At 40.1% G+C, this 72,089-nt stretch overlaps 3 protein-coding genes and 1 non-coding gene across 4 annotated transcripts; 2 read left to right on the top strand and 2 right to left on the bottom strand.

Moving 5' to 3' along the window:
- Nucleotides 1–40,067: 40,067 nt before the first annotated feature.
- On the top strand, nt 40,068–41,328 carry LOC110791396 (uncharacterized). Its single transcript, XM_021996138.2, has one exon. The coding sequence runs from the start codon at nt 40,341–40,343 to the stop codon at nt 41,208–41,210; it is 870 nt and encodes a 289-aa protein (XP_021851830.1). The 5' UTR covers nt 40,068–40,340; the 3' UTR covers nt 41,211–41,328.
- Nucleotides 41,329–42,603: 1,275 nt separating this feature from the next.
- On the bottom strand, nt 42,604–49,537 carry LOC110791404 (putative leucine-rich repeat receptor-like serine/threonine-protein kinase At2g14440). Its single transcript, XM_021996145.2, has 9 exons — nt 49,322–49,537; nt 48,679–49,234; nt 47,070–47,521; nt 46,291–46,426; nt 46,134–46,205; nt 45,985–46,056; nt 45,542–45,613; nt 43,239–43,310; nt 42,604–43,158 (listed from the first exon to the last, which is right to left on the bottom strand). Exons 1-9 carry the CDS (start codon nt 49,389–49,391, stop codon nt 43,110–43,112), a joined length of 1,551 nt encoding a protein of 516 aa, XP_021851837.2. The 5' UTR covers nt 49,392–49,537; the 3' UTR covers nt 42,604–43,109.
- A 16,813-nt stretch (nt 49,538–66,350) lies between these two features.
- Nucleotides 66,351–66,456, bottom strand: LOC130471162 (small nucleolar RNA R71). Its single transcript, XR_008931825.1, has one exon. It is a non-coding gene; the product is annotated as a small nucleolar RNA R71 (small nucleolar RNA).
- A 780-nt stretch (nt 66,457–67,236) lies between these two features.
- Nucleotides 67,237–68,313, top strand: LOC110791399 (uncharacterized). The gene has a single exon (XM_021996140.1). The coding sequence runs from the start codon at nt 67,237–67,239 to the stop codon at nt 68,311–68,313; it is 1,077 nt and encodes a 358-aa protein (XP_021851832.1).
- Nucleotides 68,314–72,089: the final 3,776 nt, after the last annotated feature.

Below are 72,089 nucleotides of genomic sequence, written 5' to 3'. Positions count from 1 at the left end.
CCATAAAAACAAGGGGGTTTTCTCGTTTAGCTAACCCTAAAAATGAGAATCTTTAAAAACATTTTTACCTCGTGATTGGGCTTGGCCAGGCCCAATTACACTTTACAGCTTTGATTTCGAAAACATCTGTAGCTACTCCCAATGACAAAGTGAGGGAGTTTCTGCGCACCTTTAGATCCTTCCGATGACAAAGTGAGGAAGTTTCTATACTATCAGTTGACAAATCTCAATGACACGTGAGGGATATGTCGACACTTCAAAAGTGATAACCCTTAAGTCAAATGTTATCACTCGGGGGCTCGTGAGACCCTCGCAAAAAATAGGTCACCATGGCTTGTGTGACGCACTCCGTCTAATACTTTGACCATCGTCTTACTCCAAGACTCAGTCAAAGTGGGGGCTAACTGTAGACACCTACTTTTGTCCCCATTCCCGAAAGGGAAGGTTCGATGATGAAAACATAAATCTCCACTTGACAACGCATCTCCTATAAAATAACGAATCTCTATCACCCTTCTCGTTTCACCCGAAACCTGCTATTTATAGAAACCTGCTATTTATAGAAACCTGTTATTTATGGAAACCTGCTAAAAATAGTAACTGTCGTAAAGGGTAGCTTCTAAAAGTGGCAAGTCATAAAAGATAGAAACTTGTCAGAATTAGGTGTTGCACTCCAACATAAATCCTAAATGAGATAGAAAACTGCGAGAATCCAATTCCTAATATGATTCGGAAATAAGAGTTACGTATTAATTAAAATCCTAACGAGCCTAGAGTTCGTAACGGGCCCAGACGCATTCCGTCATGAAATTGATACGCACTAAAAGACTCGATTAAATCTCAAACACTACGGATTTCAGGAATCCGAATCTGACTAAGAAAACAGCCCAGACCCTATTTTCAACGCCTGGCTCTGGGCGCCGAAATCTTCGGCGCCCAGGCCTGGGCGCTGGAATTACCCGGGTACGTGTTTTTTCCTAATTCTTTGTGGATTAGAGCTCTGCAATTCTATCTTTCCACAAACTCTTCTCTATAAATATAGCCCAAGTTCGACGTGAAATAACAACACACAATTCATATTCTGAGTATTGACTCCAACCCTTAGCCTAAGCCTCACGCTGCGAAATTGTTCACACGTTATGTCGCAATCGATCCATAAATCGAACAGAACGTATCCTGTCCCATAATTTGAGATTCGTTAAATAAAAAGGAGAAATAGCAAAGTCAAAGTGGTTAGTTTTTTGAGAACCGTGACGCACCTCTCAAGGGTGCGTCGTAATGTGTCCCTTTTCTATGATTTAATTGCTTTCCTCGCCCTTTTTATGAACTGTTAAACTAACTAAATCTGATTGTTCTACCACGCCTAATAAATATAATATTTTTGGGAAATTGGATTATCATGCTAGGTCCCTTAATGCAATCTAAATCAGATAATCGCGATCGATCTAGTATTATATGTTGCATATTGCTAAAATCAACTCAGATTAGTTTAATAGTTAACGCATGTCCCTTCAATTATTTATGCTGAGCTAGTAAGGATATCCTGCCTCTGGAGTTATCGACGAGCGAGTACTCCTCTCGGTAGTTACAGTCCCCCGAACCCTCAATCTCTACCTTGCGGGTGTATGTTGAGAGATCCCCCACACCAGGGATCACAAGGGAACCTACGGCCGTCGTGATCAAACATAATTGCACTCCCTTTATGTCACGATAACCGGATTTTGTCAGTTTTTCTCATTGTCGTTAAAAACTGAATGACGACTCCTATATTACTAGTCAATTGGGTGTAAACTCACAGGAAATCTAATTACACTTGATTGAATGAAAAGAATCGTCACACCCACGAGGGACGAGGTCACGCATTAGCCTCGTGCTTTTTCGACCCCCTCACAGGTGGCCACGAGGAGCGTGGCATGACGCGTCAGTCTACTGGCGCGGGACCCCTATGGGTGGGTCCTAAGTTCTACGACGGTCTAGACCTGCACTATGACCTAGAGCACCACGTGACTACCCGCCTTCACGCGAGGAGGGACACTACGGTTCGCGGCTATGGTGCAGTGACGAGCGAGACTATTTTTGGTTTCCTGAGCTCGGACGCCCAGGCTTTGGTGAGGGCGAGCTCACTTTTTCCGGTGGTCGAGACCTTCTAGGAGATACTGCGGCTTAACATCTCCCTGTCCTTTCTGCGGTCGCTCATGAGGTGGTGGTGGGATACCACCAACACATTCCATTTTCCTTGGGGTGAGATAACGATCACTCATGAGGACTACACGACTTTGACGGGCTTGACCTTTACAGGGAACCCCGTTCGCCTGGGGTCGGATGGCCCACCGCCGACCGTTGCTGAGGGTACCAGGCTCCTGGGCTCGTGGATGGGCATGAGATTGCCTTCGTACCAGCCCCGTGGGATACCTTTTGCTGACCTGATGTGGGCCCTGGAGCATGGGGTGGAGGAGTCGTCTTCGAGACAGGCCCGGCTGTTCTACCTCCATTTTATTACTTCCACTTTTCTATCGGGTCCGACTGACACCTTTGACCCGAGGTGGATAGGCATGGTGGAGGACGTGTCTACGCTGGGTGACCATTGCTGGGGCGATTTGGGCTACGCGATGCTCGTCGGTCAGATGAGTTTGGCGGTGCGCGACTCGGACCCGTGTAGACGTCACTTTGTCATTACATTGGCGGGAGTGCCGCGTTTGATCGAGGTATGTGCCTAGCCTTTCTTTTGTTTTCTCGCTTTTACCGGGCCTCTTTTTTTTTTCTTGACGTATTATTGTCTTTTCCTTTTATAGCTGTGGGCTTTTGAGCATTTGCCTTGGCTGGCTCCCCGAAAGGGGCAGAGGCTTTTGGAGTACCCTGCCGGTCGTCGTTGGGGTTGGAAGAAGAAGCTGACTGCGCGTCCACCGCCCGATACCGTGTGGGACCTCATTCGGGACGGGAACCCTGAGCCCGTACAGAATCTTATCCTCTATCTCGTATTTCGTCATTTTTTTTAATTTTCTATGTGCGAGATCTAACCGTGTCCGTACAAAAACAGGTGGTTTGGACCCCATGGCTCTCCTTTAGGGGTACTTATGCTTCGGTCAGGGATAGTTATGCCCTGAGCCAGATGCGGGTCTTGTTCGTTGGCCGCCGTGACCCTGTCTGGTACCTGGGAGGGCGGGTACGTATGCAGACGGTCGGGGATATTTCGGTGCCTAAGCCTCCACCTGCGACCATGCTGTCTACTCGTTCGATAGGCGAGTCGTGGAGAGTCTACTCGAGGACTGGTGTGCCGGCGACGAAGTTGGTGATAGCGGGAGCTAGCTATTATCAGTTTATCCAGGATTCCCTTCGTCTCCCGGAGCCTGGCGTTGTGAGTTGCTCTCTCTTTTTGTACTGATTTCTTTTTGTTAGGGTTTTTCATGCTCGTGCTTATGTATTTATGTTTATTTGTTTTGTGCAGGAGCATCCTGACCCTTTGTTAGGGGGATGGGTGCCTCCCGATGCTCGCATCTCGTATACCGGAGAGAGTGGATCCGAGATTGTGGAGACTGTCCCGGAAGATCGGGTTTTCCATGCTTCGCTCCCTGAGGGAGTACAGGCGGTATGCACCTTTTATTTGTCCATTCTTCTTATATCTTTTGGTTTTTTCTTTTGTTACTAACATTCCTGTTTCAGGTTCCGGCCCGTACGGCCAACGCGATGGTGGGGGTGATCAACCGGTTGAAGTCCGCGTTGGTTCGGGCCCGATCTGCACTTTCTTGCAGGAGCCCCCACTCCACTCGGGTAATGTGCCCTCTTTTTTCCTTTTGATCTGTACCTTTGTTTTGCTTTCCGTTACTTACCCTCCTTTTTGTTTTTGCAGACGGGGGCTGGACGAGCCGGGGCCGACGACGCAGGTCCCTCAGGTGGGGGACGCGGTCGTGAGGAGAGAGAGAGGGCACGGCACTCGCCCCTACGGCATCGCCGTTCCGATGTGGGGACGAGTTCTTCCGGGGAGAGGTCCGAGCCGGAGCGTAGGCGACGTTCCGTGTCGGTGGCTCAAGAGCCTAGCCCCGAATTGCAGCCACAGCCTCATTTTTGGGGTGATTCCGGCTGGGGATCCTCATACCACGGGGAGTGGAGTGGATGGACCGGTGAGGCTTGGAGACATGAGGTCGATGACGAGTCTTAGGCTTGCCTCATGCTTTGTATATATTCATTCTTGTATTCCGCATGTATATATATATTTTTTTTTGCGAATTTTGGGTGAAAGAATGTTTTGAGCCTTCCATGGGCTTTGCCTCAACATATTATAGCAATATTAGCTTTCTAAACCAACGACGAATTTCGAAAAGAGAAAGAATTCCATAAAAATAATGAGTTCATACAAGAGTGCACACATATTTTTAGACTAGCCGACTACTTGGGGTATTACATATGCATGTTCACTATTTTTCGTTTTTTGCCGACTCGTGCCATACTCCTTTGTTGGGCTTGTTCCTGAAAATTCTTGTGTCTTTGTTTTCATTCTATTTGGCCTCTCCCGTGCATGGGTTGGGGTATAGTGCCCTTTGTAATATCCTTTTGTCTTGATGTGCTCCATGACTTTAGTATTTTTTTAATTTTTATTGGACCGAATCCTTGATAAGGATTGCCTACGTATCTTGTCAGAATCAGGTCGCGCGTAGTTCTAGCTATGATTTTTTGAAATTTTTGAAAGGGGCGTTCATTACACATCTGCTACCCCCCAAGTGTTCGTGGGTCTTTTGATGATCCGAAAAAAGGAGTACGAACACTTGCAGAAGCGTGAGGATAGGTGGCGAGAGAGAATGACGCCCAAATTCGGGCGTAGGAAATATCGGCGCCCAGGTCTGGGCGTTAATAATAAAGGCGCCCAGTCCTGGGCGCTGAAACTCTGTCCTTCGTCCTTTCTACTTTAGCGAGTTTTAAGCCGTTTGTCTAGAGTAATAGAGTGCTTGCTTATGAGTCTTAATGTGTTTTATTAGATGCCTTAACTCCGGACTGAATTTTATTAAATATAGTACTTTTTCAATTGGTCTAAATTCGTGAGGTTAGAGAATTCCGCTCCATCTATGTCGGCTAGTTGGACTGCTCCTCCAGGTAGGATGGTCTTTACAAAATATGGTCCGGTCCAATTAGGCCGGAATTTTCCTCGAGGGTCCGTAGTAGGTGCGCGGACTTCTTTTAACACAAAATCGCCTTCTTTGATATTTCGAGGTTTGACTCTTTTGTTGAATTGCCTTGCGATGCGCTTTTGATACACTTACACGTGATGTAAAGCTCTCAACCTCCGTTCGTCTAAAAGGACGAGCTCGTCGTACCTAGCTTGAACCCAATCGGCCTCGGGCAGCTTGCTTTCTAGGACGATCCGGAGGGAAGGAATTTCCAACTCGATCGGTTGAACTGCTTCCATTCCGTATACCAAAGAGTAGGGTGTTACTCCAATGGAGGTGCGGATTGAGGTTCGATAGCCCCATAATGCGAAGTGTAATTTGTTGGGCCAATCCTTATAATTTTCGGCCGTTTTATCGATTATGACTTTAAGATTTTTGTTGGCCGCCTCTACCGCACCGTTCATTTGCGGCCTGTAGGGAGAGGATTTATGATGTTTGACATGATATTTTTCGAGCAGGTCTTGGACTTCGGCCCTAAAGTGGGAACCTTGGTCACTTATGATTTCATGTGGAACTCCGTATCGACAGAATATGTTCTTTTCTAGGAATCGAGCGACATGTTTGGCCGTTAATTTTGCATAGGAGACTGCCTCTACCCATTTAGTGAAGTAATCAATTGCGACTAAAACATACTCGTGCCCCCCTACGCCTGTTGGTGTTACCTTGCCGATTATATCTATACCCCGGGTGGAAAAGGGCCATGGAGAAGTGAAGGTGTATAGTTCCGAGGGTGGTAAGTGGTTAAGATTACTGAAGATCTGGAATTTTGGGCAAGTTTGTACAAAGTGATGGCAATCGTATTCCATAGTGGTCCAATAGTACCCTGAGCGGGATATTTTTCGGGATAGCATTTTTCCGTTCATATAAGGTCCGCAAACGCCGTTATGGTATTCTTCCATTAGTCTTTGGGCTTGGTTTTGGTGGACACAAAGTAACTTGATCTTATTCGGCGTGTATTTGTACAGTTCCCCCAGAATTATGCTATATTGTGAAGCGAGGAGGCGTAGGGCCTTTTGTGCTCATGGGGAGGTGTTTGGGGGGAATTCCCCACTTGTTTTGTAACGAAGGATGTCCGTTTACCATGGTTCTTCTTTGGTGTTTTCAGGTTCGGAGTCTATGGCACAGCAATAAGCCGGCTCTTTCCTTCGCTCGTCCCGAAGGGTCATTCCGTCCCATTCATTCGGGATGTTGAGCATTGAAGCTAGCTTTTCTAGTGCATCCGCGAATTGGTTGTCGTCTCTTGGTAAGTATGTATACTCGATTTTTTCAAATTGCTCGACTATTTGGTCTAAGTGAGCTTGATATTTTGAGAGACTAGTGCTTCGGACCTTCCATCTTTTGGATATATGGTTGATTATTAGGGAAGAATCCCCGAAGACTTGTAGATGTTTGACTCCGAGGCTAACTGCGGCCTCTAGCCCAACTATGCCGGCTTCATATTCGGCGGCGTTGTTTGTGGCCTCGAAGTCAAGTTTGACGGAAATTGGTATATGGGCCCCTTCGAGACTGACTAGGAGAACTCCGACGCCGCATCCCTTCTGATTGGACGCGCCATCGAAGTATAGTGTCCAATAGTCGTCTCGTATCATAAGAAGTTCCTCGTCAGGGAGGAGGTAAGCTTCCGTGGTTTCCTCATTCGTGGCATGCTCGGCCAGGAACTCGGCTACCGCTCTTTCTTTGATTGTTTTTTCTGGCATGAATTTTAGGTCGAATTCTGAGAGCATGACTAGCCACCTGGACAGGCGACCATTTAGGGCGGGCTTTCCGAACATATACTTTAAGGGGTCTAGTTGTGACACTATATGAACAATGTGGGCCAATAGGTAATGTCTGAGTTTTTTGGATGCCCAGACGAGGGCGAGGCAGGTTTTCTCAAGCTCTGTGTATCTCGTCTCGTACTGTATGAACTTCTTACTCAAGTAGTAAATGGCTCGCTCGGATCCATGTACACACTGTGAGAGTATAGCTCCCGCTGCAGTATCCGTGACGGTTAGGTATAGGCGTAGAGGGGTTCCGGGCAAAGGTGGGGAAAGGACGGGTGGTTTGCTTAGATATTCTTTGATTTTATCGAAGGCAATTTGGCATTGTTCATCCCATTCGGATTTTTCTTCTTTTCTTAATTTTTTGAATATTGGCTCGCAAGTCATAGTAAGCTTGGAAATGAACCTACTAATGTATTGCAGCTTTCCTAGGAAGCCCCTTATCTGTTTTTCAGTTTTTGGTGGGGGCATTTCGGTAATGGCTTTGATCTTGGATGGGTCAATCTCGATTCCTCGCGTACTAACAACATATCCTAGAAATTTTCCAGAGGTTACCCCGAACACACATTTTTGTGGATTTAGTCTCATGTTATATTTCAAGATTCGGGTGAAGAACTTTCTAGGTGCCGGGAGGTTACCGTGCCAGTCTTTAGATTTGACGATCATGTCGTCTACATAGACCTCGATTTCTTTGTGTATCATGTCATGGAGTAACGTGGTGGTTGTTCTTTGATAGGTGGCCCCCGCGTTTTTCTAACCAAAAGGCATTACAGTGTAACAATATGTACCCCAAGGGGTAATGAAGGTTGTTTTTTCCATGTCTTCTTCTGCCATAAGTATTTGGTTATATCCGGCGTACCCGTCCATAAAGGAGAGAAGCGCGTGTTCTGCGGTGTTGTCTACTAGTATGTCAATGTGAGGTAGAGGGAAGTCATCTTTGGGACTGGCTTTGTTGAGGTCTCGAAAGTCTACACACATTCGCACTCGCCCATCTTTTTTAGCTACGGGGACAATATTGGCCACCCATTCTGGGTAGTTGGAGACTTTTATGAAGCCGGCGTCTAATTGTTTAGTGACTTTTTCTTTTATTTTCAAGGCTATCCCTGGTTTGATCCGCTGTAGCTTTTGTTTTACTGGCGTCATTTTGGGATCTAGCGGAATTTTATGCTCACCGATTTCTCGATCTATTCCTGGCATGTCTTTGTAGGACCAAGCAAAGACACCCTCGAATTCCCGCAAAGTGGAGATTAGATCGGCCTTTTCAGTGGGAGTTAAGGTGAGGCCAATTTTAATGATTTTAGGATTTTCTTCTGTTCCAATATTTACCGATTCTGTGTCCTCAATTATAGGAGTTTTGAGTTCTTGTTCACTTACAGCTTTTATTAGTTCGGTATATTCCTCTTCTGGCTCTTTTTCGTGCTCATTAGTGGCGAGACATTCTGCATTATTACTCGGATTTTTAAGCGGCATATACTCAAAATTTTTGTTTATCTTATTAAAGTCATGAAGCATTACATCAAAAAGATCTCCCGGAGTAGATATTTCCGGGTCTAAACTATTGTTGGGAGGGGTTACAATTTTGCTAGGTTCGGACTCGGAGTCAGACTCGGATTCAGACTCTAATTCTTCGTACATCGGACCCTCTCCCGCAGATATCTTGAACTTCATCCCACGAGCATTAGTCCATTTGAAAGCCTTGCGCCACCCTCGTTGGATTTGGTCATCTTTTGAGGGTGATGGAGCGATCAACTTAGTAGGATCGAACAATTCATCTTGAAGGGCTAATGCCATAATTTCAGTTTCATTCCTCGCTCTTTTCTTTTCTAACCCAAACAATAGCCCGAAAGCATGTGAGTTGGGGAGCGTTTTTGGCATAGCATGGTTCTTTGAGGCGAGTGGCCGTTGAGAACGTAGAGGGTCGTGTCCCAGAGCATGCATCTCTTGGGTTTGTGCGACCTCTAGGTATAGATGTTCGGGATATGCTTCTTCCATCGCGCTCCTTGATGGATATCACGGGTAGGTATTCAGGGGCCCTGCATTATTGTTGTGGAGTAGGAGACACATTAGTTTGTTTCGTGAGTCGGTTTTTAGACATTTTATGACTACCCTTAAGTCGGACTAGTATATTTGGACTACTATGTGTGCAATTTGAACTCTTTATATTTTCGAAAATCTTTGCCTGTGTGACGTTCATAGTTATTAGCATGTTCGGTTTTGGTGCCGAGCATTGTCGTCGTAGGAGACCTAACAACGACACAAAGAGTTATTTATTTTTTTATGAGTCGCTTTTAGAATCGAGTGCTTTTCTTACGCCCTCGTAGCAATTCTTTTTACGAACGGTTTTTTTGTGCTACGTATTTTCCTTTTGCGCGGGCACCGAGGCTGTTGCGCCTGACCAGAAGGCCAAGCAGCAACTTCAGCGCCCAGCGTAGGGCGTGAGAAATTCTGGCGCCCAGCTAGGGGCGTTGAAAATGCGTCCCTGGCTGGTTCTCGTTTTCTGTTTGCATCTACTTTTGTTTATGTGTGAGGGGGTCGAAAAAGCACGAGGCTAATGCGTGACCTCGTCCCTCGTGGGTGTGACGCTTCTTTTTTGTCAAATCAAGTGTAATTGGATTTCCTGTGAGTTTACACCCAATTGACTAGTAATATAGGAGTCGCCATTCAGTTTTTAACGACAATGAGAAAAACTGACAAAACCCGGTTATCGTGACATAAAGAGAGTGCAATTATGTTTGACCACGACGGCCGTAAGTTCCCTTGTGATCCCTGATGGTGGGGATCGCTCAACGTACACCCGCAGGGTAGAGATTGAGGGTTCGGGGGACTGTAACTACCGAGAGGAGTACTCGCTCTTCGATAACTCCAGAGGCAGGATATCATTACTAGCTCAGCATAAATAATAGAAGGGACATGCGTTAACTATTAAACTAATATGAGTTGATTTTATCAATATGCAACATATAGTACTAGATATAACGCGATTATCTGATTTAGATTGTTTTAAGGGACCTAGCATGATAATCCAATTTCCCAAAAATATCATATTTATTAAGCGTGATCGAACAATCAGATTTTAGTTAGCTTAACAGTTCATAAAAGGGCGAGGAAAGCAATTAAACCATGGAAAAGGGACACATTACGACGCACCCTTGAGAGGTGCTCACGGTTCTCAGAAAACTAACCACTTTGACTTTTCTATTTCTCCTTTTATTTAACGAATCTCAAATTATGGGACGGGATACGTTCTGTTCGATTTATGGATCGATTGCGACAGAACGCGTGATCAGTTATGCAGCGTGAGGCTTAGGCTTAGGGGTTTAGAGTCAAAACTTATAATATAATTGTGTGTTGTTGTGTCCTTTTCACGTCGAACTTAAGGCCCTATTTATAGAAAGAGTTCGTGGAAAGATAGAATTGCAGAACTCTAATCCACGAGGAATTAGGAAAAAACACGTACCAGGTATTTTCAGCGCCCAAGCCTGGGCGCCAAAGATTTCGGCGCCCAGAACCAGGCGTTGAAAATAGGATCTGGGCCGTTTTTCTTAGTCAGATTCGGATTCCTAGAATCCGGAGTATTTGAGATTTAATTGAGTCCATTAGTGCATATTAACCTTGTGACGGGATGCGTCTGGGCCCGTTACGAACTCTAGGCTCGTTAGGATTTTAATTAATACGTGACTCTTACTTTCGAATCATATTAGGAATAGGATTCTCTCGCAATTTCTATCTCATTTAGGATTTATGTTGGAGTGCAACACCTAATTCTGACAGGTTTCTATCTTTTATGACTTGCCACTTTTAACAACTACCCATTACGGCAGTTACTATTTTTAGCAGGTTTCCATAAATAGCAGGTTTCTATAAATAGCAGGTTCCGGGTGAAATGAAAAGGGGAATTGAGATTCGTTATTTTATAGGAGATGCGTTGTCAAGTGGAGATTTACGTTTTCATCATCGAACCTTCCCTTTCGGGAATGGGGACAAAAGTAGGTGTCTACAGTTAGCCCCCACTTTGACTGAGTCTTGGAATAAGACGATGGTCAAAGTACTAGACGGAGTGCGCCACACAAGCCATGGTGACCTGTTTTTGCGAGGGTCTCACGAGCCCCCGAGTGATAACATTTGACTTAAGGGTCATCACTTGGAGCGTCGACATATCCCTCACGTGTCATTGGGAATTGTCAACGGATAGTATAGAAACTTCCCCACTTTGTCATTGGAAGGATCTAAAGAACTGTAGAAACTCCCTCACTTTGTCATTGGGAGTAGCTACAGATGTTTTTGAAATCAAAGCTATAAAGTGTAATTGGGCCTGGCCAAGCCCAACCACGAGGTAAAAATGTTTTTAAAGATTCTCATTTTCAAGGCTAGTTAAACGAGAAAACCCCCTTGTTTTTATGGGACGTAAAACGAAGGAAAATCCAGCACATCGTTGTTTTTTGGAAAAACGGAAAACCAATCCTTTAATTTTTGGAAAAAAGGGAAAACCAATCACATCTTTCTTTTTTGGAAAAACGGAAAACCAATCCTTTAATTTTAGGAAAAAAGGGAAAACCAATCATATCGTTCTTTTTTGGAAAAACGGAAAACCAATCCTTTAATTTTTGGAAAAAGGGAAAACCGATCACATCGTTCTTTTTTGGAAAAACGGAAAACCAATCCTTTAATTTTTGGAAAAAGGGAAAACCGATCCTTTAATTTTTGGAAAAAGGGAAAACCGATCCTTTAATTTTTGGAAAAAGGGAAAACCGATAAAGGTTATCGCTGCAGCGACTATGGACCTGCGCGGTTAGTGACGCAGACCCCGCCGACTAAAGATGGCGAGCCTGTCCGCTAAGGGTGGACACCCCGTCCGATAGAAGTGGACGAATCTGTTTTTGAAATTTGAAGATAAGGACCTACGCGGTTTGTAACGTAGACCCCGCCGGCTAAAGATGGCGAGCCTATTTTGAATTTGAAGACTTTATTTTTCGAAAACTGAGGACCTGCGCGGCTAGTGACGCAGACCCCGCCCGTTGAAGGTGGGCGAGCCCATTTTGAATTTCTTTCTTTCTTTTCATTTTGCCTATGTAGAAGGGCTTTTGTGATTACAACCTGTTGGTGGGTCGCAAAATTTCCTGATTAGGTGTGTCCTATAAGTGGGCCCACACTGAGTATATTTCTGTTAACGATATTTTTAAAATACCGTTTTTTTTCCTTTTCTTTTTTTTTTGAGATTATCCAAACACGGGACTTGTGTATAGCGCAGCCCGGGAATGTGATTTTGATCGCGCGCTCTCTGTTGGAGTATACTTTTCGCGAGCCCCCAAGCACTCGGGCTTTGGTGGTCATTTTTCGCATACTTCATAACGTCTTTTAATCATGTTTGGGGTCGAGCTCGTATGTGCGAGCGACCTTTCATAGTGGTGTGCTACTTTGGCGAAGTCATGGGGTGCGACTTCAGTCTTCGGGCGACAAGGTTTAATATCATTCGGTTTAGCTTGGCCCGATTTAATCCTTTGACAGACATACATTTTTTATTTGAGAAACCAACGACTTAACAATATTTTTTGGTGTTTCGAAGAATGACCTTGATATTTTTTTGTTTTGAAAAGTGTACATATATGTTTCTTGAGACAAGTCTTAGTTTCGACCAAGTTTACCATTCATTTTTGCTATTTGGGAGCTTAAAGGTGCTTTTGGGCTTGATCTTAATTGTACATAGGGCCTCGTGTCTAGCAACATGGTTTTAAGTCTTTTCCTGCTCCGCGTTTTGTGAAATCTGGGCCTTGGGCTGCATTTTCGGCGCCCAAGGCTGGGCGTTAAATATTTCGGCGCCTAGCTTCGGGCGCTGAAAGTCCTTTCCTGGCGAATTTTGACTTTCGGATTTCTTAACGCGTTTCCGAATAGGATCAGGATGTCACTTGATGCGTTCAGCTATATATAGGGGCTAGATACGTCCCTATTTTCCATCACTCTCAATTTCCTTTTTTCTTTGCTGTGTTTTAATTACACCTTGCTTTTGTCATGTCGATTCCCACTTTCTCACTCCAACGGGCTGTTAGGCGTTGGCTACGGGCCCTTAATCCTACAGAAAAGGCTTTATTGAAAGAATACCACTTAGAGGCACTTTTAGGCTTACAACTCAAATTAACATTGACTATAATTTTCTGCACGCAGCCCTAAGCTTTTGGGACTCCGATCATCATGTTTTTGTCTTTCGGGGCAACGAAATATGTCCTTTGCCAGATGAATTTACTGCGATCCTTGGTTATCCTACTAATGCTACCCCTGCCACTCCTGGCACTATCGAAGAGAGTAAAACAACCATAGGGGCTTTCCTAGGACTAGATGCTAACATGCTTGCTGAAGTTGTTGTAGGTGATGAGGTTAATTTGGCAAAACTTGTAAAACACCACTTTAGGCCTAGTAAGAATATGACCGAACAGAAATTGAATATTCGAGCCCTTGTATTTTGCTTGTTGAATCATTATTTGCTGTCGAATAACAATGGCGAGTTCAGTGACATAAGGTTGATCCCCTTGATTAGCCAGATGGAAAGTTGCTATTCTATTATGCCGCTGGTTGTTGCCGAGACTTTGCTGAGTGCGGATGAGTTGAAGAAGGATGCCAAATCTGAACATTTTAAGGGAAGCCCCCTATTACTACAGGTAATTGATTTTTCTTGCGCACGTACACACATTTTTTTTGCATACACATTTTTTATTCGTCCTGCCTTGGGGCTGAGTTTCAGCGCCCAGGGCTGGGCGCTGGAATTTTCGGCGCCTGGTCTTGGGCGTTGAAACTGCGCCCCAGGAACCGTTTTCTTTTATTATTATTTTTTGATCGTACCCGTTTTTTGCAGATTTGGCTCGTGGAACGGCTTAGACTCTTGGAAGCTCCTGCCGATCCTAAACATTATCGCCCTATAGCCTTGGGTAACCGAAAATACTTGCACCAAGGCCAGGACGAAGCCGAATGGGCCTCCTTTTTTACTTATGGCATTTGTTCTATTAAGTGGGTTGTACCATGGTGGGGTTTGACTACTATGACGGGGGGTTCTGATGTATCGGTTTATGTTTCCTTGTTGGGGCTATCTCGACCCATTTATATTTTCCCTTACCGAGTCATGCGTCAATATGGTTTAAGGCAGACTATCCCCTTTTCTGATACGGTACCACCTAAGGTAGCGGCCTTTTCACAAGCACGGGTTCTAGCGTGGGCTAAGTATTATGATGGTCTCTCGCGTTGGGCCGTAGCTACAAATGGCTTTGTGGGTCTTTCTGAAAACTACAAGTTGTGGATGAGCTCCGATGATAAAGCTGTGAGGACCGCGCGAGGCTCGAAATGGGGAGCCGGCTGAGCTTTTGATACCTCGTATTCGTGTTAAGTATGAGGGTCCTGATTCTGCCAAACCTCGTACCTATGGTATTAAGACTGTGAAAGCTCGTCCTGATCGAAAGCGAAAGAAAGTTCCTCCCCGTTCCAGTTTCAGGCCTAAAAAGATGCCTAACATGAAGGGGCATGTTGTTGTTAAAAGAAATGCAAGCTCTCGCGGAGATCGTCGCCGGAACAATGTATGGGTTAGGAAGGCTCATCCGCCTGTAGAAACAGTGGCTAGTCTAGTTGATGATAATAATCCTTCTCCCACCATTGTTTGTGCCCTTGAGGCTGAGCGGGCTATAACTGAGAATGTTTCTGAAGCCTTGGCATCTTTAGAAGTTAGTGTCCAGGAGCCGGTTCTTATGGAGATTGATATTGGGGCAGCGCAGAAGACTGTGGGGGTGGATCCCGCGAACATTGCCGACTTTATTTGATGATCCGGAAGAACTAGAGTAGTGTAGTTCTTGCTAGGGTGTAGGTGCCCTTTATTTATTTCGGTTGTGTTTGTTTTTTCATTTCTTAGCACTTTGTTTTCCTTCTTATTATTTTTCAATAAAGGCGTATTTTATTTTTTCATTTTCATTTCTTGTTTCTCCTTCTTTTTATATTTTTACATGTATAACACTTTTTGCACAATTTATGTATGTTTGTTTTTTGATTGGACCGAATCCTTGGTAAGGATTGCCTACGTATCTTGTCAGAATCAGGTCGCGCGTAATTCTGGCTAGAATAAGTTCTAGGATGCCAGATTTTAATAGATATGCCCTGAGGTGGTAGCATATAACTTAATCGGTCAAATGAGTGAAGTATTATCATTATTTTCGTCCGCCGTTTTTTGTTCGCCGTAAGTCGCGTAAAAAAAATGAAATTCGACTACTTTTTGTATGGCTATATTTTTTGGTGAGCCTATTTGGATACGTGTTGTACCCCCCAAGTGTTCGTTATTTTTCCGTTATGTGCGGATAAAATGACGAGCACTTAAAAAAATTTAGGCAGGCAGAGAGTTTCAACGCCCAGGCTGGGGCGTCAAAGATTTCGGCGCCCAGCCCTGGGCGCTGAAAATGACTTGGGCGGTCGTTTTTGACGCTTTGCTTCACATGTTCTTGCATTTATTTCTTTTTTCTCTTTTTTTTAGTGCTTTGATTTTGCTCGTATTTAAAATCAATTTTGAGGCTAATTCGGAGGCCTTTTGACTGTTAGCGTGAGATGCATTTTTGTCCGGATTAATTTTTTCTATCCTGTGACTCGAAACGGCTTTGAAAATGGGGTTAAGGTGTGGAAGATATGAAGATCTTTGTGTAGGCTTTTTGGGTGGATTGAGGTGCGCGTTGTTAGTGAAGGGTATGATGGAATTATGTTTTATAAATCTGTTTTTTCGGTAACATTTGCATTGTTTTGGATTTTGATTTCCTTTGATTTCTTTGGGTTGCATGGATTGACTCTTTGTGATAACACTGGTTGACTTTTTAGGTTTTTGGGGATATAAAATGGGATGGTGCGGTTTATTTTGTGGGTTTCGGGAACTGGTTCCCATGGCACTATTTCAAGACCGAGTGGGCCTCGTTTGTTGGACCTAGAGTGGGCCGCCTCTTTATTTTTGTATTTTGAAAGTACATTTGGTGTTCACTTAGTGTTAGAATAAAATTTTAGGAGAAATATTACGCCTTTATTAATTTGGAAAGTAAGGAAAACACACTGAAACAAACTTGACCTATATTCTAAGGGGTCTTAGGACCATCTAAAGTCTTTATTAATTTTCTACCAATCTAAAGAACTACTAGGCGCTTTTTACTACGGTGCTCTATGTGGCTCAAGCCTTGGGTTTAGTCTCGTAAAACTTTGGTCCTTCACCGGGACTCATCTTGAATTCTATTCCTTTTGCATTGACCCACAGATATGTCTTCACCCATCCGTTCTCGATCTCTTCTAGTGTTGATGCAGGAGCGATTAACCGGGTTGGATCGAAACCTTCATCTTGTAAAGCTAGGGTAGTCGTCACAGTCTCGTCCTCCATGGGCCTCGATTCGTTAAACAATGTCCATAGAGCCTGGTCGTCCAATATTTCAGTTGTTTTAGTCTTGGTGAGGTGGGGTGCCTCATCCAAGGTGTGGCAGTCATGGAAGATTTCAAATCCTGGTTTTAGCAAGCCATCCTGAACGAAGGGTTCAGGGAAATCACAGCATGGGTGTCCTTCTCCTTCCCGAACGAACATCCCGTTAAGGGTTCTTTGATATGGGGGAAGGAGGCTGGTTTGTTTGGCCTTGTTAAGGCGTAGCCTAGACAGGCGGTCAGCAATATCTTCCTCCGTTGGTTCATAGCCTAAGCCAAAGGGAGTAGATTTGTTGGGTAAAGGATGGAATGTGCATTCCTTCTTCCTTATGCCCAATGGGGTTCCGGGGAAATAACCTTGAGCTAACAGCGTTCTAGGGATGACTCGGGATGCATGCGGGTCTAGGAATGCTGGATCATAATCTTCGATGAACTGGATTGTTTCTTCCATTTGAAACCCGTAAAGGTCGTCTGCAGTTTCGGCCGTTCCAACCATAGTACAACTGACGTCGAGAGGAGGGGCGCGGATTTCTAGTATTACCCCGTTATGGTTAAGTTTAACCATTTGGTGCAAGGTAGAAGCCACACCTCCTAAGTCATGGAGCCAAGGTCGCCCCAAGAGGAGGTTGAAAGTGGGTTTGATGTCAATTATTTGAAACTCCGTGGTGCGTGCCACAGGCCCGGTTTGTATGGTGAGGTTGATTTTTCCGAACACAGGCCTTCGGGAGTTATCATAAGCTCGTACCCTTTGCGTGGAGGTTTGGAAGTCATCATTTCCTAGCCCCAAGCAATGGGCGGTTCGTAATGGGCAAACATTGACCGCCGAACCGTTATCTACGAGCGCTAGGGGGATGTTTTGTCCTTTGCATCCAACCACTAGATAAAGGGCTTTGTTGTGAGCACCCCCCTCTTTGGGCAAGTCTTTGTCAGTGAAAACTATGGCCTTTTCTCCGGCATCTCTCGTGACATGGCTAACCAGTGAGTCAGGTGTGATATCTGTAGGTACTGAGATGAGGTCGAGTGAGCGAATAATCTTTTCGCGATGTTCCTTTGAAGTACACATGAGATCCCAGATGGTAATTTCGGCTTTGGTTCTTTTTAGTTGTTTCAAGAGAGGATTTTCAATGACTTCCGCGACGGTGGTGTGCCGTCCATTCTCAAGAGTTTGCCTAACTGGGATATCGCCCATAGGAGGTGGGTGAATATCCGGTTGGTATATCGTTCCGGATCGGGTGAGGTTGTCGACCTCGGGCTCCTGAGGGGTGGTGTCAATGAGAGCATACCCGGGCCAAGTTTCAGTAAAGAGGTCCTGGCCCGACGCTTGAGATAGGTAAATATCTTCAGCATCATCATCCCACACACCGTACACTTCTCTCTCGATTCGATCCATAGGGACCACAGCGGGTGGTGCACCTTGGGGCGTAATGTACACCGTAGGGTCGAAGTTCTCATTTTCTGGTTGGTCGAGAGAGATGTGACAAGAGCCGAGTGGGCTCTTGTTGTTGTTGGGTTTGCCAACGTTAGGGAGAGGTATCACTTCATCCTCTATCATGTCCTGGATCGTATGTTTTAGATTCCAGCAGTTTTCGGTGTCATGCCCATTTCCTTGATGGAATTTGCAGTAAGTACCTTCGACCCAATATTTGTTCTTGACAGGAGGGTCATGGGTGGGGCCTATAGGTCTCAAATTTCCTTGATTGGTTAGTCTTTCAAAGGCTTGTACCAAAGTCGACCCGAGTGGGGCAAACTTTCGGTCTCGGACCCATCTTCCAGGGCTTCTTCGGGCGGGAGTCTCCTCTACGGCATGGACTTCTTGGGCTTGGGATGTGTTGCCCTTGTTGTAGGTATTTCTTTTGTATGCGGGTTTACTTTGTATTATTTTTGCGAGATCATCCTCGATCTTTATTCCCACATCATAAACTCTTTTGAAAGTGTCAAGTCCCAGGTACCTAAGGTGCTGTCTGTAGGCCGGGTCCAGATTGTCAATGAATTTTTGGACCAATTCTGTTTCGGGAGGCCTATTGATTAGCTGGGCCGCCTGATCCCTCCATCTAGCAAAGTAGGTTGTGAAACCCTCATTTTTCTTTTGGAAGAGAACTTCCAGCTCGCGCATGGTGACTTGAAAATCCATGTTCGACGAGTATTGCTTGATGAAGACATTGACAAAGTCTTCCCAAGTGGGGAAGAGCTTAGGGTCCTGGTGATAGTACCATTTGAGCGGCACAGGTTCCAAGGACAAAGGAAAGGCAGGTAAATACATGGACTTGTCCACGCCTTTCAAGTTCATGGCATTCACAAAGCTCAATAGATGATCACGGGGATTATCCGTGGCTTTAAACTTTGGTAAGTCCGATGAACTAAACTTTTCTGGTAGTTTGCCAGGAAAAGGTTCAGGATCGAGGGAGAAGTACTTGCTCCCCATGGTTTGCTGTAGGACCATTTTTTCAATCCTCTTCTCGTTATCGAGGTCGTTTTTGGCTTGCGCAGCCGCTAAGGCTTCGTTTTCCATTTTCAGTTGGCCCATGAGTTGGGTCATTTGAGCCATCTGCTCTTGAAATTCTTCGATGGACATGTTTGAGGGTGCGAATCGAGGTTGGGGAAGCGGAGATCCTTGAAATGAGGGATGACGGACAGAGCTTGGAGTCACTAAACCTGGTGCTGGCGATGTATCTTCGAGGCGCACTAACAGTTGATTTCCTGATCGGCACCAAGTGGCAGGACCAGTCCTATGCATAAGATAAGCTAAAGTTTAGGTCCCAAAGTTTCAAGTATTACTTAGTCTAGACTTCGACTCTCTCTATTGGTTTTTCACTCTTTCTTTTGTTGGTACACTTTTTAGTTTTTTCTTTTGGTCATTCTTTGGATTTTCGAAACACTTGCCTGTGTGACATTCATAATTATTAGCATGTTCGGTTTTTAGTGCCGAGCATTCTCGTCGTAGGAGGCCTAACAACGACGCAAAGAGTTATTAATTTTTTACGAGTCGCTTTTGAAATCGAGTGCTTTTCTTACGCCCTCGTAGCAATTCTTTTTACGAACGTGTTTTTTGTCCTACGTAATTTCCTTTTGCGCGGGCACCGAGGCTGCTGCGCCTGACCAGAAGGCCAAGCAGCAACTTCAGCGCCCAGCGTAGGGCGTGAGAAATTCTGGCGCCAAGCCAGGGGCGTTGAAAATGCGTCCCTGGCTGGTTCTCGTTTTCTGTTTGCGTCTACTTTTGTTTGCGCGACTTCGATTTTGCGTGCTTGCCTAATAACGTCCTTTACGCGTTGTGCAGCGTTTGTGGGATTCGTTACAGGCCATCCCGAGCGTCGCTTATTTTTGTGGCGATCGTTCGGGTTTGCGGAACACGTATTTCGGTATAACTCTTTGGCAAATTGGTTTATTAATGTTTGGGCAATTTTTAAGGTCGTTGGTTTTTCTAGGACAGTTTGTCACACACAATCATATATTTCGCTACACATAACTAACATTCCATCATGAGGCAATAATAATATGTCATGTAGTTTATGATAGGCTTCTATGGGTAGTTATTTGCGCCTGGCTTGGTACCGCTTCTATCGTAGATCCAACACATGCCCCGGTCGAGGTAGTGTCTTCAGCAGACGAATTTCGCTCAAGAGGCCAACCCGCAAGTGCAAGCCAAGGGGGCATGCAGGCGAGAGGGACCTAATGGGCGAGCGATTGGGTTTGGGACGGGTGTACTACTAGCAAAAGTGCCGAGTGGACAACATTCGAAGCGTATGCACCCCCCGGTTGGCGATGGGTATCCTTAGTCCCAACTCCCAAGATGAAACGCCAAGGGAGCCAAGATTCGATATGCGGTTCTGTCCGTTCACATTAATATGCTGATTTTCAGGTCGTCCCAACTTGATTGGGAAATAAACGCGGGGTAGGATCGTTTCACTCTTCGTCTATTTTGATTACCTACAAGCACAAGTATTTCCTTCACTATCCCCAGTGGAGTCGCCACTGTGAGGGGGTCGAAAAAGCACGAGGCTAATGCGTGACCTCGTCCCTCGTGGGTGTGACGCTTCTTTTTTGTCAAATCAAGTGTAATTGGATTTCCTGTGAGTTTACACCCAATTGACTAGTAATATAGGAGTCGCCATTCAGTTTTTAACGACAATGAGAAAAACTGACAAAACCCGGTTATCGTGACATAAAGGGAGTGCAATTATGTTTGACCACGACGGCCGTAGGTTCCCTTGTGATCCCTAGTGGTGGGGATCGCTCAACGTACACCCGCAGGGTAGAGATTGAGGGTTCGGGGGACTGTAACTACCGAGAGGAGTACTGGCTCTTCGATAACTCCAGAGGCAGGATATCCGTACTAGCTCGGCATAAATAATTGAAGGGACATGCGTTAACTACTAAACTAATCTGAGTTGATTTAATCAATATGCAACATATAGTACTAGATCGAACGCGCTTATCTGATTTAGATTGTTTTAAGGGACCTAGCATGACAATCCAATTTCCCAAAAATATCATATTTATTAAGCGTGATTGAACAATCAGATTTTAGTTAGTTTAACAGTTCATAAAAGGGCGAGGAAAGCAATTAAACCATGGAAAAGGGACACATTACGACGCACCCTTGAGAGGTGCGTCACGGTTCTCAGAAAACTAACCACTTTGACTTTGCTATTTCTCCTTTTATTTAACGAATCTCAAATTATGGGACGGGATACGTTCTGTTCGATTTATGGATCGATTGCAACAGAACGCGTGATCAGTTTTGCAGCGTGAGGCTTAGGCTTAGGGGTTTAGAGTCAATACTCATAATATAATTGTGTGTTGTTGTGTCCTTTTCACGTCGAACTTAAGGCCCTATTATAGAAAAGAGTTCGTGGAAAGATAGAATTGCAGAACTCTAATCCACGAGGAATTAGGAAAAAACACGTACCAGGTATTTTCAGCACCCAAGCCTGGGCGCCGAAGATTTCGGCGCCCAGAACCAGGCGTTGAAAATAGGATCTGGGCCGTTTTTCTTAGTCAGATTCGGATTCCTAGAATCCGGAGTATTTGAGATTTAATTGAGTCCTTTAGTGCATATTAACCTTGTGACGGGATGCGTCTGGGCCCGTTACGAACTCTAGGCTCGTTAGGATTTTAATTAATACGTGACTCTTACTTTCGAATCATATTAGGAATAGGATTCTCTCGCAATTTCTATCTCATTTAGGATTTATGTTGGAGTGCAACACCTAATTCTGACAGGTTTCTATCTTTTATGACTTGCCACTTTTAACAACTACCCATTACGGTAGTTACTATTTTTAGCAGGTTTCCATAAATAGCAGGTTTCTATAAATAGCAGGTTTCGGGTGAAATGAAAAGGGGAATTGAGATTCGTTACTTTATAGGAGATGCGTTGTCAAGTGGAGATTTACGTTTTCATCATCGAACCTTCCCTTTCGGGAATGGGGACAAAAGTAGGTGTCTACATTATGCGACTTCGATTTTGCGTACTTGCCTAATAACGTCCTTTACGCGTTGTGCAACGTTTGTGGGATTCGTTACAGGCCATCCCGAGCGTCGCTTATTTTTGTGGCGATCGTTCGGGTTTGCGGAACACGTGTTTTGGTATAACTCTTTGGCAAATTGGTTTACGAATGTTTGGGCAATTTTTAAGGTCGTTGGTTTTTCTAGGATAGTTTGTCACACACAATCATATATTTCGCTACACATAACTAACATTCCATCATGAGGCAATAATAATATGTCATGTAGTTTATGATAGGCTTCTATGGGTAGTTATTTGCGCCTGGCTTGGTACCGCTTCTATCGCAGATCCAGCACATGCCCCGGTCGGGGTAGTGCTTTCAACATACGAATTTTGTCCCAGAAGGCCAACCCGCAAGTGCAAGCCAAGGGGGCATGCAAGCGAGAGGGACATAGTGGGCGAGCGATTGGGTTTGGGACAGGTGTACTACTAGCGAAAGTGTCGAGTGGACAACATTCGAAGCGTATGCACCCCCCGGTTGGCGATGGGTATCCTTAGTCCCAACCCCCGAGATGAAACACCAAGGGAGCTAAGATTCGTTATGCGGTTCTGCCCGTTCACATTAATATGTTGATTCTCAGGTCGTCCCAACTTGATGGGGAAATAAACGCGGGGTAGGATCGTTTCACCCTTCGGCTATTTTGATTACCTACAAGCACGAGTATTTCCTTCACTATCCCCAGCAGAGTCGCCACTGTGAGGGGGTCGAAAAAGCACGAGGCTAATGCGTGACCTCGTCCCTCGTGGGTGTGACGCTTCTTTTTGTCAAATCAAGTGTAATTGGATTTCCTGTGAGTTTACACCCAATTGACTAGTAATAAAGGAGTCGCCATTCAGTTTTTAACGACAATGAGAAAAACTGACAAAACCCGGTTATCGTGACATAAAGGAAGTGCAATTATGTTTGACCACGACGGACGTAGGTTCCCTTGTGATCCCTGGTGGTGGGGATCGCTCAACGTACACCCGCAGGGTAGAGATTGAGGGTTTGGGGGACTGTAACTACTGAGAGGATTACTCGCTCTTCGATAACTCCAGAGGCAGGATATCCTTACTAGCTCAGCATTAATATTGAAGGGACATGCGTTAACTATTAAACTAATCTGAGTTGATTTTATCAATATGCAACATATAGTACTAGATCGAGCGCGATTATCTGATTTAGATTGTTTTAAGGGACCTAGCATGATAATCCAATTTCCCAAAAATATCATATTTATTAGGCGTGATCGAACAATCAGATTTAGTTAGTTTAACAGTTCATAAAAGGGCGAGGAAAGCAATTAAACCATGGAAAATGGACACATTACGACGCACCCTTGAGAGGTGCGTCACGGTTCTCAGAAAACTAACCACTTTGACTTTGCTATTTCTCCTTTTATTTAACGAATCTCAAATTATGGGACAGGATACGTTCTGTTCGATTTATGGATCGATTGCGACAGAACGCGTGATCAGTTTTGCAACGTGAGGCTTAGGCTTAGGGGTTTAGAGTCAATACTCAGAATAATAATTGTGTGTTGTGTGTGTCCTTTTCACGTCGAACTTAAGGCCCTATTTATAGAAAAGAGTTCGTGGGAAGATAGAATTGTAGAACTCTAATCCACGAGGAATTAGGAAAAAACACGTACTAGGTATTTTCAGCGCCCAGGCCTGGGCGCCGAAGATTTCGGCGCCCAGAGCCAGGCGTTGAAAATAGGATCTGGGCCGTTTTTCTTAGTTAGATTCGGATTCCTAGAATCCGTAGTATTTGAGATTTAATTGAGTCCTTTAGTGCATATTAACCTTGTGACGGGATGCGTCTGGGCCCGTTACGAACTCTAGGCTCGTTAGGATTTTAATTAATACGTGACTCTTACTTTCGAATCATATTAGGAATAGGATTCTCTCGCAATTTCTATCTCATTTAGGATTTATGTTGGAGTGCAACACCTAATTCTGACAGGTTTCTATCTTTTATGACTTGCCACTTTTAACAACTACCCATTACGGCAGTTACTATTTTTAGCAGGTTTCCATAAATTGCAGGTTTCTATAAATAGCAGGTTTCGGGTGAAATGAAAATGGGAATTGAGATTCGTTATTTTATAGGAGATGCGTTGTCAAGTGGATATTTACGCTTTCATCATCGAACCTTCCCTTTCGGGAATGGGGACAAAAGTAAGTGTATACAGGTAATGAAAATTTTCATTTGAAGATCAGTATACATTTTCTGGTATCGTTAAGTTTTATTGTAAGCCCTTGTGTAATCTTAAAAATATATAAGTAGTATATAACTAAAATTAAAACTAACATTATATTTCCAATAACCAACTCCTTTTTGATAATGAGGTAAATTAATTATCTGGTACTCCCCATAAAGGTAACAAGTTAAAAATCATAGTTAAGGAGTGAAAAAAAACAGTCAATATTAATTTTGATGTTTTAATGACAAAAATGATCCCATAAAATGGTTTGTCATAAGTAAAAATTTAGTTTTTTGCTCTTATCAAGAATCGAACACGGGTTCTCACAGTTAAAGTAGATGTTATAGGCTTATACGAAGTAGCAGTGTAGCAGTGACCATTGTAGCAAGGGGGTATCAGCACATATCACATATGACATTGTGAAAGAAACTCTTTTAATATAATTTTACGGGATTTGAGAATTCTTAATATGATTTCTTTAAAGGTTAAATGATCTTTTATAATCGTATATGATAATGCAAATTGTGTTATAACTACCTTTTCCAATTTTGGTGGTGGGTCGTAATTTTGTATTATAAAAATAAGTAAACAACTTAGATGCATGATTACGAAAATGTTAGGAGTTAAGCATCTATTTTAGTTGAGTTTGGTTTTATTTAAATTTAAATTCTTCAAAAGTTAGATGATCCCGTGTAATCGTAGCCGAGCTTAGTCATTAAAAAAAGTTCATGATTGCTAACTTTTCGAGGTTATGATCCAAACAATGTATTTACAACGTACGCGATTATTATTTTTGTATATCATTACTTTTAACTGGTTTAGACATGCGGTAATAAGAAAAATCATTTGGAGATCGGCAAATATTTTTTGGTATCGTTAAGTTTTATTGTAAGCCCTTGCAATTATAAAAATATATAGTATATAAATAGAAAATAAAGCCAATTTTATAGTCCAATAAACAACCCCTTTTTTATAACGAGGAATATTAATTATCTAATAGTCCCCATAAAGGTATCGAGTTGCCAAAAATCATAGTTAAATGTTAAAAAAAAACATTCAACGTTTTGATCTTTTAATGACTAAAATGATCCCATGTAATGATTGAGTTAATATTGATGATTGAATTTATGAAATCTAATTATACACTGCTTATCCACTTCATCTCTATTATCGTATGTACTAAACATTTTATCTAGCACGAATAGATGCGTTGATACTCCTTGCCAAACTGGTTAAAACGACCCTTACTCGACCATCCTTACACTGTGGATCCTCTGAATGCAGAAAGTTTTTTTTTTTTTTCAATTGTTGTTTTTGTTTTGTTATTGTGTTTTATTGGTTCTTGTTACGATTTATGGAATCAGAATACATAATTTATAATTAGATAGTATAGTACAATATATTGTACGTCGTTGTCATTCAAAACGCCATTAATATATTGTCATCTTCCTCCACCTTAGCGATAAACAAATCAAATTCAGAAAATTATTCAACCTTGGCGTTGAAGAACAAAACATCACCATATATAGTTTTCTTCTACACTTTCTTCCACCCAGTAAATTGCAGAAAAGGATTTAGAAACGGTAGATTAAAGTAATAATTCGATTAAGAATTTTATCAAACATCTTATATGCATTATAAAGGGAAATTTACAAATAAAAAATCCAGTTTATCAAGTCGATTAAAAATATAAAATATCTTATTTATCTAACCATGGTTGTACTCCATGAATTTATTTCTGTAAAAGAGGTTACTGGAAGGTGAGAACTACAACAAAACTATAATGAAAGGAGATGAAGGAAGGTGAAATGTCAATTAAATTTTAGTTGGCGCTTAACAAGGGAAGCAAAATTTGGCAAAATAAATCCCGCTCAACTGTGTACAATGGCGTAATTTGTCGAAAAAAATTCCGGCCATTTATATGTTTTCATTGCCCAATTTCCCTCTCATTTCTTAGTGGGATTGATGAAGTGTAAAAAAAATATTGGTGGTGTACAATATGCCCTTGCCAACACGTGTACTCCTAGCCTTTCCCAAATAATCAACCAACATTCCCACAAACTTTTAGGGGGCATTTGGTTGGGGGTCTTCAGGAAAGGGAAAGGTAATCAACTACCTTCATTCTCTTAAACTCCTCTTCACCCAACTAACCTAACTACCACTTTGACCATCCTTGACCACCACACCACCACCTGTCCAATGTCCCAACCACCTGCGCCGCCCCCACCAAAACCCCCAAAACCCGATGAACCTCCTTACTGTAACACCCCGACAATTCTCCTTTTTTCTAAAATAACCCTTTTTATAAATATAACTATAGAGAATTATCAAAGTATTATCGCCCGTGTGAAAACGTAATGGCTTATTCAGAATTTTGCAGCATAAAACATAAAACTAACTTTTAGGTTTATAAATAATCGATTACATATTCAATCCCAGAAACCAATCAACGAAAATAAGGAAATGTAAATAGTACCAAATTAACAAACCAAGTCACTTAGCAAAACAAAACTAAATACAAGCTCTCTAATCCCGATCCCAATGATGCATCATCTTCAAACCTGTAGATGGAAACGCTTATTGATCCTTAGAGACTGCTCACCAAAATGGGTCATCACAGGATCAATAAAACATAGCCATGATCAACATACACAAACAAAGCACGTAATTAGCAAGGCTGAGTACTACATACTAAATCAATAATAACCCTAACATGATTCTATTAAATGAACAATCCTAACATGATACTAATAAACATAAATAAGGGCAGACAAAACATGTTAATTTGACAACCACACTTGACTAGACTAGGCTAGACTGGACTAGACTTTATAACAATAATATTATTTCAAATTGAAATAGTCAATGGACCGAGTTGTCTAGCTAGAAGCTTCACTAAGGAAGACGAGGTACGGGCGCGACTCCGTAAACTCAGCGACCTGCGATATCGAGGAACTTTTGAATAAAAATAGGACACGGTGATCAATCCGGCCCCAGAAAAGGCCATGGGCTACCACCATAAACCCCAACTCCTGTTTGTCCGTCACTTTAGACGTGCACAGTCTAAAGCTATTGCTACTCAGTTTCACTTTACATGATTTACAGATTAAAACTCTATTGTGACTCAGCAATCACATAAGGCATACAATCAACATTTATTTACAACTGTTTTTATCTTGGAATTAAGTAAGTGATCACAAAGGTATCAATCAAGACTCATTCCAATTAAATCCAACCTTTCCTTTAATACTGATCAACCCCTCTATATGGGTATAAGGTTTCAACTTACTAAACAAGGTCCTTGGCCCTCATAAAGTAGTGAAAAGCTAAAAGGGAACAACGACCAATCGTCCTGAATCAATGTATGTATAAAATAATCTAGTGTTCCCAACCAACATGTTTGCATCAATCATCCATACTAACATGCTATAATTCTCATAACGAAATATATGTTCAACATGTCCATCCAACAATATTAAACATGTAATTTCAACATAAGCAAGTTCACCAACAATTTCAACATGGTTTCAACAAATAACACACATTCCAAGCACACAAGTATGTACGTACCTTGTGTAAACAAACTGATAGGCCACTTTAACACTTTCAAAATTCGCCTACAGAGAATTCTCCGCCTAAAACAATCAACAAATAATCCCAATCAATTTCTAATTATTGGAAACAATAATAAAGCATTCTAAATGCATCCTAAACATATTTAGAACCTTCCCCAATATCAAAACTTAAACATTTGATTTCCTAGCATCATAATTATTGAATTAGTGATTGAAATTCGTTGAAAACTTTTTGCAAACATTGTACTTTAAAGTTTCAGCAATATAAATTCATTTAAAAACTTCACCAAGGCCAATCTACGTTCCTAGTACATCGAAACAATAAATTTAATAATCCATACTCGTTCTACCATGATTTACAATCATAAAAACCATGAATTTCATACTTTAAATAATCAAAAGTAAATATTTCAATGTAATTAGATAATCTGAAAATTAAATATATTTTTTGAACATACTATATAAATCTGAAAATCCAGTTAACTCATAAAAATCATAAATTTATTAAATCAAAGCATAAATTAAATAAACAAAATAAAATCAAAATATTTAGTTTACTTAGGGTTTAAGAAATAACCAAGAAAGAGGGAGAGAGGAGGGCTGGCCGGCGGACAGGGCACGGCGGCGGCAGGCGGTGGCTTGCGGCGAGGGAGGACGTGGCTAGCGCAATACAAGGGCCACGATTAAGAAGCTCTTACAAAAATTAACAGAAAAGAACGAAAAGAAAAGAAAAGGAAGGAAGGAAAGGAGACTACCGTGCGGCGGTGGTTGAGGTTGGGCTGACGGAGAGGGAGACTCACGATGTCCTGGTTGTTGCGCGAAATCGAACAAGAGGAGGGAAGCAATGGTGAGGAAGGACGAAAAATCAAGAACGAACAAAGAAAAGAAAAAAAAGAAGGAGAACGAAGAAGGAGATTGAAGAAGGAGAAAGGGTTGCCGGCGTTAGGACTCGCCGGTGGCTGTAGCGGCGGCTGGGACAGCGACGTGGAGAGAAAGGCAGAGGAACAACAGTGAGAGAGGGTTTGGTGTTTCACGTGAAATAGAAAGGGAGAGGAGTTGTGTTTTGGTTTTACGTGAAGTAGAGTAATGGGTTATGGGTTTATAGTATTGGGCTTTCCCAAGTGAGCTAGATTTAGGATTTAGCTTTTATGATTCGAATCCAAAACTGAATAGGATCGTTTTCTAAATTCAATCGATTTTCGTAATTCAAATTCTTTTCAACTTAAAATTCTAAAATTATTTTTGAGTTCGTAAATCATTAAAAATATGAAAATGTAATAAATAAATATACGTTAATTATATATTTATTTCTAAAATTCGTAAATTCTTATTTAAATATATTAAATATACGTTAAAATATATAAATAAAATGTATAAAATTACGGGGGATTACAATCTACCCCTCTTAAAAGAAGTTTCGTCCCGAAACTTGACACGAAAATTCACATGTCTTTCCAAACTTTTCAACTTATTCTTATTGGGGAAGTACTTTGTGCCATCTTGTGCACTCTTTTTCCAACTAAAAGTTACTTGTATTATTCACGAACACATTTCCTTATGCGGAGAATCTATTTACTTGCATCAAAATGTATAAGTTGCTAAAAATAAGCATAAAATGCATAAAAATACCATAAAATAGGTAAAAAGCGCGAATTTCTATCGCATTTTACCCCCCTTAAAGAAAACGAGTTACGCCCCCGTAACTCACCTCAGATAATAACTCTGGATACTTGGTCTTCATTTTAGCTTCGGCTTCCTACGTTGCCTCTTCGTACTCGTGGTTCGACCAAAGCACTTTTACTATGCTGACGTCCTTATTGCGTGTACTACGCACCTTCCTATCAAGGATTTTCAAAGGCCTTTCCTCGTATGTGAGGCTACTATCAATTTGGATTCTCTCAGGCTCTAAGATATGACGCTCATCAGGGATATAGCGCTTTAGTTGGGAAATGTGAAACACGTCGTGCATCTTTTCGAACTCCATTGGCAAGGCTAACTTATATGCTACATTCCCTATTCGTTGCAGAATCTCATATGGGCCTACATATTTGGCACTTAGCTTGCCCTTTTTCCCAAATCTCATCACACCCTTGGTTGGTGATACTTTCAAGAACACTTTATCACCTACTTCAAACTCATCATCTATTCTTTTCAAATCAGCATAACTCTTTTGCCTATCCTGGGCAGCCTGAATTCTAGCCTGAATCATTTTTACATTCCTGACAGTCTCCTCAATGAATTCCGTTCCCAAAACTATATTTTCACTGAAATCATTCCAGCAGGTGGGACTTCTACACTTTCTCCCGTATAGTGCTTCAAAAGGTGTCATCTTAATGCTTGCATGGTAACTATTGTTGTATGAAAATTCAATCAAGTCTAGATGGTCTTCCCAACTACCCTTAAAATCAATAGCACAAGCCCTCAACATATCTTCCATAGTCTGGTTAGTTCTCTCAGTCTGACCATCGGTTGTAGGTAGGGATGGCAATGGGTCGGATCTGGACCGGGTCCGACAAGATCCAGACCCAGACCCGCTTTTTAAGAGGTGGATCCAGATCCGACCCAGATCCGCTGGGTCCAAAAAAATCAGATCCAGACCCAGATCCACTGGGTCTAATGGGTCTAGGGTCGGATCTGGATCCTAAATGGGTCTAAGCGTATTTTTTTTCAAAAAAAAATTTGTCCCTCATTTTTCTTATATTACGTAATTTTTTCTCCCATTTTTTGTATGTAAACGTAACGTTGCTTTAATAAAACCACTAAATATGGAATATTCGTTAATTTTGTTTATGAAAAAAAATCATATTAGCCCTGTAATACAATAAGTATTTAAAGTTTCTAATATTATTATGTATATGTCACGTCAAACAATTTTTAAATAGTTTAGTATCATAAGAACTTAATAAAGTTTAGCACGTAAAGATTGAATTATATTTAAATTTTAATATTTTATTAAAAAAAATTATATATATGGGTCTGTGGGTCGGATCTGGACCGGATCTGGATCTTTAATTCTTGGACCCGGACCCAGACCCGCCCCATTGAACAAAGACCCAGATCCGCCCCAGATCCACAGGGTCTAATTTTTTTGGACCCAGACCCTTAAAAATGGACCGGGTCCAACTGGATCTGGATCGGGTCTTGGACCCATTGCCATCCCACTTGTAGGGTGGAAAGCTGTGCTCATTTTTAATGTTGTCCCAAGGTTCAACTGGACCTTTTGCCAAAATTTCGAGAGGAATCTTGAATCACGGTCTGAAATAATATTGGTTGGAACCCCATGCAACCTCACTACATGCTTAATGTAAGTCTTTGCAAGCTGTTTCTTTTTCCATGTCTCTTTAATCGGAATAAACACGGCTGATTTTGTTAGACGGTCCACAATCACCTAAATAGTATCATTTCCGTTCTTTGACCTAGGCAAGGCAGTAACAAAATCCATAGAAATCGAATCCCACTTCCATCCCGGCACTTCTAAAGATTGAACTTTCCCATGGGTCTTTTGTGGTCTATTTTGACTTTCTGACAGGTTAGGCATCTAGACACAAATTCAGCAACTTCCCACTTCATATTGGACCACCAATAGATCTGCTTAAGGTCTTTGTACAACTTGTCACCCCCAGGGTGCACAGAATATGGAGTATTATGCCCCTCATTCATAAGACGTCTCTTGAGTTCTTCACACTTCTGCGGTACACACCATCTCCCTTTGAACCTCAAACTACCATCATCATGGATCTTGAAATCTACTTCTTTCCCTTGCCCCATCCTTTCTTTGACCTTCTCTAAGTATTCATCCCCAACTTGACTTTCTTTAATCTCTTCGAATATGGACAACCCCAATGATAATGCACTCAGTCTTCCTTTGGTCTCCCCAGGATTTACTATTTCCAGGCTAAGTCTCTGCATATCTCGACACACTCTTCAGGAACTACCAAGACATTCATACTATGGCTCGATTTCCTACTCAATGCATCGACAACCACATTTTCTTTCCCCTCATGGTACTGAATGTTCAAATCATAATCCTTGATCAACTCTAACCATCTTCTTTGTCTCATGTTGAGGTCTTTCTAGGTGAAAATGTATTTTAGGCTTTTGTGGTCTGTAAAGATCTTATATGTTGCCCCATAGAGGTAATGTCTCCAAATTTTCAAAGCAAAAACAATAACAGCTAACTCTAAGTCATGGGTAGGGTAATTAGCCTTATAAGGTTTCAATTGATGCGACAACAGGTGCGGAGGTCAAACGCTCTTTTAAAATCTGGAAAGCTTCCTCACACTTCTCACTTCAATTGAATTTCGATTCCTTTTTCAACAAGTTGGTCATTGGTTTTGCTTTCTTCCAAAAGTCTTTCACAACCTCCTATAATGGTCACCTAGGCCTAGATAACTTCATATATCGGACGCGTTCTTTGGAGTAGGTCACACACTCACATCTTGAATCTTAGAAGGATCTACAGATACTCCTTCTGCTCACTTTTCCTTTTTACCGAACCTCATCACGCCTTTCATGGATGCACAACTTTTGGGCTTAACTCTTAGCTCTTTCACCAATTCATATAATTCCTCCCCTCTTTTCAAGACAACAATGATTTCTAACGATCCTGGACCACTCGAATCTTCTCTTAAATTTATTCCTTTACTTAACGTAGTTTTCAATCAATTTAGTCCTTCACCTTTCCGTCGGTGTCACTTAAACATGCACGACTTCAAGATTTGTATACTTCATTCACATAAAAATAAATTCTTTCTAAGCGTCTCCAAAATAACCTTCAACTTTTTGTCATGCTCTTTCTCATTCCTTGAATAAATCAGGATATCATCAATAACATAATAACGAACTTAATTCGGAAGTCGTGGAAAATCTTATTCATCAAATCCATAATTATGGCAGGTGCATTGGTTAACCCAAAAGACATTACTCTAAACCCATAATGACAATAACGAGTCCTAATGAGGTCTTAGGCCCTTATCAGCTATCCTCAATTGGTGGTACTTCAAACACAAATCAGTCTTCGAGAACACACTCGCCCAATTCAATTGATCCAATTTGTCATCTATCCTAGGCAAGGGATACTTGTTCCTAATGGTGTTTAGCTCCTTAAATCTATGCATAATTCCATATTCTTATCTTTCTCCTTAACAAACAATACAAGAGCTCCCCACGGTGATGCACTAGGCCTAATATACCCCTTAACAAAAACAACTCTTGCAATTGGGTCTTCAACTCACTCATTTCTGGAGGTGCCATTCTATAAGGTGCCTTGGATATAGGTGCAGTTCCGGGATTTAACTCTATAGTAAACTCAAGGGCTCTAGCAGGTGGCATACCTGAAATCTCATTCGGAAATACATCCATGAATTCATTTACAATTGGAACATCCTCTATCTTCACCCCAACTTCTTTACTTACATCCTGGACACTACAGAAAAATAATTCACACCCCTTATTGACCAACTTCCTCACTTGAATCGCAGATATCACCCCAAAGTTCTTAGACTTCTCAAAACGCCTATATGATATCGATTTCCTAGTAGGGTTCCTTAGGCTCACTTTCTGAATCTCACACTCTATCCTGGCCTTGTATAAACTTAGCCAATCCATACCTAGAATCACATCTAGGTCTCCCAAACTAAATTCTATTAGATTAGATGGAAAAGTGCAATATTTTATCTTCAAAGGCAAGTTCTTAAATAATTTTGTACACCTTATGGTTACACCAGTAGGCATACTAACAGGTAGATCAATTGCCTCAAAATCTACTAACTTCAAACTTTTAACAATAGAGGAAGAAATAAAAGAATAAGTTGCCCCTGAATCAAACAATGTTTTAACAGGTAAGGAGTTAATAGAGAAAGTACCCAAAACTACATCTGCAGAACGTTCAGCTTCATTTCTGCTCATTATGAACAGCTTTCCCGAAGCCTTGTTATTATTGTTGTTCCCATTGGCAGGTTTATTTTGGTTTCCCTGGTTATTTGGTTCCCCAGCAGGCTTCGAACCTTGGCTTCCCGGATGGTTAAACCCTGGTTTCCCTTGGTTACTACTCCCACTACCATTCTGCTCTCTCTTCTGCTTTGTAAAGCACTCAAACTCCCTATGCCCCTTTTTATGACAGTAGTTGCAATTTACCAATTCCCCCTTACAGTCCTTCCCATGGTGGTTGTTATTGCACCTCCTGCAGTGGTACACTCTGTCAGTTTGGTTTCTGTTGTTGTGGTTATTCCCCTGGTTGTTTCTTCCCTGGAAATTACCATTCCCATTACCATTTCCATTCCCATTTCCATTTCTATTCCTTTTGAGGTTCCCTTGACATCCCCCAGCATTAAACTCTTTCCTTTTATCCCCAACAACAATATTCTTCTTGTCTCTCCTGGTCTGCAGGCCATAAAATAACCCTTTTTCTAACACCCCGACAATTCTACTTTTTCTAAAATAACCTTTTTATAAATATAACTATAGATGATTATCAAAGTATTATCGCCCGGGTGAAAACGTAATGGCTTATTCAGAATTCTGCAGCGGAAAACATAAAACTAACTTTTAGGTTTATAAATAATCAATTACATATTCAATCCCAGAAACCAATCAACGAAAATAAGGAAATGTAAATAGTACGACAAGTTTCAAGTCCAAATTAACAAACCAAGTCACTTAGCAAAACAAAACTAAATACAAGCTCTCTAATCCCGATCCCAATGATGCATCATCTTCAAACCTGTAGATGGCAACGCTTATTGATCCTTAGAGACTGCTCACTAAAATGGGTCATCACATGATCAATATGAAGGAAATATGTCCTTCACCCAAGGTGCATTAAGTCTAATACCAAGGTTCAGATTAATTGCGAACAATTAATTCAGTGAGATCAAGTGATCGGAACAGCTAGCTGGAGCAATGCTTCCGATAAGTGAGTTCTAATGGATATTGAACTCACAACTTACTCTTGACTGAACCTACAAGGTCACACCAATGACACGTAACAGATCACCGGATTAAATGAATCGGAAATTCATTTAATAGCTTTTCGGGATTTAAGTTGGAAACGTATTATACGATACGACCTTGCATCGGAATCGTATATCGTATCGCGAATATTCGTAAGCTAGGCGAAACGAATAAATCGTATCGTACGACGGTGATTCGTCGTATACGAAACGATAAATAAATATATCGGAAATATATTTAATCGCGAATACAAGGAGCGGCCCACGAGCCGAGTGCACGAAGCACTCGAGGCCCATGGGCGCACGCATAGGCAAGCAAGCAAAGCAACGCAGCAGCAGCGAGGCCCTTGTGGCGCGGAGCTGTGCGCGTGCATGTGGGCCGAGACCACGACACAGCAGCAGCGCGGCCCACGGCCCACTGGTTGTGCGTGTCCGTGTGTTTTGGCTTGCGGGCTTGCTAGCCGGCCTTGCCTCTTGGCTTAGTCGGTTAGTAAGGTTATGTAAATAACCTTACAACCTAATTTCCAACTTAGTACAATCACAATTCAGATTACACACAACCCTAGGAGAAAACAGAGAACCCTAATTCTCTCTGTGCCTCCATAGTGTGTTCATCCCAAAAGCAAATATCTTGATCAATTGTCTAAGCTACGATAATCAAGACGGATCTGAACGTGTCGGTGAACCAAGTAGAGGAATGACAAGTGGAGTTCTTTGTTCGTGTTCGTTGACAGATTATTGTGGAAAACACACTTCGAATGTAAGTTTGCTTAATCTGTGCTTTATACATGTTTCCTGGCTTTGGGGATTGTTCCGCACATGTTATTATGTTTAACTGTATTCCCCTACACAATAAGGCATAGCCATGATCAACATACACAAACAAAGCACGTAATCAGCAAGGCTGAGTACTACATACTAAATCAATAATAACCCTAACATGATTCTATTAAACGAACAATCCTAACATGATACTAATAAACATAAATAGGGGCAGACAAAACATGTTAATCTGACAACCACACTTGACTAGACTAGGCTGGAGTTGACTAGACTTTATAACAATAATATTATTTTAAATTGAAATAATCAATGGACCGAGTTGTCTAGCTAGAAGCTTCACTAAGGAAGACGAGGTACGGGCGCGACTCCGTAAACTCAGTGACCTGCGATATCGAGGAACTTTTGAATAAAAATAGGACAAGCTGATCAATCCGGTCCCAGAAAAGGCCATGGGCTACCACCATGAACCCCAACTCCTGTTTGTCCGTCACTTTAGACGTGCACAGTCTAAAGCTATTGCTACTCAGTTTCACTTTACATGATTTACAGATTAAAACTCTATTGTGACTCAACAATCACATAAGGCATACAATCAACATTTATTCACAACTGTTTTTATCTTGGAATTAAGTAAGTGATCACAAAGGTATCAATCAAGACTCATTCCAATTAAATCCAACCTTTCCTTTAATACTGATCAACCCCTCTATATGGGTATAAGGTTTCAACTTACTAAACAAGGTCCTAGGCCCTCATAAAGTAGCGAAAAGCTAAAAGGGAACATAAGTCATACAATCAACAACTATTCACAACTGTTTTTATCTTGGAATTAAGTAAGTGATCACAAAGGCATCAATCAAGACTCATTCCAATTAATCCAACCTTTCCTTTAATAATGATCAACCCATGTATATGGGTATAAGGTTTCAACTTACTAAACAAGGTCCATGACCCTCATGAAGTAGTTAAAAGCTAAAAGGGAACAACGATCAATCGTCCTGAATCAATGTATGTATAAAATAATCTAGTGTTCCCAACCAACATGTTTGCATCAATCATCCATACTAACATGCTATAATTCTCATAACGAAATATATGTTCAACATGTCCATCCAACAATATTAAACATGTAATTTCAACATAAGCAAGTTCACCAACAATTTCAACATGGTTTCAACAAATAACACACATTCCAAGCACACAGGTATGTACGTACCTTGTGTAAACAAACTAATAGGCCACTTTAACACTTTCAAAAGTCTCCTAAAGAGAATTCTCCGCCTAAAACAATCAACAAATAATCCCAATCAATTTCTAATCATTGGCAACCATAATAAGGAATTCTAAATGCATCTTAAACATATTTAGAACCTTCCCCAATATCAAAACTTAAACATTTGGTTTCCTAGCATCATAATTATTGAATTAGTGATTGAAATTCGTTGAAAACTTTTTGCAAACATCGTACTTTAAATTTTCAGCAATTTCATTTAAAAACTTCACCAAGGCCAATCTACGTTCCTAGTACATCGAAACAATAAATTTAATAATCCATACTCGTCCTACCATGATTTACAATCATAAAAACCTTGAATTTCATACTTTAAATAATCAAAAATCAATATTTCAATGTAATTAGATAATCTGAAAATTAAATATATTATTTGAACATACTATATAAATCTGAATGTCCAATTAACTCATAAAAATCATAAATTTATTAAATCAAAGCATAAATTAAATAAACAAAATAAAATCAAAATATTTAGTTTACTTAGGGTTTAAGAAATAACTAAGAAAGAGGGAGAGAGGAGGGCTGGCCGGCGGACAGGGCACGGCGGCGGCAGGCGGTGGCTTGCGGCGAGGGAGGACGTGGCTAGCGCAATACAAGGGCCACGATTAAGAAGCTAGCACAACAATTAACAGAAAAGAACGAAAAAAAAAGAAAAGGAAGGAAGGAAAGGAGACTACCGTGCGGCGGTGGTCGAGGTTGGGCTGACGGCGAGGGAGACTCACGAGGTCCTGGTTGCTGCGCGAAATCGAACAAGAGGAGGGAAGCAATGGTGAGGAAGGACGAAAAATCAAGAACGAAAAAAGAAAAGAAAAAAAAAAGGAGAACAAAGAAGGAGAACGAAGAAGGAGATCAAAGAAGGAGAAAGGGTTACCGGCGTTAGGACTCGCCGGTGGCTGTAGCGGCGGCTGGGACAGCGACGTGGAGAGAAAGGCAGAGGAACAACAGTGAGAGAGGGTTTGGTGTTTCAAGTGAAATAGAAAGGGAGAGGAGTTGTGTTTTGGTTTTACGTGAAGTAGAGTAATGGGTTATGGGTTTATACTATTGGGATTTCCCAAGTGGGCTAGAATTAGGATTTAGCTTTTATGATTCGAATCCAAAACTGAATAGGATCGTTTTCTAAATTCAATCGATTTTCGTAATTCAAATTCTTTTCAACTTAAAATTCTAAAATTATTTTTGATTTCGTAAATCATTAAAAATATTAAAATGTAATAAATAAATATATGTTAATTATATATTTATTTCTAAAATTCGTAAATTTTTATTTAAATATATTAAATATACGTTAAAATATATAAATAAAATGTATAAAATTACGGGGGATTACACTTACAATCACTGAACCACCACCGAACACCACTCCACAGCCACCGAAACCACCGTACAACCACCATACCACCACCCAACACCACTCTACAGCCACCGAAACTACCATACCACAACCAAAACAACCCTAATACAACCAAAATCATCTTACCCAGCACAAAAACTAAGTATCCAACCCACGAAATTGACCCTAACTACCCAAAATAAACCATAATCTCGCCGGAAAACTAGATCTAAAAAAGATGAAAATTGGAGGAGAGAGAAAGAGGGGAAGCGGCGCCAGGCAGCAGAACTGCAAGGCGGTACAAGACCGAGGGTCGCGCGAGATCTAAAATGGGTGCGGTGGGTGGGTGGGGAGGCGGTGGATTGATCCTACGGTGGAGTGGAGTTTTCGACGGCGCGATGGGTGGGAAGGCGGTGGAGTGGGCAGTACCTGAAAAGATTGAGGGAAGGGGTGGTGGGAAGAATGAGTTTCTTTTTTATTTTGTAAACCAACAACTTGTGATAATATAGGGATTACCTTTCCATTCTTTTCCAAACCCTTTCTTGATTCCGTTCCCTTTACCCCACGTGAACCAAACGACGACCCCTAAATATCTTTCAACAATTTTCGATAAGTTTCAATTAATTTGAATAACATGTAGTACCTCACTATTTTATTCAATTTCAACTATATCACTACGGAGTACGGAGTACTATATAAGCTCCAAAAAAATTTGGATACACAAATTACCGAAAAAAATAAAACAGTTTCTTGCCACAATTTTTGCAAAAAGTAAATACCAATGAGAGAAAAATATACATAACTCTTTTATAAAAATCAAGAATTTCACGTTAAAATCATACAACAAATGCTACATTGGCGAAAATTCTAAACCCTTTTCTCCTCCTGATTGGTTATGCCTAGTTTTCTTATCAAACCTTAATGAACCCCAAAAGAGTTATCCTTAAAAGAAGAAGAAAAAAAGTACATGGAAATTAAAATACCTTAATTAATAATTAATTGAGAGAATATAAACATAATGTACAAAATCTTGTAATTTACTCAATAGTTAATTACTAGTAGAGACAGGTTTTTGTTGTGAGTTCAGAGTGTGTATTAATCTTTCCTCTTGGAATCAGTGTCAAATAGGAATCTTACCATTTTCTTATTAGTTAAGTGGATCCATCATAACTCTCATTAGTCATTACCATGATTTAGGGAAAACCATTTTAATTAAATTATTATTATTACCTTTTTTTCTTTTCTTTTTCTGATAACAATTAATTAACTAACCCTGCAACACCACATAAATCTGCATGGCTAAAGTGTACTGTTTATACTGTTAAAGAGAGGTGATTTATTTTTATTTGTTTAAAAAAAATTGGAAAAAGAAAAAAAAAAAAAAAAAAAAAAAAGGAAAAGAAAGGCAGAGCATAACTTGTCTTTTATTTCTTGAATGTGTCCATATGCAGTGCTGTTCCCGTATAGTTAAACACAATCGTAGCTCATCATCTGTTTCGGCCTTACTAGACCAGTAAGTTTTTTTTAATACAAATATAACGGCTGTTTTGTATATTGGCTCCGCTTTTTTACGTTACTACGAAGTATATACTCTTGTTTCTAGGAGAGGCAAGTAAAAAAAAGAATGAAATGATATGTACTCCGTACTTCATAATAGACTAATAAGTGGTTAAAATATGATAAAATTGTGTAATTATTATAGTACAAACTTTTATATAAGGCGGTTTTACACAAAAGACCACTTTGGTGTCATATAAGTTAAGCAATGAAATCAATTAGTTAAGCACTTGAACTAATTAGTTAAGTACTGAAACCAATTAGTTAATCAATGAAACTAATTAGTAAAGCACTAGAACTAATTAGTTAAGCAATGAAACCAATTAGTTAAGCAATTAAAGTGGTCTTTCCGGTAAGGCGTTCTTACACGAAAGTTACCGTTATTATAGATAAAAGGATAAGATGATAAAATATATTTGTCAAAAATAATACTCCGTATCAAGTAAAAATGGGGTAACAAAAAAACAAACTGACACGTAGATATAATCGCACCCATGTAGGAGTATAAAAATGAATTTGGTAATAGGGGTGACTTTTAAGTGACATGGGGAGACTAAACCGAAAATGTAGTTTATTATACATCCGTTGTATACACGAGGGTCGAGACCTAAGAAAAACAGTCCTTTAAGCATGGGTTTAAAACAAAGCTAAACCAAAAAACACCCAAAAAACCTAATTACTTTCAGGTTCTCCTTTATAAACTTAGGGAAAAAAAACTACCTTCACCCACTAGTAATCAACCCCCCTTCTCCCTCTCTTCCTAATTCCTATCTCTCTCTCTCCTTCAAAAAAAAAAAAAGATCCTTTCATTTTCATTTTCCAGAAAAAAATGGTGTCTCCTGAAAGAAGTAGATCAATGGGGGAAACAACAACAATAACAATGGGGGGTCCAAGGATCTCATTTTCAGCAGATTTTATGGACGATGATAGCTTTATCTCTATAAGCCCAGGGTCTTCGTTGGACAAAGACGACGAAATCATCATCGAAAGGGAGATTGTGAAGAATGCAGCAGCTGAGTTTGAGTTTTTATCAGGTAAAAACAGTTTAGATGCTGGGCATTCAACAATGTTGACAGCAGATGAACTCTTCTTCGAAGGGAAACTCTTACCTTACTGGCAAATCAACCATGCAGCTGAGAAGCTTACTAAACTCAACCTCAAATCTTCAACACCAGAAGATAAAGACAACGGCAACAACAACAACAATAATAACAACAATACGAAAGTGAAAGCGCATAATGCAAGAGATCAACAACAGAACGGGAGTGGTATTATGTTAGGGAGAGACCAACAAGAGCCAAGGATATGGTTTGTAGATGATGACCCATCACCAAGACCACCTAAGTGTACTGTTTTATGGAAAGAGTTGCTAAGATTGAAGAAGTCAAGGTCTTCGACTTTATCGCCTTCCTCGTCTTCATCGTCGTCATCGTCATCTTCAAGTTCATTAGGAGATGCAGCAGCAATGGAGGAGAAAGAGAAAGACAAAGACAAAGACAAAGACAAAGACAAAGACAAAGAAGCAGGATTAAGTACTAGAGAGAAACACATTAAAAGGATCAAAAAAGGTTTAGAAAGAACTAGATCAGCAAGTATGAGAATTAGGCCTATGGTAAATGTACCCATTTGTACTCAGAGTGGTAAGTCCACCTCCTTACCTCCTCTTTTTCCTCTCAAGAAAAACAAGATTGATAGGTAAAAAAAAAACTTGATTTTATTTTTGTTAATTTTTTTTAGTTTTTATTTATGGTTTTTTGGGGTTTAATTAGTTTTCAATCAGCTTGTGAATCTGTAGGATTCTTGATTGATTATGTTGATCAACTGTCTTATTTGTTTTCTCTTTTTCTTTCTGACCCCCCTCAATCTGAATTCCACCCCTTTTTTCTCCTTTTTTTTGGAGGTATATTATATATTTTCCACCTTTTAATTGATGGATTTTCAGGAAATTTGGTTTTAGTGGATCTGATATCAGTGACTGAATCACTAGCTACCATGTACAAACCTGACATTGTCTATGTGTGTTGGATGGTATTCACAATTAATGTGGTATTAATTACTAATGCCATCCATTCACTGCAACTGCATTACTGCATTAGATGAGCTTGACCACAGAGGTCCTAAAGAATATGGAAATCTCAGGGTTCCTTTTTTTTATTTTTTTGAATTCCTATCTAGTCTCCCCTCTTGCCAATATTTGGAGCGAAAAGTAGGAGACCGAGTTTTACCAAATGTTTTTCGCCTTGGGGGTTGTTTGGTTGACCCTGCGAGTACCAATCCTTGTAAGAAACCGGAATAGAGAGTAGGCTGTAGAAATCGGGTTGTTCGGGTTCTGATAAAATCCTTCAGGTTGTACTCCGTAACAATTAGCTATACAAGTCATCCACCCCCACCCCCAACGCACTCCAGTCGATCAACCCTGCTAAAATGTAAAAATGGCAACAATCTCAGTTGTCAAATATCTCCTGAAAAAAGATAGAGCCCATACTGAGAATGTCAATGATTGAACAAAAGCAAGAAACATTGTTGCTTGCAAAGTCTGACCACTTAAATAGAGATAAGAGGGGAAGAGAGGTTGCAGTGTGAACTGTAAAGTGTATGTTTCCTGTTTCCAGTTTCCTTATGGAGACAAGGCAGAAGCAGGGTGCACCAAAAGTAACTCAATTCTTATTCTGCTTATTTTCCCTCACTCCAATAATCCAACTCTCCCTAAATGCTTCTGTTTATCCATCTAACACAATCAAATAATGTACACTGCTCGTTTTGTTTGAAATACCAAAACTGTTTGGTTGAACAGAGGAGTAGACTTCCGGACTAACCTTCAACCGAAGAGAAGTTGAGCTTCTAATCAAGTTGCAGAAATCTTTATCAACTAACAAACCACATAGTCTACCAATCAAGTTGCCACCAAATCTTGCAATCAAGCTGCACAAGTACAATATTATTCGATATCATGCTTCTCAAGAACAACTCAGCAAGGACTGGAGAAAAAGCTTCATTTCTTTTCATTTACTTTGGCATTGCATAAAATAGATCAATACTGAATTAATGATAGTTTAAGAGCAAAACAGGATGTTCAAAGCAAAGCAACTAGCTAGTGCGACGAAAATGATCTGTTTGGTTCATTTGTAACAAACAGAAGATGTGAATACTTACAAAGTTACAGCAAACAAGTGTTACATTTACAGTATTTAAGTTCTATCCGAAAATAGTGAAACAGCAAACAGGAAAAAAAAAAAATAGAATACAAACAAAACCAAGTTTTTCCTCCTTTTCCTTCCCCTCTACTGGGGAAAGGGGACCATATACAGCTAAACAAAGTCAGAAGCACCTCTCAGAAAATAATCTGTACAACAAAATGACAGCCTGACTTTCAGGCTGCATAGGGGAGCTTGATTAATTATACCAAGTAGATCAAAGTGTTCAAACACAGAAGCTTTTACTCAGATTCAGACAACTACGGAGTAGTTCTGAAGCGAAGAGCAGAAAATACCAAGAAGTTCCCAGCTGTATTTGAAGTTGCCAAAAAAAATGAATCAAATACCGATTTCATATCGTAGTGACAGCCATGTAATCTTCAGTAATCGTGGATCAGGAAGGATCATGTATTTTGTCCAGCCGATTGTGAGAAACTATTACCGGGAGTGAACCTAGAAAACGGATATAAGATTGTTAGATTGAGAAATGAATGCACCTCAAGTAATATGGATACAAGGGTTTTCATACTTACGTAAAGCGCAACCCCGGTTTTTGAAGAAGGTTACTAGGAACAGTTCCATTTAGATTATTGTTTTCTAGATGCCTGCAAAATATAAGCATTATGTCATTATCACATAAGAGAGGGAGAATTATTAGACTTGCCACTATGATTCAAAGAGCCTTCAGAATTTGAGCTCCTTTGATTAAGTTTAATCCACACATCTTCATTGAAGAAGAACAAGGTCAATATGTCACTATTGAATATCTAGCCACCCCAATACTCATATTACTTCTTGCATCCTAGTACTAACTCGGACTTTTTACCAATCTAACAAACTAACATCTCCCATATGGACCTTATGATTGTAACAAGGTTGATTAAGATGAATGTCTAAAAGAGTGTACGTAAGTCAAGTGGTGAAACAAAGAATAACAAAGAGCACATTAAAGCCTTTGCGAAGAAGAGAACATCAAAATGTGAACGGGTTACTAAGATGGGAAGAGGAATCATGCTAGAGATGCCCAAAAATAATTCGATCAAAAAATCTGAAAACAAATAATACGTTGCAGTGGTTTGGTTCAAATAAATATGCTGATATATACTACTGAAAAACAGGCATGTCTCAAGCAGTCATTCTCTTCTACAATAGTGGCCCAAGCTGGAAATTTGATTGCAAAAGCATCACTATACGAGAAAGGATATCCCAATTGTCTGTTAAGAGAGTGAACCAAATTCCATTTGCACTATGCCTAATTAGCAAATTTGCCTTCTAATAAGAGTCATTTAGAACCTCAGAAATAACTTGAAGATTTGATGATTCGACAAACATATGAAGATGCTTAATTTAGTGATACTGTACTTCTTTAAGATTTGACAAGACACTAGGTGAACCATATTCCCATATAGTACTATGTCCGTTGGAGGCCTTTTTTTGTACTTCGTTCTTTGCACTTGAACTTCCCTTTACAAAACTTATTAGCCTTTACTCCCTCCGTCCCTTAATACTTGCACCGCTTTCCTGTTCGGGCCGTCCCTTAATACTTGCACCGCTTCTATAAATGGAAATTTTTAACAATATTATATTATTTCTCACACTTACCTACTAACCCACCTACACCCCTACTCCTACACAAAATCATTTAAAAATTCACATCCCCCACAAAGTACTCCCCAACCCTTACACATTTCCCACTAACTATATTTAAAAAATACCCCACTATCAACTAACACCCATTAAATTAATAAGTCAATTCAAGTGTCTTAAACTCCGCACTGGTCAAACCGGTGTGAGTATTTAGTACTATCTTCGTTTCATAATGAACTTTACAGTTACTAATTTGCACAACTATTAAGACAAACGAGAGAAAGTGTGTGAAAGGTGGTTAAATATAGTAAAATATGGATAAAATAAGAGATAAAGTGTAAAAAGGTGGGTGGATGTAAGAAAAAAATGAATAAAGTAAGAAAAAGTGAGTGAAAAAATATAAATTATGTGGAGGTTAGGGGATAAGATGGTACATCTTAATGTCTAAAAATAATATAAAGCAAAATGTACAAAATATTACTTCCTCCGTCCCGGAATACTTGACTTGTTTTCCTTATCGGGCCGTCCCTTAATACTTGACCTGTTTCTAAAAATGGAAATATTCTAACAATATTATATTATTTCTCACTCCACCCCTATTAACCCCCTACCCCCTACTCCATACAAAAAATAATTAAAAATTCAACCCTTACTCTCCCCCAACCCCACCTCTTAACCCACCTCCCACTAACTACATTAAAATAATACTTCACTATCAACTACTACCTATTAAATTAAATAAGTCAATTCAAGTCCCTTAAACTCTGTGCCGGTCAAACCGGGTCGAGTATTCCGGGACGGAGGGAGTATGAAACAGACTAAAACGGAAAGTGTAAAAATAATTTTGAAACGGAGGTATATGAAACTTTTTTTACAAGGTGAAAAGAACAAGACCTAGTTAAGGATTTGGAAATGAGGCATGACGTAGATTTCTTGCAACAATGTCACTGCGTTATTTGGTCATCTTGTGAATGAAGGGGAAATAAAATTCACGTGTTTTTAGAAAATCCAAACAACCCTCCACCAAAATGTTAAAGACACAGTTCATTTGGTAGTTGTTCAAGCTTTCCTGATAGACTATGTCATATAAACGCTCATTTTCCACATAATATATAGATGCTCTGTCTCATAGCCGAGTTATGGCGCCACTTATAGCTCTTTCTCCCGTTATTATTAAGGAGTATAAAAAAATTGATGTGTAAGATTTGTGCATTGTAGGGATAAATTCTTCAAATGAAATAGAACTTACAGTTCACGCAAACTTCTGATTTCTCCAAGTGATGAAGGAATGGTTCCACTCAAGCGATTATTTTCCAAGCCCCTAGAAAAGACGGAACATCATATCAGAAATACAAACACTTATAAATATTGTACATACGATGTAAGAGTAGTTCCTGTAGCTGACATTACAGTATGTAAAAACTGTACTATCAATGGAGCATGCTTAAACAACCACCAAAGGATTAGTACAGCTCTGATAAACAATTTTAACCTCCCAACTCATCATCTGGAACACCATGTAACTATATTTTTTAACATAAACAGATCGAACAGTTGAACCCCATAAATGAATGGACAGTTATCTTACATAACCACACTATGGAAAACTGGACCACAACCACACACAAACATGTTAATGTTCATACTTGTACAAGCCCACCCCTTTGTATACATCAAGGGAAAAAGACTTACAAAATTTCCAGATGATTCAATTGACTAACACTAGAAGGTATAACTCCAGATAAGCTGTTATTTCCAAGCATTCTGTCAAGGGAATGAAACACAGTAATAAGTATTATCCCATGATTAACTAAAAAATATGTATAAGATCAAGCACTCACACTGTGTTCAACGCAGTCAAATTTGCAATGTCAGGCGACAAGTATCCTTGAAGACCCATATTCATCAGATTTCTGGTCAAAAAAAGAAAGAGTAAGTGCTGATGAGAATAAGTAGTCAATACGAGTCAATGTATTCTGATCTTGAATCAAAACTCACATGGAGATAATGCGAACCCGTGTACCATTAGAGCATGTAATCCCAGTCCAGGAGTACCCAGCTGGGAAACAAGGGTCACCAATCCAATCTTCTGGATGATTCAGAAGACTGCGTTTTATTGTTTCCAACACGATCACTGAGGCAAGAAACAAAATAGTTATTAGAAATTTAGAATCAACAGGAAAATCTGGAATAACAAGCTTCATCGAACGCCTCTCTACTTTTTAAGCAATCTCAGAGAAAGAAACTTTTCAATGAGGTCACGATCTCTTTATCCGATACAGTATCCACCTTTTCTGGTTATCTCAACCAGTATTATCTGAAAAACAACATGCTCAAGTAGGTTGAACCAGCATGGGAATGTTATTTACTAGCGAACTTCATGGTTAGCATGTTGTAGGGGCAATTTCATGGTACACTTTTCACCATTGTATGCTAGATAGTAGATACTCCGTATTTATCGAAATTTCTTCTCAACTGATCTGCTTAGTCTATTTCTTTCTTAATTTATTGTGAAATAAGCTCCACCTTACTAAACTTATACCTGATCTAGCTTCATGCTTTCATGCAAGTTGGGTTTCCCATGTGGTATCTCCTACTTAAATTCTTTTCAGCATTCCGAATAGTTTACCTCTTGCCTAAGGGTCAAAATTCAAGTTACCTAGTTCCACAACATTCTTAGGAGGGGACGATAAGAGAATTAGGCAACAATTATTTCTAAAAGAAGTAAAGCATGGGAAGAAAAGAAAATACATTGCTTGAAAATTTCAGAGATGTACCATCACGCACGTGGGTTCTTTTTCCAAGTGCTAAAACATTAAAAATCTCCCCGCCATTGATCAGGGGACTAGCATCTGATCCATCCATTGGTGTAAATCTTATTCTTGTTAGACCCTCTAAGGGCCACTGGGTTGCAAACACCGCCACACCAGATGAAGTCACAGTCAGGTTATGCATATATGGCACATTATTAATGCTAATGTTAAATGACCGCCCCGATGATGATGCTCGGTCATCAGCAAAATATAAAGCAATGTAGTATGTTGAGCTTGAAAGGGGTCCATCAGGCCACTGAATCTCCATAGGTCCCTCAGAAACTGTTAGGTGTGTTGCAAAGATCTGAGCGGGAGGAAGATTCCAGAACCCAGAAACAGACACATTTGGAACTTGAGCAACACCTTGCTGAGGTCCAAAAGGATTCCAGAAGCGATCAAAACGATCATCTGGTGACCTGGCATTCCAAATATATATATACAAAATTAATAAGATGAAACAGAAGTATCAGCTTTGAGTTATAGCTGATGCTTACAAGACTATGAACTCCTACTAGTATAACAAAAATAGTTCACAGATGCACTCAATAGTTCAGTATAACTAGCACTACAAAAATAAATTTTGCTGTAGTAAACATGAATAACGGAACCAGGAATCTGACTAGAGACCAGGAACTGTCAAATGGTAAAGTGGATATAAAAGATCCAAAGAAGACTCCATATATTACAGGTTTTCCACAAGAGAAGTAAAACTTGCATTTTCAAGATTCTCTTGGTGACGTATAGCGTGATTAACATGCATTTTGTTTTCATTAGCCTTTTTCTTGGTGATTCCCGGTTTCCAGATCTTTTCAATGCCAACATCTTATTTCAAATTAAATCAGTGAAGAGGCAGAACACTACCATTTACCAAAATTCTAAAGCAGCAAAAACCTGTGAGCCAAACACCAAGAACAAAGGCACAGACCAACTCAACCAAAAAATAGTCAATGGCTTCAAAGTTATGTTAGAGACACCACCAATCAACATTCACTTTTTTCTTTCGATTGATAGTTTTGAACTACGGCTTATTATAACATTACGAAGTTAACCTGTATCTAATGTGTTCTTCAGAACACGAATACACTTAACAGTCGACATCGGGTCTCCTATTCCTGATTCAATCACAAAACTAGTATTTATAGGGTAGATGAATAATGAACTAGGAATGCAACTATTGAGGAAGATTTGATTTCTGGGAAAGGGGACAATAACCACCATTCAAAAGTTGACTTTAACTCTTTAAGTGTTCTCTACTTGCATAATACTCCGTATGATTAGTAACAAAAATTCTTCAATTAGCCTTCTTTGAAAAATCAATTAACTCCAAGTCGAAAAATTTGTTCTTAAATCACTTCTAAGTCATTTTGTTATAACCAAAATAGGGAATAAAACCCTATCCCCCGCTAATTACAGTCAACAATTTTCAACCTCACAATATTTTTAATAACCTGATCCTAACCCAGAATCACACAGTCAATACCCAGACAATCAAAAACCAATAGTCAAACACAATAAAATGTACAAGTAAATGCAATGAACTTATCGAATTGCACGAAAAGAGATGAGTACTCACCGGATAAACCGTCCAGTATATCCAAAATTATTCCTGGAAACCAAGCTCAGACCAAAACTCCCGAAATCGGTTGAATTATAAACCGAGGCCTCCAACATAACAAGCTCAATAGCAGATATAAAAGGGTCAGAATCAGTAAGCTCATTAACCCCAATACAAACACTCATCGTCCTCCCGACGGCTCGAAAAATACCCTCATAATAAGTACTCATATTATGACCATAATCTTCGGTTGTATTGACCAAACCCCACAAAGTACCATCAACAATTTGATCAAAAACAGGAGGGTTTTCATAGCGGTTCCCGTTAACCCCGCCATAGAAATAAGTCGTTCTAACCATGTATCTGGCAGAACGAATAACAGGTCCAATTTGGTAACAGAATTTCATATGCGCGTTCCCCTCTTGCCCAAATGACCGAACAGTTGACAGGAGTGGCAAAACCGAGGATTCCGGCACCGTTCTGTTCTCCCCTACGGAGATATAATTCGAATCCGGTACCCATCGATGTCCGTTGTACTGAATTGGGGAAGAACCACCGCAGTTAATGTAAAATCCTGCAAAAACAGAGAAATAATCGAATAAGGCCGACAATTATTAGTCTTATTATTATTTAAAAAAAAATGAGGTGAAAGAGAGCGTACTGCGAGGAGGTTGAGAGAGGGAGAAAGGGAGGAGAGAGACGAAGACGAGGAGGAAGAGGGAAGATGACATGATAATGGTGTTGAAAAAGAGGAGAGAGAATTGTTAGGAGGAGGAAGAAGACATGGGAAGGGGTTTTGAAAAAGGGAAAGAGGGGAATGAGTCATTGTTGGAGAGGTTGGGAAGGGGGAGAAGGAAAGGAATATGAGAAAGTGAAAGTTGGTTGAGAAGGAAGGGTAATTGATTGAGGAGAGATAAATTGACTGAGTTAACAAACGCGGGAAAAATATTAATAAATACACTCCGTACCAGGTCAGATTATTAATTAAAAAAAAGGAAAATTGAAGAGTCAAAATTCGAAGGAAATATAAAAGAAAAAAGAAAAGGGAGGTGGTGGGGGGAGAGTGAGAATGTTGTCCTGTTGGAGTGTTGGGTGTTGTCGTATGCGAATATGAGTATTGTGGTGTTGTAAGAATGGAGCTGTTTGAGCGGTATAACAAAACAGTAACGTGGGGAGTGGGATGCCAACTAGGCATTTCAATTTCAACTAGTTTTTGACCTGCATCATATATGCATGAATTTTTTGATTTAAAATTTTGGTTATATTGTTTATGTAGTATGGATATTATACGATAATTTCAATGAAAGATGATTGCATTTGAAATGAGGTTGAGGGTAAGTGGGAGTTACTTCCCTTAACTTTCATAGTGGGGAGGAATAAGCGGCTATTTTGGAAGTTTGTGGCCACGTCGACCTTTCTTCTCCTTGACCTAGTATGTGCTTTCACTTGATTGAGGATGACGCTGAGTTTTGGCTCTCTGGGATTTTATTCCTTTAGGGTTCGCTCGTTCATGTGCTGACCTTGCTTATTCTTTATGAGCCTTCATATGGCAGACCATATAACTGGGCTCTAATATCGTTTTAGGTCCATTTCCTAAGCCACATATCCTCTCTAAGGGCAAGTTTTAAAATGTGTACAACAAATGGCCCCCTAATTTTATAAGGAACATCGTGAACTTATCCAAAATTATTTGAGTGAAAGGTAACTTTGTTAAGATAATTATTCATCTAATATGAGTTGGATGCCTCCTATACTTGACTTCTTAGAATATTAGTTTTTGGATTTCTAATATTGGTTTGGTTGATTTTATACCATAGATGGCCCAAATGACTCTGGCTCTTCACTGACTTCCTTGACTTTATCTCTGGTGGGGAGCTTGTGTGATCGAATTTGTGAAGAGTTGGGACTTTTCCTCAACAATCCCCCATAATTCGTGACTCTTGCAGTTTTGTTGCCTACTTGAGGCTCAAATTGACCTATCTCTCCTTCTTCATCATCTACAATGCTCCAAGGGATTATTTTTGTGGTTATGCATACGTTCCAAATGTTGCAGGCACATTCGTACTATATTACGTTTATTTCATCATTTTTCTTACGAACATAGGCTACATTGTATATTGGATGTCTTTATACAACCATATTTCTAAGGAGAATATGCGCGCATAGGTGCAAGATCAAATTAATTCTGAAAATCCCGATGCATCGACAAGTCTTAGCAAGCCACGATGATGCATCGGCGAGCATCACCAATGCAGCGAGCAAGCTGGATGCTCCCTCGTGTGCGCGTTTTCCAGCACTCTCCCAGCGGGCCCGCTGGCCTGTAAACGTTCCAAAATCGCAGTTACTGCCTTGCCCGCTGGCAAACCAGCGATCTCGCTGGATTTGGCGCCCACCCCATTCAATTTTTTTTATTTTTTATTTTTTTATTCTCCACATTCATCACCGCCTACACCCAGCCCTCCTTCGACCATCTCCCTCCAACCACCATAACCCGTCGAACACCAACATCACCACCGGCGCTGCACCGGTGGTCGGCGACACCCTAGAACGCCACCCGCTTCCTCCTGCCACCATCCCCGTCGAACCTAACCACCAACCGTCTGCCCTCCTTAACACGCACAACCATCTTCCTCTCCTCCCTTCGCAGTCCTCCCCTCGCCATCTCCCACTGCACCACGGTCGGTCGTCGACCACCACCAACCGCCCCCTTCGCTTCCCCGCCGTCGTCCCTCTCCGATAATTTTCGCCCAACCACCATCACCCACAAAACAACCTTCTACAACCGCCACCTTCTCTCACCCTTTGCCACCTTCTCGATCTCAACCTCCTACACAGAGCTTTCCACCCGCCACCAACACCTCACCGTGGTACATCGGCGCAACACCGTACCACAAACCCACCACCGTACCACAAACCCACCATCCACCAACTTCCCTCCTCTTCCCCTCTCCAATCTCCCATATTCACCATTGTTTTGTTCATGAATTTAAAACCCTAACTTTTGAAATCAATTTGGGGGTTTTTAATTCATTGTGGGCATTGGCACATTGTGTAGTATTGGTGCTCGTTTGCGGAATTCACGTGAGTTAGCCACTAAATTATGGTCTTTGTGGTGCACAAAGGATATTAAAAATTTCAATTTTTCTAAAGTTTATTCACTTGAATCATATTTTAAAAAGAAAATTGGAATTTTGATGACAATATTGGTTATTGAATTCAAATGGTTGTCGTTGTTGTGAATATTATATGAAATATTTGTTGAGATTGGTTAAAGTTCGTTGGTTGTTGAGTTTGAATTATTAGCATTGGACGAATATTGTCATTGCTTGGATTGTTTGTTGGGATTGATCGTGGAATCTTGAAGTATGCACCGTCTTGGTTGAATGGAGTATTCTAAATTGTGGTTGTTGCATCCATGAAGACTGACTCTTTGCATCGTCAGTTTGAAGCTTCTGGCCACACCGCTTCTACTGTCGACAGTCCTACCGAGTCATACTCGGCAGACAAGGCTCATCACGAGTGAGCACTTTCCATCTCTCTCCCTTGTTTGACTAATTTTGTTGCTATTTTCACAGCGAGGGCACTGTGTTTTGATTAGCTTGGGGGAGGGATATCTATCTTTATTGCTTTCTAGTATAATTTTATTGCTTTTTTAGGTGTTGTACACTTTGTACCATCCATTAGGGGTGGGAGTTTACGTGCAACGAAAAAAATGTATTGCTTTCATAGTGTTATTGTTCAAATTAGTTGCATTCTCTCTTGCACTCATATGTCTTTATACCCTGCATTATGCAATTGACTTTCAAACTATATTTGGGCTTTATTTGACTCTCTTGAGCTTCTTTTGAACTTAGTTATGATTCTGAAATTCAGTCGGTCATATTATACATTGATAACTGCTTGGCATTGTGTGAACCAAGTGAATGGTATGCGGTAATTAGATGTTGGTCTCGTGTCAAGAATAGCTAGCCAATTATCTTGTAGGTCACCTTACTATGTGTTTGTGTGATTGATGTGACTTGTTATCGTATGATTTTGGCTTGAGATTCATTAGTAGTTTAGTTGCAACTCACGCATGTCGCGTATGACAGAGGCCATTCTCTTAGGAAGCCTTCAGACGAATTTAGAAACATCAGTTCCTGCCTTTCATACCCATGTTGTAGCCTTGTACTTTTATTCTTTTAACTCCACAAAATTGATCCCTGTTATCCCCGTTGGTTACTTGTCCCGAGTCTAGCTTGGGAGAGCTTCGGTGTTTGTAATGGTTTCATTGATGTTGATTGATTTGCACACTAACCCAATAGTTCGTGGTTCGAGGCTATAGTTGGATATGTGGTTTGGAGATGGTGCATATTATTGTTGGCACCCAAGCTTGTAACAGTTATGTACTTTCGATTTCATTATTTAGTTTCATTTTTCATAAAATAAAAAAGAAAAAAAAAGAAAAAAAAAAGGAAAAAAAAGAAGAGAAAAATAAAAAAAAATATATGTTTTTCGTTTTTGTATGTAGTTTGAAAGCAGGGAAAGGGGAATGAAGAAAGATCATTGACATTATATTATGTTTTTCCCCTTGGTTATAACTTGGTTGATTGTTTGGGGTTTCATGGTTTGATGGAGTTGGATCCTCGGCATTATCACGCCGACGCATGTAGTACACCTTTGCTCCCCAAGTTGGACCTTACTCTCACTTTTTCCCAAATTATACCCTACCGACCCTTTCTTTTTACCTAACCCCATTACAAGCTTATTATAAAGACCTCTTGATCGGCATTTTGTTTTGTAATTGAATGAAAATTGTTTCTTGCTATTGTCATCTTACCCCATGTTGCATCATATATTTATATTCTACAAGGTATGCGGCGACGACTAGCTTGATTGAGAATAGTTTGTGGCTAAGCTTGGTTGTTTCAATTGTGGATCATGATGCTTTGTGGTTCTATTTGTATCCGAGCTAGATTTTTGTCTCAATAACTCTGTTCGATTATTTGCTCGAGAGTTAGGTTGGTCTTACCATGGTTTTATGAAAGTCATGTACGTCTTGTTTCTCTATCTTTGGTTTAGTGTTGCTTGGGGACAAGCAACAGTCTAGCTTGGGGGAATTTGATGAGTCATATTTGTATAGGGTATTTTAGGCGCATTTAGGTGTTAGGTTATGATACATATGACATTTACATAAATCATGCGGAAACAACCATTAACCCAGGAATCATATTATTTACACATAATCATATAGCATAATTAGATGCATACTCTTTGTTGCGTGCCCTCCCTAGCTGCGCCCGAACCGAACAAGAACAAGTCTTTTAGGACTCCAAATGTCGTCCCTCCGTAGATAGTCCACAGCACGTCCGGATCCGCCTTAAGATTGACCAACTAGAATCGCCCTTAAGGTACTAGAAAATTCGGCACTTTTATGAGCAAGATGTGTTTTAATTTTCTCTCAAAAAACTCACTTTTGAATACTTTGAAACTTGTATATAAATTATGACCCCTAGGCCTTTATTTATAGAGTTATGGAAAAGGAATCGTAATCCTAGTAGGATACGAATTAATTGGAATTAGAATCCTACATGAATTCTATTTAATTAATTTATCCAATTAGGAATAGACATTTAATCATACACTGACTCTTGCAGATTCAGGAATCACGCATGAGCACAAACTCACACACACACGGCAGCCACAAGGACTGCCCATGCGTGCGAGCTGCAGCCCACGCAGCAAGGCCCACGCATCCGTGGCCTTGGCGCGCGCTGGGCTTGTGGCGTGCGTGCTTGCTGGGCGACGGCCTGGCTTCGTGCTGGGCCTTCGTCCGGCAGGCCTCGTCCGATGCTAATTCGTACGATACGCTTCCGATTAAATTTCCATTTCCGGAATCTATTTCCGATACGAACAATATTTAATATTTCCGATTCCGGAATTAATTTCCGTTTCGAACAAATATTTAATATTTCCGTTTCCGGAATTATTTTCCGATTCCGGCAATATTTCCGATTCTGACAATATTTCCGTTTCCGGCAATATTTCCGATTCTGGTAATATTTCCATTTCCAATAATATTTTCCGATACGTACCATGTTTCCGTTTCCGGCAACATCTACGACTTGGATAATATTCATATTTCCGATACGATCCATATTTCCGTTTCCGGCAATATCATCGTTTCCGGAGTATTCATTTCTTGCCTGTGACGATCTTAGCTCCCACTGAAACCAAGATCCGTCGGTTCCGAATATTCATAGATGGAGTATTTAATGCCATTAAATACTTGATCCGTTTACGTACTATTTGTGTGACCCTACGGGTTCAGTCAAGAGTAAGCTGTGGATTAATATCATTAATTCCACTTGAACTGAAGCGGCCTCTAGCTAGGCATTCAGCTCACTTGATCTCACTGAATTATTAACTTGTTAATTAATACTGAACCGCATTTATTAGACTTAACATAGAATGCATACTTGGACCAAGGGCATTATTTCCTTCAGTCTCCCACTTGTCCTTAGGGACAAGTGTGCATTTCCTAATTCCTTTGTCGCTCGATGCTTGCTCTTGAACATAAGGTAAGAGTTGTCATCCTTATTATGTCCAGAGGTGTTCCTCGGTTTCAGAGTTCAACTGATCAAATAAACGGATAATCATAGCCTATGATTCATCCGAGCACGGCCATGCATTTCACAGTTTCTAGCTCTCCGAGTGGCCTTGTACAACTTTTAAGCATCTCATCCCTATTTATGGGAGGACAATCCCAATCTTGCGATCTTGAGATTAGACTTCGTTTGATAGGTGATTACCTGAGCGTTGCCTTTATAGCCTCCTTTTACGGTGCGACGGTTGGTCAACGTCAAAGCAACCAGTTCTCAAACAAGTAATCTCAAATCACTCAGGTATTGAGGATTTAGTGTCTAATAATTTAATGAAATTTACTTATGACAGACTTTCATCTCTTACAGTAAAGTTTCATAGGTCTTGTCCGATACTAGTCTTCCCAAAGTAAGTATCTATGCAAATGATTATGACATTGCCATGTCCACATAGTTCAAGAAACAGAACTACTAGTCATCTTGCACTCTAATCGTCTAACGTTTTCTATGCGTCCAATTTTATAGAAAACTCCAATTAGGGACCATTTTCAACCTTTGACATTCAAGTTCACTTGATAGACATTTCTTAGTCACAGGACTGGTCCTGACAGTCTATCTTGAATATATCGTCAAGTTGAAGGGACTCATCATTTAATAAACCACAAATTAAATGGAAAAATGAATTTCTTTCATTTATTGTGAATGATTAACCAATAATGTTTTACAAAGATTTAAACTCTAAAACTTTAAAACATTAAACAGAGACATCAAAGCCATTCTCCAATATGCTTGATTCCCATAGCTGCAGTGTGCGAGTTGTGCTTCGCTTGCGGCAGAGGTTTAGTTAATGGATCTGATATGTTGTCATCAGTTCCAATTTTGCTTATCTCGACTTCTTTTCTTTCAACGAACTCTCGTAGAAGGTGAAATCTACGAAGTAATGCTTGACTCTCTGGTGGTGTCTAGGCTCTTTTGCCTGTGCAATAGCTCCGTTATTATCACAATACAGGGCTATTGGTCCTTTAATGGAGGGGACTACACCAAGTTCTCCTATGAACTTCCTTAGCCATATAGCTTCCTTTGCTGCTTCATGTGCAGCAATGTACTCCGCTTCAGTTGTAGAATCCGCAATGGTGCTTTGCTTAGCACTTTTCCAGCTTACTGCTCCTCCGTTGAGGCAGAAGACAAACCCAGACTGTGATCTGAAATCATCTTTGTCGGTTTGGAAACTTGCGTCCGTATAGCCTTTAACAATTAATTCATTATCTCCACCATAGACCAGGAAGTCATCTTTGTGCCTTTTCAGGTACTTCAGAATGTTCTTGGCAGCAGTCCAATGCGCCTCTCCTGGGTCTGACTGGTATCTGCTCGTAGCACTGAGTGCGTACGCAACATCCGGGCGAGTACATATCATAGCATACATTATTGAACCAATCAATGATGCATATGGAATCCCATTCATTCGTCTACGCTCATCAAGTGTTTTTGGGCACTGAGTCTTGCTTAGAGTCATTCCATGAGACATGGGTAGGTAGCCTCGCTTGGAGTCCGCCATCTTGAACCTATCAAGCACCTTATTGATATAAGTGCTTTGACTAAGTCCAATCATCCTTTTAGATCTATCTCTGTAAATCTTGATGCCCAATATGTACTGTGCTTCTCCTAGATCCTTCATCGAAAAACATTTCCCAAGCCAAATCTTGACAGAGTTCAACATAGGAATGCATTTCCGATAAGCAATATGTCGTCGACATATAATACTAGGAAAGCAATTTTGCTCCCACTGACCTTCTTGTATACACAAGATTCGTCTGCGTTCTTGATGAAACCAAAGTCACTGACCGCTTCATCAAAACGTATATTCCAGCTCCTGGATGCCTGCTTCAATCCGTAGATTGATTTCTTTAGCTTGCATACCTTTTTAGCATTCTTTGGATCCTCAAAACCTTCAGGCTGTGTCATAAACACAGTTTCTGTTAAAACGCCGTTTAAGAAAGCAGTTTTGACATCCATCTGCCATATTTCGTAACCGTAATATGCAGCGATTGCTAACATTATTCGAATAGACTTTAGCATTGCAACTGGTGAAAAGGTTTCATCGTAATCCACACCGTGGACTTGCCTGTAACCTTTTGCAACCAATCTAGCTTTGAAAACTTCAAGTTTCCCATCCTTGTCCTTTTTCAGTTTGAAAACCCATTTGCTTCCAATGGCTTGGTAGCCATCTGGCAAATCGACCAAATCCCATACTTGGTTTTCAGACATGGAGTCTAATTCAGATTGCATGGCTTCTTGCCATTGCTTGGAGCTAGGGCTCGTCATAGCTTGCTTGTAAGTCGCAGGTTCATCACTTTCAAGTAATAGAACGTCATAGCTCTCGTTCGTCAAAATACCTAAGTACCTTTCCGGTTGAGATCTATATCTTTGCGATCTACGCGGGGTAACATTTCTAGATTGACCATGATTCTCACCAGATTCTTCTAAAGATCTCTGAGTTTCATCCTGAATGTCATCTTGAGCATTCTCTAGAGTTTGTTGTTCGACTCGAATTTCTTCGAGGTCTACTTTTCTCCCACTTGTCATTTTGGAAATGTGATCCTTCTCCAAAAAGACACCATCTCGAGCAACAAACACTTTGTTCTCAGATGTATTGTAGAAGTAATACCCCTTTGTTTCCTTTGGATAGCCCACAAGGATACATTTGTCAGATTTTGGATGAAGTTTGTCTGAAATTAATCGTTTGACGTATACTTCACATCCCCAAATCTTAAGAAAAGACATATTTGGAGGCTTTCCAAACCATAATTCGTATGGAGTCTTTTCGACAGCTTTAGACGGAGCTCTATTTATAGTGAGTGCAGCTGTATTTAGTGCATGTCCCCAAAATTCTAATGGAAGTTCGGCCTGACCCATCATTGACCTGACCATGTCTAGCAAGGTTCTGTTCCTCCGTTCTGACACACCGTTCCATTGTGGTGTTCCAGGAGGAGTCAATTCTGATAGAATTCCACATTCTTTCAGATGGTCATCAAACTCATAGCTCAGATATTCACCGCCTCTATCAGACCGCAGTGCCTTGATCTTCTTGCCTAATTGATTCTCTACTTCACTCTGAAATTCCTTGAATTTGTCAAAGGATTCAGACTTATGCTTCATTAGGTAGACATAACCATACCTACTGAAGTCATCAGTGAAAGTGATAAAGTAGCTGAAACCACCTCTAGCATTTGTACTCATTGGTCCACATACATCTGTATGGATTAAACCCAATAGTTCATTTGCTCTTTCTCCAACTTTGGAGAAAGGTTGCTTTGTCATTTTGCCAAGTAAACATGATTCGCATTTACCATAATCCTCTAAGTCAAATGGTTCTAGAATTCCTTCCCTTTGAAGTCTTTCTAAGCGTTTCAAGTTTATATGGCCTAATCGACAATGCCACAGATAGGTGAGATCTGAATCATCCTTTTTGGCCTTTTTGGTATTTATGTTATATACTTGTTTGTCGTGATCTAATAAATAAAGTCCATTGACTAATCTAGCAGATCCATAAAACATCTCTTTAAAATAAAACGAACAACTATTGTCTTTTATTATAAAGGAAAATCCCTTAGCATCTAAGCAAGAAACTGAAATGATGTTTTTAGTAAGACTTGGAACATGGAAACATTCTTCCAGTTCCAAAACTAGCCCGGAGGGCAACGACAAATAGTAAGTTCCTACGGCTAATGCAGCAATCCGTGCTCCATTTCCCACTCGTAGGTCGACTTCACCCTTGCTTAACTTTCTACTTCTTCTTAGTCCCTGTGGATTGGAACATAAGTGTGAGCCACAACCTGTATCTAATACCCAAGAAGTTGAATTAGCAAGTATACAGTCTATAACGAAAATACCTGAAGATGGAACGACTGTTCCGTTCTTCTGATCTTCCTTTAGCTTTGGACATTCTCTTTTGTAATGGCCTATTCCATCACAATAAAGACAGCTTGATGTGGACTTGTCCTGCTTTGATTTAGCATTGCCCTTGGACTTTCCACCTTTCTTGAATGGTCTCTTTCTAGCCTTGAGTAAATCTTTGGCTTCACAGTCCAGTACTATTTCAGCCTTTCTGACAAGGTGAATAAATTCTGCAACTGTTTCTTCTCTTGGTTCACTTAGGTATTGTTGCTTGAAGCGACCAAACCCACTGTGCAGTGAATTGAGCAAGACAGAGACTGCCATCCTTTCGCTTATTGGTGTTCCTAGTAGACTTAGGCGATCAAAATATGAACACATAAGATCCACATGGAACCTCAGTGGGACGCCTACCCTCTGTTTAGTGCGAAGGAGCTGAACATGTGTTTCTTGGACCTCTATCCTATAACACCTGTTGGGAGAACTAACCTTTAGCCCAGACATTGATTCAATCAACTCATGGACGTTCAGGTCCCTGTCCTCCGTACTTCCACGACAGATATCCCTCAGATTCTTGATGAGCGTAAAAGGTTCATAGGCTACAAACCTTCTAGCCCAATCATCAGGGATATTGTTCAGCATGAGACTCATAACCTTTTTGAGATCCGCATCCCAGGCGTAAAATCTCTCAGGGGTCATGTCTCTGGCATAGTAGCTTGGCATGGGATGTGATAGTACATACTCAAGTCCATTGAGTTTGACTATTTCAACTAGCTTAGCTTCCCATTCAAGAAAATTTGTCAGGTTCAGCTTGACCATAAGCTCAGAACCCATGATGATGTTTTGATTGTTGTTTGCCATATTAAAAACTACAATTGAAAAGAATAAACAAATAAATAACCATTCACAGTTTCTCTTAATAAACTTAAATTCTAGCATACATGCATAATTCAATGTTTATTAAGCATTTTATTCAAGTTATGTGTTCCGGCAGGTGTGAATAAAATGATTCCAAGATCCTAAAATCATTGAAGAACTAAGCACAGTTTGTCGACTTAATCCTAGAACATCTTAGGTAAGCAAAAGCCTTTTGCTAATAGTCTAGAAACTATTCTTGGTTGATAGGTACGTCTAAGAACTTATTAGGTAAACCTATCGAATTTGCCACGACATAAAAGGACTCCTTACTTATATCGTTGAGTTTCACCAAAACTAACATGTACTCACAATTATTTGTGTACCTTGCCCCTTTAGGACCAATAAGTAACACCTCGCTGAGCGAAAACTATTACTAGATTGATGTAAAGGATATCCAAGCAAGTGTTTATTTTGGCATGGCACCTTTTAACTCAATTTTTAAGTTTGGAACTTAAGGCTCTTACTATGTTGGTTAGATTTTAAGTGAACTAAAATCCTTAATCATGCAACATAATCAAGCTTATGATCTCATGCATTTTAAGACATATTTAAAACAATAAATAACTTAAAACATGCATAAGATATTTGTGATCTAGTATGGCCCGACTTCATCTTGAAGCTTTGACTTCAAAGTCCGTCTTGAAAATCTCCGTGGGAGGCACCATTTTCTTCAAATAGGATAAGCTATAACTAATTACAACTATTTGATGGTTCGCAGACCATATTTGAATTGAAAAATAACTTTGGTACTTTAGACCAATTACATTCAAATTAATGGTACGCAGACCATATTTTCTATCCTATTTGGGCCATACTAGTCACTTCATAACCTGCAAAACAGTACATATACAATATATACCATTCACCCATTCATTATCATGAATGGCCCACATAGCTGGTTAGTAAAACACATTATGCATCACGTAAACATTTGCAGTAATTAATCAAGGTCACCAATAATCTACCAATTATTCAGTCCTTATTAATTCTAATCGAGTTGTTTTAACCTTAAGGATTTGTAGACCTAATCAAGAGTTTATGACTAAAAAGCGCTCCCACTCAAACCAATAAATTCATATGCTTTACTAATTTTAAACATAAAATTGTATTTCTAGTCTAACCGGAAACATACAAATTTAATTAAAATTTAAAGCTCATATAAATTTATAATTGAATCCAAAAATTTAATTTAATTTCAGTCGCATTTAAATTAATTCATGATTTTAATTTTAGTAAAATAATTAGAATAAATTCCATTTATTATAATTATAATATTCAAAATTAAAATCCAAGAAATTAATTCAAATTATTAATTTTAAAATTAATTAAAATTACGTGAACTGAAATTTTCAAATTAAACATTCAAAACGATCTAATCGTAACGCAAACACCCTACGCGTTGCACGCCCATGGGCCGTACGCACACAGCCATTGCTGGCCATGTGCGCGCAGCCCATGCGCTCGTAGCATAGCTGCTGCTGTCCCAACGCAAGCCTCCGCACAGCGTCCCATCGCACGCGAGCTATCGCTCGCAGTGCGCGCGCGAGATCGCTCGCTGGGCGCGCTGGCTCGCTCGCTGCGCGCGCGAGCCATCGCTCGCTGGGGCGCGACATCGCTCGCTGGGCGAGCGACATCGCGCGCTGCGCGCGCGAGCCATCGCTCGCTGGCGCGAGCCATCGCTCGCTGGTGCGCGACATCGCTCGCTGGGCGAGCGACATCGCGCGCTGCGCGCGCGAGCAGTGCTGGGCGCAGCGCTCGTGGCACGCGAGCTTGCGCTCGCTGCGCGCGAGGCTGCGCGCACTTGTGCGAGGCAGCGCGCGTTGTGGCGCAGCTCGCTTGCTGCCCACACGCGACTGCCTTGGCTCGCCCCTCGCCCATGCCCATACGTTCATTGCTCGTGGCACACGACACAAGGCAGGGCTGCTGCCTTGCGCTCGTGCACTACGCCCTTGCTCATTGCATTCGTGCCGCACGGGCGACGAGCTCCCTTGCTCGTCGTCGCATGCCCGCATTATACAACACCCCTTAAGGGTAACACGAAGCGTCCATTGCTTCGTGCGTGCAAGTTATTTGAACGAATCGCAAGAAAATTTAAAATTTATATTTAAAATTAATGACAAATTAATAAATATTATTAATTTCATAATTTTAGGGCGAAAAATCGAAAATTTATTATCCAATTGATTTCCGATTGTTATGGATTCAAGTCTAGGTCATAAAAATTTAAAATTTATCGTAAATTTACAATTTTTATGGTGGTTTTTAATCATAGGTTTCTAATTAAATTACAATTAATTATGAAAATCAAATTAATTCTAAATTATTCTAATTTTCAACAAATTAATCATAATTACAAATTAGATTGCATAATTAACAAGACTAGGCATTCAAACTTGTTAAACATATGCAGTAGGTCAATCAAAAATTCAAGATTTATCAACAGGAATCGCAAATATTTAATTTAACATCTTAAATTTACGAAATTTTGCATCCGAAAAACTAAAACCTTCGAAAAGTCATAGTTAGGCTTCGAATTTGAGAATTCTGGGTTCGGCAGAAAAATACTATTTTTGTCAAAATTTTAGAATGCCTTTTACATGCGGAATTGACACAAAAATCACTCGATTTGGATGAGTAACGAAGAAACTGCCGAAAAACTGCGTACATATAATTAAATAAACGCAATTTGCAATTAATTAACAATTACGAAAATTAATCACCCCTTTTAATTCTTGCAAATTTGTAATATTTAACCATGTTCATGCAATTTAGATTATGAAAATAATAAGGGGCTCGTGATACCACTGTTAGGTTATGATACATATGACATTTACATAAATCATGCGGAAACAACCATTAACCCAGGAATCATATTATTTACACATAATCATATAGCATAATTAGATGCATACTCTTTGTTGCGTGCCCTCCCTAGCTGCGCCCGAACCGAACAAGAACAAGTCTTTTAGGACTCCAAATGTCGTCCCTCCGTAGATAGTCCACAGCACGTCCGGATCCGCCTTAAGATTGACCAACTAGAATCGCCCTTAAGGTACTAGAAAATTCGGCACTTTTATGAGCAAGATGTGTTTTAATTTTCTCTCAAAAAACTCACTTTTGAATACTTTGAAACTTGTATATAAATTATGACCCCTAGGCCTTTATTTATAGAGTTATGGAAAAGGAATCGTAATCCTAGTAGGATACGAATTAATTGGAATTAGAATCCTACATGAATTCTATTTAATTAATTTATCCAATTAGGAATAGACATTTAATCATACACTGACTCTTGCAGATTCAGGAATCACGCATGAGCACAAACTCACACACACACGGCAGCCACAAGGACTGCCCATGCGTGCGAGCTGCATCCCACGCAGCAAGGCCCACGCATCCGTGGCCTTGGCGCGCGCTGGGCTTGTGGCGTGCGTGCTTGCTGGGCGACGGCCTGGCTTCGTGCTGGGCCTTCGTCCGGCAGGCCTCGTCCGATGCTAATTCGTACGATACGCTTCCGATTAAATTTCCATTTCCGGAATCTATTTCCGATACGAACAATATTTAATATTTCCGATTCCGGAATTAATTTCCGTTTCGAACAAATATTTAATATTTCCGTTTCCGGAATTATTTTCCGATTCCGGCAATATTTCCGATTCTGACAATATTTCCGTTTCCGGCAATATTTCCGATTCTGGTAATATTTCCATTTCCAATAATATTTTCCGATACGTACCATGTTTCCGTTTCCGGCAACATCTACGACTTGGATAATATTCATATTTCCGATACGATCCATATTTCCGTTTCCGGCAATATCATCGTTTCCGGAGTATTCATTTCTTGCCTGTGACGATCTTAGCTCCCACTGAAACCAAGATCCGTCGGTTCCGAATATTCATAGATGGAGTATTTAATGCCATTAAATACTTGATCCGTTTACGTACTATTTGTGTGACCCTACGGGTTCAGTCAAGAGTAAGCTGTGGATTAATATCATTAATTCCACTTGAACTGAAGCGGCCTCTAGCTAGGCATTCAGCTCACTTGATCTCACTGAATTATTAACTTGTTAATTAATACTGAACCGCATTTATTAGACTTAACATAGAATGCATACTTGGACCAAGGGCATTATTTCCTTCATTAGGTTGCATTATTAGGTATTTATATCATTTTAGTTGCATTTATGGTCACATTTGCATAAGTTATCGTTATCGTACTCTATTACGCCCCGTTTGTGTTTACTTTGATGTTTCAGGTGATGTTACGGTTATTTGGATGCTTTCGGAGTGTTATGAGTTGATTTGGATGATGAACGGATGGAATGTTGACTCGAGTATCATTACATGTCTCTAGGGATAATTTTGAGTCAACAACGAAGCTAAACGCTATTTTTCTACGCATCAAAACGGACAAGCGTTCACTCTTTTGATGATATCTCAAGTTCTACATGTCGGAATGAGACGATTTTGATTGAGCTAGAAATTAGGCTTCAAGAGCTTTCCAACGACAGGTCACACGTCCCTATAGGCATCGTAGAACAAGAGTTATGACACAAACAAGGTGGCTCGACTATCCGATTCGCCCGCAGCCCAAAACGATGGCCCGAATCTTCCCCTTGGGCGCGAAAACCAGCGACCCACCAGCGGGCCCGCTGGTTTCTGCGCCCAACTGACTTCCGCGTGAAATCGTGTGTTTTCGCTTCGTGATCGTCCAATTAAATCATATCTTATGTAATTGTTATTTTTTCCTATTTTGTTTAGAATTTAGGAAGCATATAAATATTTCAAGGGAATTAAGTTATTTCCCTTATGCTTTTATTTCCCTAATGTTTTAATCCCTTAGGATTCCCTTAGAACTTTTCTTTTTCACGTTATTTTCTATTCTTTCTTTTCCATTGTTGAACCCTAACTTTCAATTTTCAATTCATCAATCTAAGGTATTTTTCATAATTTCTTTTGCTTTAATTCTTTCTTATTATTTTCGTTTCTTAGATTAATTCGTCCTTTGATTATGAATCTCATTTTTATTATTTATTTCATGCTTTTTAATTCAATTATGAGTGAGTAGTTTTATTCTAGGGCTAAGTAAGGGAAGCCATGTTTATACCATGATTGTTATGCATTAAAGTTTGTTAAATTAATTTATAGACTATTGCTTGAGTAATTCCAATTGATTTGTTTTAATTGTTGATTCATGTAATTGGCCAATATCGTGGATTGATTATCTAGCTAATAGGAATTAGAATTGAAAGATCACATTCTTAGAGGCTTGGTGCAATTGGCAATTCTGATTATGTTAGCGACCGTACTTCATATGTTGGATTGAAAGTGTTAAGACCCGACCGTAGGATTAACATGTACTTTAATTACTCAGCTTAGTTTATTCATTTCTGGATTGATTTGTGTTCTTGGATTGGTATAAGCATGGTGAACCGAACAGATGCCCTAGACCTTTAATTCATTGTCAAATTAAACATTTATACTATTGCTTTAGTTTCATTAGTTTATAAACCAAAATCAACTTTCGTTTATTGAAATAGTTTACAATAATTGGGCAAAAACTAATAGATCGAACTTGTCTCCCTGTGGGATCGACCCGTATTTGCTAAGTATCTGCTAACAACAGACACCGTGCACTTGCGGTATCACTTTTTAACTCATCAAGTTTTTGGCGCCGTTGCCGGGGAGACGGCTAGATTTAGTTTTAGTTTGATTATTTGAACTGTTTCCATTGTCTCATTGGAACTTTTTGTTCCAATTGAGGCAAATTTTACCGTGTTTTCTTGTCTGTTGTTTATGCCCAGGTCTGCTAGAACGGGTACCTTGGTTCCTCCCGATCCCGATCTTGGTAAGACTCTTCGACAACTAAAAAAGAAACAACTGAAGAAGAAGCGGTCAGGGTCCCAAGACTCACAGACTCCACCGAGTCGCACGATGTCTAAATCCCTGAAATCATATGGGGTGCCTTCCTCGAGCAGTGTTCCGACTGGGCTTACGATGCCAACTATCGAAGCTGTCAACTTTGAGATCAAGCCAGCTCTAATCTCCATGGTCTCACAAAATCAATATGGTGGTCATCCATCTGAGGAACCCACCAACCATCTGCAAAGGTTCAACCAACTATGTGGCACTATCAAACATCAAGGGGTTACTCAAGACCAATTGAAGGTTATGTTGTTTGGCTTTAGCCTTCGTGATAAGGCTCAAACATGGTTGAACGATGTCAAGGAGATAGAGTGGAGTGTTATTTCACAGGCCTTTCTGGAAGAATTCTTTCCGCCCACCAAGACTGCTGAAATAAGGCACAAGTTGACTACATTCACGCAAGAACATGAAGAGTCACTCCGAGAAGCCTGGGATAGATTCAAGGCATTGCAGCGGTCATGTCCGCATCACAATATCGAAAAATGGTTCTTGGTTCAGATTTTCTACCATGGTTTGCAAGATGAAACAAAGAACACGGTTGATTCTGCTGTTGGGGGTGTTTTTCTTGACAAGGAAGTGGATGTAGGTTATGATTTCCTTGCCAATCTTGCTGCCAATCACTATAGCAGCACCAGAACCACATCTAAAAGGGGAAAGATGGACGTTGATTCTTATGCTCTATTGTCCACACAAGTGGCAACCTTGAACCTAAAGATCGATGCTTTGAAGGCCCCTCAGTCTGGTACTCCCCCAATGAGTATCAATGCTATGTCTAGCTCCAGTGACAACTTCTTACTGCGAAGTATGTGGAATCCATGGTCACTTTGGTCATGAGTTCTCTTATAGTCTGCAGGATACCACGCGAATGGAGCAAGTGAATGCTTTTCAACAGAGGCAACCCGATGACCCATATTCCAACTCGTACAATCCAGGTTGGAGGAATCATCCAAATTTCTCATATCGAAGCAACAATGCTCAAAATCCTCAACCCCAGAAACAATGGTCACAACCACAGTTCCATCCACCTCAGGCACATGTTACTAGGCCTCCATTTCCACAAGGAGCCTCACATAATGCTCCCTCGGGGTTTAATAGACCCTCGTACCAAGGCTATCAGCAACAACCTCCGTAGAGCAATGCCACTCCATAGCCTAACATGAGTGATTTGTATAAGCTCATAGCGAATATGCAGAAGACCTCAGAGATTGCTCAAAAGAACCACGACGAGAGCATAGGAGTTGAAGAATCAAAATAGAATGTTGGAGAACCAAGTTGCTCAACTCGCTGATACTTTGTCAAAAAGGCAACCGGGAAAACTTCCAGGGCAATCTACTTCATCTCAAGATCACACTAGAGAGAGTGCTTGTGCCATAGTTATTCGGAGTGGTATTACATATGATGCCCCCTCGATACCTCCTGATTTTACGGATCTCGAAAAGGGGAGAGAGGAGGCTAGAAGAAAGAAGGAAAGAGTCAAGGAGGAAGCTATTAATGATTCTCGCCCTTTTGTTCCTCGATTGCCTTTTCCTCATCGACAATATAAGTCAAAGGGTGATCATCAGTCTGGTGAAAAGGCATATATTGAAAGAAAGACTGTAGATGTAGGGGTTGAAACCCCGGGTGTTGAGAATGAATTAGATAAGAAGGAAAGCGGCAAGGAGAAGGTTACTGATTCTCCCCCTTTTGCACCTACACTACCATTTCCTCATCGAATGCAGAAAACAAAGGTTGATCAACAGTTCGGTAAGTTCTTGGCTATTGTCAAGAATCTTGAGGTAACGATTCCTTTCACTGATTTAATATCACAAATTCCTATGTATGCAAAATATTTAAAGGAATTAATCACTAAGAAAAGGGATCTTGGTGGTGTAGAGAGAGTGGCTCTAACTGAGGGGTGTAGTGCTATGTTACAAAACAAGTCTCCTCCTAAACTAAAGGACCCCGGTAGTTTCTCCATCCCTTGTCATATAGGTGCTTTATTCATTGATAAGGCTCTATGTGATTTAGGTGTTAGTGTGTCCGTCATTCCCCTCTTTATTTACAAAAAGTTGAACATGGGTGAATTAAAATGTACCACTATTACTCTTCAAATGGCCGACCATTCTATTAAATACCCCTTAGGTGTTTTAGAAGACGTCCCCGTGAGAGTAGGTAAATTCTATATTCCTGTAGACTTTGTTGTGTTTGACATAGCAGAGGACAACCAGATTCCAATAATCTTAGGAAGGACATTCCTTCATACTGCAGGGGCAGTTATTGATGTTAAGAAAGGGAAGCTAACCTTGAATGTAGGGGATGACAAGGTGACATTTAGCTTATCTCATGTGATATAAAGTCCAATGCATGAAGTGTCTTGTTCTTTGATTGCCTCTAATGCTAATTTGCCTCATTCTTATTCTAGAAACTCTTCAAATCATGCACTTGGTTTGAAAGTGTTTGCAGGTGATGATGATCCTGGTGATGCAGTTGATGCTAGTCCAACAGTTGGAGCAAGATGTTCAGTGCTCGATGGCACCAAGTTCAAAGCGAACGACCAACGTTTGAAGTTATACGTTGAAGGAGCGTTTATTGGAAAATTGGAGACTATCTCTTCGATCCACCTATCGACGCTTGATTTTTGAGGTTTGGAGTCAAGCTAATGACTTAAAACGAGCGCTTATCGGGAGGCAACCCGATTTCTAACTCTCCATCATTTAAATTTTTTCATTTATTTCTATTTTAATGTATTTATTTTCTATTTTAATTTATTATTTTTCATTTGGTTAATTTATAGGAAAAAAATGGAAAAAAATAGAAACAACAAAAGCACAAAAATATTTTCCTTTGAGTTCACTTGAATTCATAAATTTTTCATTTTTTCGATTAGTTTCATTAATCGTATTTATTTATTTATTTATTTGTTTATTCTTTTTGTGCGTTTAATTGTCACTAACGATTATATTCTTTTGAGTTCACTTGAATTCATATTTTGATTTTATTTTAATTTTAGATTAGTTTTCTCTTTCGTTAATCGTATTTATTTTTCTATTTTTTTGTGTGTTTGATTATACTAACGGTTCTAACTTTTGAGTTTAGTGGTGCTTGATTATTTTTTTTCTTGATGAGTTAAAAAGTGATACCGCAAGTGCACGGTGTCTGTTGTTAGCAGATACTTAGCAAATACGGGTCGATCCCACAGAGAGACAAGTTCTATTAGTTTTTGCCCAATTATTGTATACTATTTCAATAAACGAAAGTTGATTTTGGTTTATAAACTAATGAAACTAAAGCAATAATATAAATGTTGAATTTGACAATGAATTAAAGGTCTAGGGCATCTCTTTGGTTCACCATGCTTATACCAATCCAAGAACACAAATCAATCCAGAAATGAATAAACTAAGCTGAGTAATTAAAGTACATGTTAACCCTACGGTCGGGTCTTAACACTTTCAATCCAACATATGCAGTACAGTCGCTAACATAATCAGAATTGCCAATTGCACCAAGCCTCTAAGAATGTGATCTTTCAATTCTAATTCCTATTAGCTAGATAATCAATCCGGCCACGATATTGGCCAATTACATGAATCAACAATTAAAACAAATCAATTGGAATATTACTCAAGCAATAGTCTATAAATTAACGAACTTTAATGCAACTACTCGCTCATAATTGAATTAACAAGTATGAAATAAATAATAAAAACGAGATTCATAATCAAATGACGAATTAATCTAAGAAACGAAAATAATAAGAAAGAATTAAAGCACAAGAAATTATGAAAAATACCTTAGATTGATGAATTGAAAATTGAAAGCTAGGGTTCAACAATGGAAAAGAAAGAATAGAAAATAACGTGAAAAAGAAAAATTCTAAGGGAATCCTAAGGGATTAAAACATTAGGGAAATAAAAGCATAAGGAAAATAAATTAATTCCCTTGAAATATTTATATGCTTCCTAAATTCTAAACAAAATAGGAAAAAATAACAATTACATAAGCTATGATTTAATTGGACGATCATGAAACGAACGCACACAATTTCGTGCGGAAGTCGGTTGGGCGTAGAAACCAGCGGGCCCTCTGGTGGGTCGCTGGTTTTCGCGCCCAAGGGGAAGATTCGGGCCATCGTTTTGGGCTGCGGGTGAATCGGATAGTCGAGCCACCTTGTTTATGTCATAACTCTTGTTCTACGATGCCTATAGGGACGTGTGACCTGTCGTTGGAAAGATCTTGAAGCCTAGTTTCTAGCCCAATCAAAATCGTCTCATTTCGACATGTAGAACTTGAGATATCATCAAAAGAGTGATCGCTTGTCCTTTTTGATGCTTAGAAAAATAGCGTTTAGCTTCGTTGTTGACTCAAAATTATCCCTAGAGACATGTAATGATACTCGAGTTAACATTCCATCCGTTCATCATCCAAATCAACTCATAACACTCCGAAAGAATCCAAATGACCGTAACATCACCTGAAACATCAAAGAAAACACAAACGGGGTGTAATAGAGTACGACAACGATAACTTATGCAAATGTGACCCTAAATGCAACTAAAATGATATAAATGCCTAATAATGCAACCTAAATGCGCCTAAAATACCCTATACAAATATGACTCATGAATAGGATTAGAGGGAACATGATTTTTCGCTATTTCTTTTCCCCATGCCTTACATACCCCAATAAGCTCCATTCTTGAGCATCTGTCTAATCGGGAGAAAATAGGGCGTTTAGGATGTCGGGACTCTTACCCATTTTTTGTGGCGTTGTAGAACAAATCTTGATCGTCCGTCCCTTTAACCACTGGCTTTTTCCCAAAATGTTTACGAATCCCTTCGAAATATCCATAGACATATGATGGTTTATGCATATGCCAGGGAACTTACCGTTTTCTCTAACTTCTATGAATTTATGACCATTAAGAGGATCAGGGATTGATAAGGTCATCATCAAGCTTACCAAAAATAATAAACCTAACTTGGTCTCTCTAATAGGTAGAAAGGGCAAGCAAGGGTCGATCCACAAGGAGTAAGGGGAACATCGTTAAAATATTGACATATGATAAGCTAGGCCAAGTCGCTTTTTGGGGTGATGATTGTTCTGGTTAAAACGAACAACATTTAAAAAATGGCCTTTGGAAAGGGATATCCACCAATCAAATCATTTTCACAAACCAAGCAATCAAAATGAGAAAGATACGATGAGGGTCAATTAAGGGGAATCGTTCATCCAAGGGTACTCTAACTACTCTTTCAAGCTAGTTAGATTGGCCTAATGTCCAACCAAAGTCCTATATTCATGGCTAAGGCATTCAACTAAGAATATCCATAGACATGATAAATATACGAATCAAATAAGGTCCCCTAGACTATGTAGTCTCTATTTTCATGGTCCTCCAAGTCTAATGGTCGATTTGAGGCAACCCCTTAACTTTATCTTTCTATCCTTTAGTAAGGGTACCAAAATAATGCCTTTATGATGTCAATCACGCAAGCATTCATGAAATACCAATTCAATGAACCAAATTCATCCCAAGTGAAAACCACATGTTCAATTTATAGGTTCTATGCTCATCGATGGCTTCAACCCATTCCCAAGTAAAACAACTACTCACAAATCATTCTAAATAGCAAGAACAAATATATTGCAACTAATAACGTGAAATCAATACTAATCTAAGACAAACAAGTAAATAAAAGTGAAACAATAAAAAAATAAGTAAAATAAACAATAAAACAAGAGATAGAGTAAGAAATTTTGATTGATATTGCAACGAGTCTCCAAATCTTCAAGTTTTCTTCTTAGATTCTTCAAAATCCAAGCATTCAACAAGTTTCTATCACTTTCTCTCTCTAGAAAATGAGAGTTTCGCTCTCTAGAAAATGAGAGTTTGATTTGAGTTCGCATATTCTTTCTCTAAGGCAAAACAATACAAAAATGAGAGTTTTTTTCTCTAGAAAATGAGGGTTTAGAGTTCGCAACATACTCCGTCAAAATAAGAGTCGCATAATTGGTGGCCGTGACCGGGAAGAAGCATCGCGGGCGCGACGGATAAAATAGGGGAAGAGGCAAAATGTGTTAGGTTATGACAAATATAAAACATATATATTTCATGCGGAAAAACCA

The sequence above is a fragment of the Spinacia oleracea genome, chromosome 3 (assembly GCF_020520425.1).
Source record: "Spinacia oleracea cultivar Varoflay chromosome 3, BTI_SOV_V1, whole genome shotgun sequence".
Lineage (NCBI taxonomy): Eukaryota > Viridiplantae > Streptophyta > Magnoliopsida > Caryophyllales > Amaranthaceae > Spinacia > Spinacia oleracea.
Note: the sequence above shows the minus strand (reverse complement) of the source record. Positions and strands in the feature narration are given on the sequence as shown.

What these genes read in the sequence shown, in the direction of transcription:
- LOC110791396 (XM_021996138.2), top strand. Translation starts at nt 40,341, where the DNA reads ATGGTGTCTCCTGAAAGAAGTAGATCAATGGGGGAAACAACAACAATA.
- LOC110791404 (XM_021996145.2), bottom strand. Translation starts at nt 49,391, where the DNA reads ATGTCATCTTCCCTCTTCCTCCTCGTCTTCGTCTCTCTCCTCCCTTTC. An exon ending in TTGAATCATCTGGAAATTTT is followed by an intron (nt 45,614 to 45,984) that starts GTAAGTCTTTTT and finishes CGTCTTTTCTAG; the next exon opens with GGGCTTGGAAAATAATCGCT. An exon ending in ATCAGAAGTTTGCGTGAACT is followed by an intron (nt 43,311 to 45,541) that starts GTAAGTTCTATT and finishes TATATTTTGCAG; the next exon opens with GCATCTAGAAAACAATAATC.
- LOC110791399 (XM_021996140.1), top strand. Translation starts at nt 67,237, where the DNA reads ATGTTGGAGAACCAAGTTGCTCAACTCGCTGATACTTTGTCAAAAAGG.